The sequence below is a fragment of the Ochotona curzoniae genome, unplaced genomic scaffold (assembly GCF_017591425.1).
Source record: "Ochotona curzoniae isolate NIBS_2020 unplaced genomic scaffold, NIBS_Ocur_1.0 contig_2404, whole genome shotgun sequence".
Lineage (NCBI taxonomy): Eukaryota > Metazoa > Chordata > Mammalia > Lagomorpha > Ochotonidae > Ochotona > Ochotona curzoniae.
Genome location: NW_024465451.1, coordinates 7,391,271 through 7,455,699, shown reverse-complemented (window position 1 = coordinate 7,455,699; position 64,429 = coordinate 7,391,271). Strand labels below are relative to the sequence as shown.

General features: G+C 50.7%; 3 protein-coding genes across 4 annotated transcripts; 2 read left to right on the top strand and 1 right to left on the bottom strand.

Annotated features, from left to right (window-relative positions):
- The first annotated feature begins 19,165 nt into the window (after nt 1-19,165).
- Nucleotides 19,166-39,645, top strand: GNL2 (G protein nucleolar 2). 2 transcript variants are annotated; one of them, XM_040974231.1, is made up of 16 exons: nt 19,166-19,342; nt 20,391-20,475; nt 21,373-21,467; nt 22,981-23,120; nt 25,491-25,675; nt 27,599-27,665; nt 28,504-28,662; nt 29,084-29,197; nt 33,841-33,969; nt 34,629-34,733; nt 35,391-35,549; nt 35,737-35,850; nt 37,197-37,657; nt 37,960-38,051; nt 38,562-38,647; nt 39,456-39,645. In XM_040974231.1, the coding sequence occupies exons 1-16, from the start codon at nt 19,279-19,281 to the stop codon at nt 39,606-39,608; spliced, it is 2,208 nt and encodes a 735-aa protein (XP_040830165.1). In that variant the 5' UTR covers nt 19,166-19,278; the 3' UTR covers nt 39,609-39,645. The 2 variants fall into 2 exon arrangements, with proteins under 2 accessions (XP_040830165.1, XP_040830163.1); XM_040974229.1 differs by having other exon boundaries at nt 38,547-38,647.
- Nucleotides 39,646-40,704: 1,059 nt separating this feature from the next.
- On the bottom strand, nt 40,705-46,849 carry DNALI1 (dynein axonemal light intermediate chain 1). Its single transcript, XM_040974233.1, has 6 exons — nt 46,769-46,849; nt 46,205-46,350; nt 44,587-44,756; nt 43,534-43,712; nt 43,006-43,170; nt 40,705-41,228 (listed from the first exon to the last, which is right to left on the bottom strand). The coding sequence occupies exons 1-6, from the start codon at nt 46,847-46,849 to the stop codon at nt 41,193-41,195; spliced, it is 777 nt and encodes a 258-aa protein (XP_040830167.1). The 3' UTR covers nt 40,705-41,192.
- A 961-nt stretch (nt 46,850-47,810) lies between these two features.
- On the top strand, nt 47,811-57,814 carry SNIP1 (Smad nuclear interacting protein 1). Its single transcript, XM_040974232.1, has 4 exons — nt 47,811-48,059; nt 49,052-49,154; nt 55,834-56,429; nt 57,297-57,814. Exons 1-4 carry the CDS (start codon nt 47,851-47,853, stop codon nt 57,562-57,564), a joined length of 1,176 nt encoding a protein of 391 aa, XP_040830166.1. The 5' UTR covers nt 47,811-47,850; the 3' UTR covers nt 57,565-57,814.
- Nucleotides 57,815-64,429: the final 6,615 nt, after the last annotated feature.

The following is a 64,429-nucleotide window of genomic DNA, read 5'->3' as shown; positions in this document are numbered from 1 at the left end:
AACAGTCGTGATATGTATCAGGGGCTGACCTGATTCTGAAAACTGCTTAAAGGTTTATTTCAAATTAAAAAGAAGTCGACAACAACAATGCCAGCTGTGGCTCTTACTGCCATATTCCTTTCCAGGGTGTGAGAGTTGGTGGGACGTGGCACGGGGGGAGGGTGGCAAGAAGGGACGAGGGTCACATTTCCAGGGATCCCATTTGGCCACAGGATCCCACAGGGCCACAGGCTAGCAGAGGGCTAACCTGAGTGGGGAAGCCAGGGTCTTGCAGGGTCACATGGAGAATGTGGTTTGTGGTTAAGCAATGATGGCATCACCAGGCAGCTTGCTAGGCGTGATGATTGCAAGCACCATCCAGATCTGATAACCAGGACCTGAATTTAAAAAAAAAAAAAAAATTTTTTTTTAAAGATTTATCTATTTTCATTGGAAAGTCAGATATACAGAGAGGAGCAGAGACAGAGAGGAAGATCTGCCATCTGCTGATTCACTCCTCAAATGGCTACAATGGCTGGAGCTGAGCCCATCCGAAGCCAGGAGCCCAGAGCCTCTTCCGGGTCTTCCATGTGGGTGCAGGGTCCCGAGGCTTTGGGCTGTCCTCCATTGCTTTCCAAGGTGACAAGCAAGGAGCTGGATGGGAAGCGGGGCTGCCGAGACATGAACAAGGGCCCATATGAGATCCCAGCGTGTTCTAGGCGAGGTCTTTAGCCACTACGTTACTGCACCAGGCCCCTTGAAAACAGTTTAAGATTTATTTATTCTACTTGTAAGTCAGAATTACAGAGTCAGGGAGAGAAAAACTTTTCATATATTGGTTCACTCCCTAATGTCCACCACGGCCAGAGCTGCGCCAGTCAGAAGCTGAGAGCCAGGAGCTTCTTCTGGGTCTCCCTTGTGGGTACAGGGACTCAGTAACTTAGATCATTTTGTGCTGCTTCTGCCAGAAACATTAGGGAACTGCATGGGAAGTGGAGAAGTTGACTCTCAAATGGATGTCCCTACGGGATGCTGGCACTAGAGACAAACAACCTACTACATCACCATGCTAGTTCCAAGGACTGCTCTTTCATATTTTTAAGATTTGTTTATTTTTATTGCAAGATTTACAGAGAGAAAGAGAGACAGAGGAATCTTCCATCTGCTGGTTCACTCCCCAAGCAGCCACAATGGCTGGAGCTGAGCCAATTTAAAACTAGAAGTCAGGAGCTTCCTCTGGGTTTCACAGGCAGTTGCAGGGTAGCATGGGCCATCCTCTGCTACTTTCCTAGGCCACAAGCAGAGATGGGAAGTGGAGCAGCACGACAAAAACTAGTGTCCATATGGATTCCTGGTATTTGCCAAAGGAGGATTAGCCAATTGAGCCACATTCTGGGCCCACAGAGCCTGCATTTTAACCAGATTGCGGCTTGCTGCTGCTGGCTTATTGATGTTGGGGAGCCTGATGAGCAATACTTTGTCCTAAGGACGAAATCAAAGGTCTCAGATAGCTTGCAGCAGGACAAATGCTGGTCAGCTGGGAAGGGGGACTTCCCATTCGAGGGAGCCAGAATCCACAGCTGAGGGCTCCCCGGATCTGTTTGAAAAGGGAGTGTGTGTGCTTTCTGAGATATAGCAGGACAGTTCTGCCAAGGCAGCAAGCTATGTGCCCGGCTCTGGCCTAGGCATTCGGTTTGCAGGCTGAGGAGCCAGCCAGCCATGCAGGTTTGATAGCGGAATGAGGCAGGTGCTGATCGAGGAGGTGCAACACAAAATTGCAAATGGACAGAATCAAGGGCAGACCAGTGCTGACCCATGTTGGTAGGTATGAAAATGAAGGTACTTGGGCCCAGCAGCATGGCCTAGCAGCTAAAGTCCACGCGTTGAACGTGCCAGGACCCCATGTGGGCGCCAGTTCTAATCCCAGCAGCTCCACTTCCCATCCATCTCCCTGCTTGTGGCCTGGGAAGGCAGCTGAGGATGGCCCTAAGCTTTGGGATCCTGCACCCATGTGGGAGACCTGGAGGAAGTTCCTGGCTCCTGGCTCCAGATGGGCGCAGCACCGGCCTTTACGGTCATTTGGGGAGTGAATCGCCGGACGGAAGATCTTCCTCTCTGTCTCTCCTCCTTTCAGTATATCTGACTTTGTAATAAAAATAAATAAATCTTCAAAAGAAAAGAAAATGAAGGTACTGGAGTAAAAATAGAATCCCATTGTCTCAGAGAAGCTTCTCAGAAGAGGCAGTGTCTGAGCCCAGCTTGCAGGATGCCTTGAGCGATTGAAAGACTGCAGGAATTGCCTTTCAGACCAGCATTTTCCAGAAGAAATCTGTGAGCCCCAGATCTCATCTAAAAATCTCCTCAGCCACAGTTTAAAACCCAACCATACTTTTTAAACATACGATTGCTCTAAAAATTATTTTTTACATTTTCAAAAACTAAGTCTTCAGCCTTTTGAATGTATTCTTGCATTTAGAGTATATCTTAATTTGGATATTGATTTTTCAACTAAAATACTTGATCTGTGCTTAGATTTTGTGAAAATTAAAGTTGAACAAGAACTGCCCACCCAAGGTGCTTCAAGAATACTCGAGTTTTCCAATAACCAAATTGTACATATTTTTAAAATATAAATTTAATAAACTAAAAAGCAACTAGTATTAACAATCCAGTCCTTCGGGAGTATGAGGTACATTTCTTTTTTCATTAATTTTTAAATTTTTGGTGATGATTACAACATTGTTGACCAGGATGGGAAGGATCTAGGGTTAGGGAAAAGTGGGTGAAATAATTGTTTCCAAGTTCTCTATTTCTTCTTGTCTCTGGGGGAAGAGGAAAGTTAAAGAGAGAAGCCATACCCAGCCTCCCAAATGTCGCAGTACCCAGGGATGGGGAACCACCACCCATTATCAACCCAGGGTCCCAATGCAGTGCGTGTTCTGAGGGTTCTGCCCAAGTGGTTTGGATAGTTCCAAAATACCATCAATTTCGCCGATCCAAGAGTGAGGCTGTCTTCCCAATGTTCATTGGGTGACATATTTGACCTCAATTCTCCATTCACCCAGATCTTTGCTGTCATTGTTTGGCTGGGACAGTTGTCAAATGTGTTCAGTTCTGTTGCTATGGTACCCAATGAGCTGCCATATTCTCCATGTGCATCCACTGCTCCATCTTTTTCACTCATAGGTGGGCCCAAGGACCTGGACCAGCTGAGCTGAGCCCCGCCAGGTCCCCTGCCACAGGGGATCACGAACCCACCCTCCCCCCGCCCCCCGCCACAGGCAGGCCCAAGAACCCAGGCCAAGCCACCCAAGCCCCACCAGATCCACCGCTCTTGGGGAGAGCCACATTTCAAGTGCTTATCCAGTAGAGTAGCCACCAGCTTATAATCTGAGTGCTCAAGAGAGGTAAAGAGGGAGCATTCTCTTCCTACTGACTCCGCAAGTGCTTGTGATGAGTGAGGCTGAAGGTCACCCATACAGGTGGCAGGAACACAATCACTCGGGCCTCCCCACTGCCTCCCAGAGTCTGCCTTAGCGGGAGGGTGGAGTCGTGAATCAGAAGTGGATGTCAAACCCAGGCACTGTGATATGTGATGGAGGCATCCCAACCACCATTTCAGATACCTGCCCTAAAAGGGCATAGTTCTAGATAGAGGGCCTCGCATCTCCAAATGTCCTGAGAGTGCCTTAGTATTCAAGGAACTGAGAGCAAGTCAGTGCAGCTGCAAGGCCTGCAGGGTAAGCCAAGTGACAGGATTCTAGAAAGGTCATCTGGAGTTGGGCCCTTACTCTCAGAGCCAAGAGAGGCTACTAGAGGGTTGGACGTAATGGGACTATAACCAGACTTTTTTTTTTTTTTTTTTTTACAAAAGCCATGTTTCCCTGCAGTGTGGAAAACAGCTGAAAAGGGGCTGCCTAGGAGGCTGTTGCTGTTAGCCAGGAGGGAGATGTTGGAGGCTTGGACTGGGCTGGGCAGTAGAAACTGGCATGGAGAAGATGATCAAGGCTGTGGGTTTGGAGTAAGGCAACGCAAGGGAGCACTGGGTACAGGCACTCTTGGTACTCAGCTCTGTGGCTCTTGACCGAGAAAGCTGAACCAGGGTGGATCAGTAGGCCTGGGAGCCTGAGGGTGGAGCAGACCCCAGGGCAGCAGGAGGGAGCCAACCTCATGTTCAGTGTGGCTCTGAACATGCCTTCCACCAGCCCAGCCAAGTCATTGTCATCTGGAACCGCAGGTCACACCTCGCTTTGCAGGTGACTCCTATACCTGTGCCAGCACCTGCAACTATAAGGGCACAGCTGCAGCTCCTGGCAGAAGGGCTGCTGTTCCTGCTGCCCTGCGGGCTATGCCAAGGGTGCACACAGGATTGCATCTGCTGAAGAGCATAGGAGCAGCGTCCATGGAGCCCAGCTCCCAGCATCAACAGAGTGCAGTGCAGAAACCTGGCTTTCCTTCTCACGGGAGCCTCAGTTGCCACATTCCTTTCTCTGTGACAAGTGTAAATGACAATAAACCCATTCAGACTTGAAAGAGAGAGATAGGAATGTGGGTCTGCCTAGGAATAAGACCTCCCAAGCCATTCATCCTTGAGAAGCACCACCGAGAGGTTCCCTTTAAAACAATATCAGAACCGACGTCCAGCTTCCGAGTTCCCTAGGCAGAGCAGAAGCTGCCCCATCTCCCATAGGGCCACCAGCTTCTCTCAGCATCGCCTGCTGAAACCTCTGCAATCTGCTCAGAAGCTCCCAGCAGCCGACGGAGGGAACATCCCATGTGTTGCTGGAGTCTGCTGCTTGCACATCTGCAGAACCACTGGCGGGAGGGCATCAGACCCTGATGTGCTGCTGCGTATGAGCCAGGAGCATCTTTTTTGACAGCAAGCTCCTCCTGTGCCTGCCTTGCTTTGTCCCCTCTTGAACTGGTGGCTTTCACCATGGAGGGTGGTCATCTGCTTACAGTCCTGAAGGATCCCGCATGAAGCAGACAGAGGCCATGAAATCTGAAAGTCCCTAGGGACTGGGCCAGATATGGTAGGTACGCTGGACTTCTGTGGGACAGGCAGGGGCTGGGAAGAGGGCGCGTCAGTGGAGATGTAGGGTTGCCTAAGCCTACTCCCTGGTGGAGGCCGTGACAGCACGTGATTGTGTGTGGTCGTCATTTGCTTCTCCCCCCCCCCCTTTTTTTTTAAATGTTAGGCTTTTTCTCTCTACTTTGTCTCAACCTTGCCCAGACTAGCTCATTTCTGGCCACTTCACTCAGTTCCAGCTCTGGTATATTTCAAATCGAGTCTCCAGAGGATGGATTTGTTTTCCATTTCATTCTTTGGGGTGTTGCGGTTGTGTGCTTTGGATTTAATTTTTTTTTTCTAAGCAGGGATTTTCTTCCCCTCTTGATTTGTTTGGTTTGGTTCAACAGGGCTCAGAGAGAATTTAGGGACAGGATAAGTTTGTTGGACACTGTTACATGCCCCTGCTGCATAGCCAGCAGCCCAGGTGCTTACTTGTCGCTGCTTCTCCAGCTGTGGTCCAGACCAGATTTAAATAGGGAACAGCAGGTGGAGGAGACCTAGTGAATGCTGGAGAAGCAGTGGGAATATCTTGAAAGAACAGGTTCCATTTTGAGGGGTGAAATGGATTGATTGCAAAGGGGCTAGGGGCCTGTGCAATGCTGTTTTCCACAGTGAGCTTGACAGAAGCCTAGTTATAGGGGAGCAGAGATCTGCAGATGAGACACCTCCAGGGTTGCTGGGATGTGAGCATCCCAGGAGAGGGTACATCTGCTTTGATGTGGCATACCTCCTGGATCCCCCAAGGCAGAGAGCCAACCCAAGGTGAAGAATAAACAGATCTTGGCTGGAGACTCAAGGGAGGTATTTCACTAGACCCTTGGGTGAGTCAGCATGGAAGAGGATGGCAAGCATGTTAGGAAGTCTAAGACCCTCCCTTTGTACGGCAACCCGTGGTCTACCAGGTTGGTGGCAGCGATGATCAGAGACCCAGTTCAGTGGCTGGGGATGATGGCTTGGGTTCTGCCCTAGAGCTTTCCAGAAATGAGGCAGGAAATTGCGAAACTGAGTTACATTTTGAAAGAGAAAGTATGTGAGAAATGGTTCCTCCCTCGCCTGTTCGCTCTCCCGGAGCTTGGTGCGAGGAGGTGGGTGAGATGGATTCTTGGCTGGGCTCAGTCTGGTGTGAAAAGGAGGGCACAGCCAAGCTCCCAGCCCTTGCCCAGCACCCCATAGACACACACACCAGGCCAAGCCCCAACAGCCCGAAATTATTGATCACTGGAATTAGGATGCACTTTTGCCATCTGTGGAACATCAACTGGGCCCGTAGAAAAGGCCGGTTCTTTCCCCCGGCTGAGTCCGGGCTCCTGCAAGGGCCAGCTTCTGAGCGCTCCCTCCGCAGCTCAATATGTACCAACGGCTGCTGACTGAATACTTGGAATGTCTTCCAGCTGAACCAGGCCTGTCCATAAAATGGGAAGCATTTTGGCACTTCCAAGGCCCCTGGCACCCATTCTTAGTCCTGGATGGGATGTCTTCAAGGAGCTGGGGTGGGCCTCCTGCCAGCACGCTTCCCTGGGAAACATCGAAGTGAGTTAAAGTCAACAATGAGTTCATCTCCAAAAGGAATAAGCCGGCAGCCTTCAGGGCACAGAAACAGGGGACTTGGGGGCAGTACAGGGGGTTAGGTGCTGGTGGAACAGCCAGACCACATCCCAACCTATCACACAAACTGGCAGCTGAAGGCACAAAAGGAAGCATTTTCCCAAGCCAGCCCTGGAAGGTTCACTTAGCAAAGGCAGGGCCAAGCAGGGTGTCACAATGCACCGGCAGTGTTTTCTCAAGCCTTGGGGGGGCTGGAGTAAGACACTGAGATGGAAAGCAGCTGGGACAGGCAGGTGAGTGGGTCAGGGAACTGTGGCCATGCTGGGCCCAGGCCTGCCTTTTGGATATGAGAGGATGAGGGTGGCCATTTGGCCAGTTGTGCGCCACGGCTGTCTCATCCTAGAGGATTGGGAGGAGAGGATTTGGTGGCAGTGACAAGCAGATTTACAATAATTGCAGAATCGCACATTTTCATCTGAACATCTCCATCAGTATTAGCTTTATCTCTGAGGGCTTCGCAGGCAGTTAATGGTCCAAGAGACAGGAGTCAGCATCGCACTTCCATGCTGGTCACTGCCTGCAGTATGAGCAAGATGTTCCCACCCTCAAAGACACTGAACTGCCCTTGACCATGAGACACTTAGAACCACCAGCACCACCAGCCCCAAGCCCCAAGGATCAACAGCCCTCTGTGCACCAGAGTGGAGTGCCAGCCTACACAGCTACCTTCAGGGCTGGGCTCAGAGTGGAGAAGCCTGGTTAAAATCTACTGGTGCCAGACTGAGACAGACAAGCCCACCTTGCTCACACACTTAGGGGGTTGGAGACTGGAGGAGACTGCCTTCCATATGAACTTGGCCTTTATCCCAAGGGCAGGCTCCGTTGTCAATAGGGTGCTCCTGTTTTTCATCTGCTCTCACAGGGTATCCCATTGTACAAAGAATTTGACTACCGTGTGTATGCACAGTTCACTTTCTGCCATCAGTCAACAAAATGCTCACAGACAGGCCCAGTGCAGTAGCTTAATGGCTAAAGTCCTCGCCTTGCTACCATCAGGATTCCCATATGGGCACCAGTTCTAGTACTGGCTGCTCCATTTTCCATCCAGCTCCCTGCCTGTAGCCTGGGAAAAGCAGTAGAGAATGCCCCAAAGCCTTGGGACCCTATACCCATGTGGGAGACCTAGAAGAAGCTCCTGGCTTCAGATCAGCTCAGCTGCAGCCATTGCGGCCACTTGGGAAGTGAATCAGCAGATGGAAGATCTTGTTCTGTCTCTCCTTCTCTGTGTAAATCGGACTTTCCAATAAAAATAAATAAATCTTTTTAAAAAATGCCCACAGACCTGCAGCTCCATCACTCACAAATACATCCTTATGCCATCTCCATGGTTCACAACCCTCCTCCTTCCTCTTGTTCCTTTTCCAAACTTGCTCATTCTGACCCTGATGGCTGTTTGCCCCCTGACCTCTTCTCTGCCTCCTCCATGACTATCTTGTGGGTTTTTTTGTTTGTTTGTTTGTTTTCCTCCCATGTGGCTGCAGGCTCTTCCCAGCACTCCTGGACCAGTCTTTCTCCTGCATATTTGACTAACAGCATTTATCTTTTGCTCTCCCAGACTAGATGTTTGCGAAGTGAGTGAATGAAGAGGTGGGGCTGGAATGTGTTTTCCCTTCATATTGTTCCCAGAGATGATCATTATGAATGGGATTTACTCTTGTATCTTTCTGAGAAGAAAAGCCGGTCACGAAGACCCTGGGTCACCAGCAGGCATTTGGTCATCACTGGTTAGGGCGACCCACCTTTTCTGGGGTCTCCTCCTGTCCCTGGCCCTCAGAAAGATTCCCTGGTGTCCAACACAGGTGCACGTTCCAATTTCCTCTGTTCTCTCCCCCTGAGATGCATTCCCCCATGCTGTCACCAGGAGGCTTTCTCTCCTAGTCCATCCCCTCCCCACTACCGACACACACACCAAAACGCGTTTCCTTCGTGAAACTTCTGATTTGCCAACAGCAGTGCCTCTTCTGCATTTTGGTGATCTCTGTGTGCCTCAGGCCCATCCAGGAGTGCCCCCCCACTCCCCCAGGGGAATGCCAGCTCCAGAGCACGGGGATTGTGCTGTCCCTGTCATTTCCTGAGGTCTACAGGTGCAGAAGGAGTTACAATAATAAATCATCTACATCATGTTTCCAATACTCAAAGCCTTTCACTTGCATATGAGTGGACTCCATTATAATGCCCATTTTATAGATGAGACAAATGAGACTTATAGAGATGAAAGGCTATAGCTGAGGGCGCACCGCTCATACACTGCAACACCCAGGCTGTGGAGCTCTGCTAAGACCTCAATATATGAAAACCCAGTTTGTGTGTCCTGCTCTTTCTTCCCACCACGCATGCCTTCCTGTCCGTTCAGCAACTCATTTGTTGGGAGGAGAGATGACACGGGCACAGGTGCTTACCAGGTTCTTCCTCGGCACTCCAACCTCTCATTGGCATTAAAGTCTTTCAAGACCACCAGCATGACCATGGCTGCCAGTGTATCCCAACGCCACGCTGCCCATCCTGCTCGTGACCCCAGAAGACCTCTGGGCACCAGAATCACAATGGGCAGGAGAGCAGTCTCCTCTACTCTCATCATGCTCTGGATCCAGGTCAGGAAAGCCAGTCTTAGTCTCTGGACAAAGGGGCTCTTTGAGTTTCTGCCTGAAGTTGCTTTTCCTCCCATCCAAGTACTAACCAGGCCGGACCCTGCTTAGCTTCCAAGATCAGATCCGATTGGGCACTTACAGGGTGGTATGGCTGTAGATATGAAAGTCCTTTTCCTGTGGGCTCAGGAAAAAAAGAAAAGAAAAGAAAAGAAAAGAAAAGAAAAGAAAAGAAAAGAAAAGAAAAGAAAAGAAAAGAAGAGAAAAGAAAAGAAGAGAAGAGAAAAGAAGAGAAGAGAAAAGAAAAGAAAAGAAGAGAAAAGAAGAGAAAAGAAAAGAAAAGAAAAGAAAAGAAAAGAAAAGAAAAGAAAAGAAAAGAAAAGAAAAGAGAAAAGCCTAGGACTTGGCCAAAGGACAGCTAGATCAAGAGATGTCCCCACGAGATCTGCATTTTGTCCACCAGCCCAGGTTCTCTCTGCCACATTCCCATGAAACTTGAACCACAGCCTGGCGCCCTCAGCTGATCCACTAAAGCATAGCTACGTGTGGGAGTAAAGCGGACCCCTGAATACCCCAGGGTGGGAGATAAAGTTCTGATAAGGGTAGCATGCACTGTCAGAGAACCAAGGTTAAGTCATCTGACAGTCATGTGGCCACTCAAAGCTCAGAACACACACCAGCACCCTAGAATGGGGGTTGTAGACAGGCTTTTCAGACAAAGGATTAGAACATAAATACTTCTGGCTTTGTGGGCCATGGGTCATCTATTGCAGCCATCCATCCCTGCCTGTGTAGTGTGAAAGCAGCCATAGAGCATGTACAAACGAGTGGAGTGGCTCTGCTCCAATAAACCTTTATTTACGAACCCTCAGATTCACCCTGACTATAATATTTATGTGTCACAAAATACCACTCTCTCTCTTTTTCTTTTCTTTCTTTCATTGCAAAGTCAGATATACAGAGAGCAAGATCTTCCATCCGATGAATTCACTCCCCATGTGGCTGCAGCGGTCAGAGCTGTGCTGATCCGAAGCCAGGAGCCTGGAACCTCCTCCAGGTCTCCCATGCGGGTGCGGGGTCCCAAGGTTTTTGGCTGTCCTCAACTGCTTTCCCAGGCATCAAGCAGGGAGCTAGGTGGGAAGTGGAACTGCCAGGATTAGAACCGGCGCCCATCTAGGATCCCGGAGTGTTCAAGGCGAGGAGTTTTGCCACTAGGCCACTATGCTGGGACCAAATACCACTCTCAATCTGCCTTTCTCTAACTGTTTGAAGACATAACCATTTTTTACTCATGGGCCATATAAAAATGGGCAGCTACCGGGATTCAGCCCATGGCCTACAGTTTGTCTACTCCTGCCTTTGGGAGAAAGCTACTCCATTCAGTTCATGTCCTTTCCGTACCGTGGGGGGGAGGGGGGGAATCCTAGCAGATATCCTAGTCCCCATGTCTTGTGCACAGTGGTGAGGCATCCTGTATATCTTCCCAGCTTTAGCTAGAAGCAAAGTTGGCACACTTGAAAGTCTCTCAGCAGGTATTTAAAGCATCAAGATTCCTCCACCCTGTATTGCACAGTGAGTGGGAAGGCTCCCTTGGCCCAAAGATAATGATGATAAATTTGCCTTTTTCTTATCAGCGCTGCAACACATTACATAACAAGAGGGGTTCATCAGTTTGTGCACTGCTTGAGGAGGTATGCACCCCAACTTTCCTCCACACCTTAACTTTGATCTCTATTTGGGAAACAAGATATATTTCCAATATAGGCTTCACCAGGTAGGGAAGCAAAGGGGATCGGAGAAGATCAAGGAAAAGCTCAGTTGTCTTACTGGGCAGAAGCTGCCCTCAGGGCCAGACTGACCTTCTGGTGGACAGACCTCCCTCCATGAGCCATCCCCACCCCCGTCCTCTGGCTTGAAGGGATTGAGTTTTCAAATTCTTTAAAGTGACATTATTCTTCTGGAAACCATCCAGGAGTCCTGGCTCACGTTGTTAAGAAGTGTTTTCCTAAGGGCAGAAGATGAGGGGGTATAAAGCTCGACACAAAGGTTGGGTCTAACGGGGTAGACATCAAAAAGATCATTGGACAGATAGCTATCGGAGTAATAGGAAACACACTGATCCTGGAGAAATGACTCAATATGGGCCTTCCAGCCTCGTTGGAGCTTAAACAATTATCTGCAGTAGGGAATTATGCTTTAAGTTCTTACAACCACGGGTGTTCTGGATTCAGCTCACAGGATGCAGCCAGCAATCCTGCATTCTCCAAGTCAGGCTGAAAATCCAAGGCCATTCGTAGCATCTCCTCAAAGTGCTTCTTGGATTTTCTGAAGTGGAATATGCTGGGAATCAGTGGGGTCTCAGCAAGGGAAAGGAACACCACCTTTCTAGTTGCTTTCCGGACACCTCATCTAGGAATCATTTTGGAAGAGCTCCTTAGCCAACCATGCAATGAACACCAAGACTCATACAAATGATGCTTTTCCCATGTAGAAGTGTGCCCAGATACATCCGTAAGGAAGAGAAGTTCTCGAGCCCAGCGCAGTGGTCTAGCAGCTAAAGTCCTCACCTAGAACACGCCCTGGGATCCCATATGGACATGAGTTCTAATCCCAGCAGCCCCGCTTCCCATCCAGCTCCCTGCTTGAGGCCTGGGAAAGTAGCAATTGAGGATGCCCCAAAGCCTTGGGACCCTGCACTCCCTGCATGGGAGACCCGGAGGAAGTTCCTGGCTCCTGGTTTCAGATCAGCACAACACCAGCTGTTGTGGTCACTTGGGAAGTGAATCATCAGATGGAAGATCTTCCTCTCTGTCTCTCCTTCCCTCTGTATATCTGACTTTGAAATAAAAATAAATAAATCATTTTTTAAAAGAGAGAGAGAGAAGTTCTCAGTGCTCCTCAGGGTGATTGTCAACATCCTTCATGTTGGCTTAGCTTGCTAGATTCTTGTGCCCAAAACTTCCCAGGCACCCCATCCTAAAAACAGAAGACAGAGTGGCCTGTGAATCCACATTTATACGTCTTAGTTTTCTTATCTTTCCTGAGAAACTGTTGTCTTTGCAAAAATAAGTTTTTACCTATTTTGTTTTTATTTGAAAGGGAGAGCAAAAGCGACAGACAGTAGTCTTTTATGCACTGGTTTGCTACCCCATTGCCCACAGTAGCTAGGACTGGGATAGGAAAAAGCAAGGAACCAGAAACCCCATGCAGGGCTCCACTTGGGTGGCAGGAACTTCAGTGTTGGAGCCATCAGCTGCTGCGTTCTGGGCATGGCAGAAAGAAGCTGGATCCGATGTGGAGAGCCCAGGACTTGAAACAGTTCTCTGCTAATAGATGCAAGTTTCCCAGGTGGTGGCTTAACATGCTGCACATGGACCCAAACACCTGAGCCATGACCTGCTGTGACTCAGGGTGCACATCACCCAGAAAGCTGGATTAGAGTGGGGTAGCTAGGACTTGAATCAGGTGCCTCAAAAATTGGATGTTGGGACTAGCAGCGTGACCTAGTGGCTAAAGTCCTTGCCTTGAACGCGCCAGGATCCCATATGGTCGCCAGTTCCAATCCCGGCAGCTCCACTTCCCATCCAGCTCCCTGCTTGTGGCCTGAGAAAGCAGTTGAGGATGGCCCAAAGCATTGGGACTCTGCACCTGCAAGGGAGACCTGGAGAAGTTTCTGGCTCCTGGCTTTGGATGGGCACAGCACTGGCCATTGCGGTCACTCAGGGAGTGAATCATCGGATGGATGATCTTCCTCTCTGTCTCTCTCTCTGTATATTTGACTTTGTAATAAAAAGAAATAAATCTTTTTTTAAAAATTTGGATGTCAGTGTCCTAGGCAGCTAGTTAATCTCTGGGCCAAATGCCCACCCCGACTTCCTGGTAAATTATTGAAGTTGTATGAGGGAGCCTTTGAAGAGGTCAAAGGGGCTATTGCTGTGGCAGAGCAGGTTAAAAGAGCATCCCATAGGAGAGCTAATTGCTTCACTTCTGATAGAGCACCTAGCTAACGTACCTGAAAAAGCAACAGAAGATGACCTACATTCATGGGAGTACTCTGCTTGGAGTTCCCTTGCAGTCATTCAGGGAGTGAATCAGCAGGTTAGACTTCTCTCTCTATCTCTACCTCTCCGCCCTACTCTTCAAATAAATAAATAAATAAATCTCTTTTGAAAAAAATCAAGCAAGGGGGCCCACCACACTGGCCTAGCAGCTAAAGTCCTCGCCTTATACATGCCCCAGGATCCCATATGGGTGCTGGTTCTACTCCTAGCAGCTCCATTTCCCATCCAGCTCCCTGCTTGTGGCCTGGGAAAGCAGTTGAGGATGGTCCAAAGCCTTGGGACCCTACACCCACGTGGGAGACCCAGAAGAAGCTCCTGGCTCCTGGCTTTGGATCAACTCAGTTCCGGCCATTGTGGCTATTTGGGGAGTGAAGTCATCGGATGGAAGATATTTCTCTCTGTATCTCTTTCATTTTATATATCTGCCTTTCCAATAAAAATAAATAAATCTAAAAAAAAAAAAGATTTACACAGAAGGAAAGACAGATAGAAATAGAGAGACATCTTTCATTTGCTGGTTCACTTCCCCAAATTACCATAACAGCCAGCACTGGACCAGGCGAAAGCCAGGAACCAGGAGTTTCTTTTGGGTTTCTCACAAGGGGAGCAGGGGCCCAGGTGCTTGGGCTATATTTCACCTCCTTCCCCAGACCACTAGCAGGGAACTGAATCAAAGAAGGAGCAGGTGGAACCAGTGCTCACACGGATGCAGGTGATGCAAGCAGAGGCTTTATCTTCTCTGCCACAACACCAGCCCTTCCATAAATTACTTGAAGTACTCGCATATCACTAAGAATTGCTTGGTTTGCTATGAACAAAACACAACAATACCCTGACCATGTATTCTGAGCCCTTGCTTATCCTCCACGGTGTGCCATGGCCTCCTCCTTGGGGACCCAGAGCAGCCATTGCAGGACCCCAACTCTTGGCCCCAGCAGACCAGTGTCAATGCATCAGGGACCACGCATGGATGGCAGGAGAGATGCAGAGAGCTGCATCGAAGAGCCGCTGCCTGCAGTTGAACTGGGAAGTATAAACCAACCAAGAAGCTGGCACTAATTAAGAGCTAATGGCCCGACAGTGGAGCTCCGCCAAAGGATAACGACCCTCTAGCTGTAGCATAAATAGCACAGCATTTGGGGAAGAGCCAAGACATATATTCTTCAAGTTCCTTAGGCATTGCCGCAGCCTGCCTCAGCCTTGCTCTGCGGAGAGGAGGAACAGGATGGCAGACGGAGGGCAGAGGGCTGGATCTGCCAAGGCTGCCCGCTGCTCCACTGGGCAGAAAGCCACAGGTGATTTGTGGAAAGGACTTTGCAGACTTAGAACTTGAGTGTCCTGGGCTTGGCACAGTGATCTAGCGGCTAAAGTCCTCGCCTTGAATGTGCCAGGATCCCATATGGCTGCCAGTTCTAATACCAGAAGCTCTACTTCCCATCCAGCTCCCTGTTTGTGGCCTGAGAAAGCAGTCGAGGACGGCCCAAAGCCTTGGGACCCTGCACTCCCTGCATGGGAGACCCAGAAGAAGTTCTTGGCTTCGGATGCGTGCAGTACCAGCCGTTGTGGTCACTTGGGGAGTGAATCATCGGATGGAAGATCTTCCTCTCTGTCTCTCCTCCTCTCTGTATATCTGACTCTGCAATAAGAATAATAAATAAATCTTAAAAAAAAAAAAAAAAAGAACTTGAGTGTCCCTCAAGAATCACTGAAGGGTCTGCATAGCAGCCAAGTCCTCTGCCTGGAGCAATAGCACCCTGTGTGCATACCAGTTAGTGTCCCGGCTGCTCCACTTCCTAGCCAGCTCCCTGCCTGTGGCCTGAGAATACAGCAGCAGACAGCTCAAAGCCTTGGGACACTACACACTCATGTGGGAGAGCTATAACAGGTTCCTGGCTTCAAACTGACTCAGATTCAGTTATTGTAGCCATTTAGGGACAGAACCAGTATCTCCCTCTGATTCTTATTCTTAAGTAAAATAAATAAATCTTTGAAAGAGAGTAAGTCTTTCTTTAAAACTAATAGTCACTGAAATGTTGATTCTCTGTGCCCCTCCCCCTGCAGGGTCTGACTTCTGACTTCTGCAGACCTTAGGGTGAAGCCTAGTAGTGTGTATTTTTTAGTGATTTATTTTTATTGAAAAGGCAGATTTGCACAGAGAAGGAGAGATATAGATAAAGATCTTCTGTCCACTGGTTTACTGCTCAAATGGCTGCAATGGCCAGAGCTGAGCTGATCCAAAGCCAGGAGCCAGGAGCTTCTTTCTGGTCTCCCATGCAGGTGCAGGGTCCCAAGGCTTTGGGCCATCCTCTATTGCTTTCCCAGGCCACAGCAGGGAGCTGGATGGGAAGTGGAGCAACTAAGATATGAACCAGCACCTATATGGGATCCTGGCACATGCAAGGTAAGGATTTAGCCTCTAGGCTATTGCTTCGAGCCCCCAGGAGTGTGCCCTTTAAGCAGTTGTTTCCAAGCAATCTCCATGTCAGCGATCCTCAGACCACTCCTGTAAAATTCTGTTCTAGGAGCTGCCTGTATCAGTCCCTTGGACACCAATGAATGTGTCTTTACAGCATGAAAGTGAGGTTAGTTTTCCGTACTTGCTGTGAAACACCAGTCAGGAACACAGCACAGGCTATGTGGCGTTTCTAGCCCTTCTCTGCCATGGTCTTTGTGTTCACACCCACCTGGGGTTATGATGAGCAGGATTCCAGAGGACGAGAGCTAACCCGGGGTCCAGAGAGAGAGGCAAGCATGCAAGCAAGCATGCCATGCGTGTGCCAGGTCTGCATTCCCTGCTCACATTCTCCTGCATAGGAGCACACTGCAAACCTCCAGGGCAGTAAGCAATTATTTTGTCTGGTTTAAAGCTGAGAAACTGTAGGCCTAGAGGTATGTCTTGCCTCCTGTGTTGGACAAGACACCAGAAAGGAGAGTGGGAAAGCAGTCACAGCATTGCAGTTGCAGCAAGCAGGGCAGGAAAGCGAAACCGGTGACGAGCTTGACCGACCTGGATCGGGTTCGTTATCTCGCTGTTGGTTGTCAGATTTGGCCAATCCTGTTGTGAAAGGATTGACAGGTCAGATTGTAAAAATAGATGGGAGATCTGCCTGATACAGGCAAGCAGAGGATGAGACTCTGAGAGAAAGAAGCCACCCTATCATCTGGGAAAACGAAACTGCTTGGCAAGACTTCACAACAGCCTGATTCAAAATTTCATAATGAAATTATGTCTCTGATCAAAGCCCGAATGAGCTCATGGGCTGATTTTTGCCATTCGTGTTTATTCTGGTTTACACCAAGCTGAAGCATCCGAAACGCATTAACCTCATCTTCTCTCCGGGAGGAGGCGTTGTCCCCTCACTTGGGGATCAAAGGGACAGGACGGGGTGCAAGGGTTGGGGTGGGGGGCTGTGAAGATCCTCAGTGAGCATGGCTTGTTTTCCACGGAGCTCTCTGAGGCCCTGAGACACATATCAGAGCCAGAGCCGTCCTTGCAAAGTTTGTGTGGAATTTCAGGTCAGCTTCCCTTCCCCTCTGCTGCCCCCGGAGACAAGGAAAGTGAAGATTCTGGGAGAGAAGACACTTTGAGTTCTCCTCCAGGACATGGCCTGGGTTGGCGCTAAAAAGATTGTTTTGGGGGGGTTTGTTTGTTATAGACTCAGAGAACTGAAGACTCAATCATTCATTCTTCAATTAGAGTACCTCCCTTTCTAACAAGCTGTTTGTTTTTATGCAACGGCCAGAGGACATTACAACATTATACAGTCCCGCCTTTCCTCTGCCTTACCATCTCTTCTTTGGCTTGTAGAAAGCCCTTCCTGACCTTCAGGGGTGTCGACCAAGACGGAGGGCTTCTTGGTGGACGCACTGACCTGTAGACACCTGGCTCGGGCTGGCGGAAGGGTGACCTGTCCTGGTTGGCTGCCCTCCTCTGCTCTGGCTGCGGGCTGCAGAGTCTTCCCGGCTTTGTTTCTGATGTGGTTCTAAGTCCTGAGGACACAGCAGCACACCTGCTCAGGAGAGCCCTGCTTTCAAGAAGTTACATTCTGGCTTTGCAGAAGCAGCTCCACTAACTTGCACATAAAAGCATTCTGTGGGACCATGTGAGCAGGGGTAATTCAGGAAGGGAGAAGGGGAGGTAGCTGATTTAGAATATCCAGGAAAGAGTTCTCCCAGTAGGATGATCAGCAGATAAAATGTAGGCGGTACAGTTCAGCTTGAATTTTGGGTGAACCATAAAAAATGCTCCTTTGTAAGATTTTATTTTTATATGAAAGGCAATGTTACAGAGAGAAGGAGAGATAGAGAGGTGTTCCATCTGCTGTTTCACTCCCCAAATGGCCACAATGGCTGGAACTGGGTGACTCTGAAGTCAGGAGCCAGGAAGGGCTTTTGTTTTCCCCCTACATGTGCAGAGGCCCAAGGGCTTGAGCCATCCTCTGCTGCTTTCCCAGGCCACAGCAGGGAGCTGGATGGGAAGTGGAGCAGTCAGGACATGAACTAGCACCCCTATGGGATGTTGGGGCCGTGTGCGGAGGCTTTTACCTACTATACCATAGTGTTAGCCCTCTAAGATTATTTTAGTACAAGTATGTCCAAGATTGTATTTATGATATTATAAAAATTTTGATTCTTTAACTGAAATTCAAATTTATCATCTTTTTATCTCTTAATACTTGCAGCTTTATCAGCAGGTGACGTTTGATCTGAAAAGGAATGACCAAAAGGAAATGGCTTGTGTCAAGACTCAATGAAGGGCCCTGCTTTGTGGCATAGTAAAGTTGCCACCTGTTGCCAGTATCCCATATGGATGCCAGTTCGAATCCCAGATGCTCTACTTCCTATCTAATCTCCTGCTGATGTCCTGGAAAAAGCAATGGAAGAGGACCCAAGTGTTTGGATCCCTGCATCCACGCGGGAGACCTACAAGAAGCTCTTGGATCCTGGCTTTAACACAACCCAGCCCTGGCCCCTGGAAGCATTTGGAGAATGAACCAGTAGTTGGAAGTTCTCCCTCTCTGCTTCTCTAACTCTACTTTTCAAATAAATAAATATTTTTAAAAGAGAGATTCAAGGAAGGATTGATTCGGGAAGAGGAAAAAGGCAATGCAAATATTAAAATAACCACAGTTAGCAAGGAGTGATGTCAGATAATCAGGCAGAGGAAAGCACAGGATTCTGTAGAAACTACAGAATTTGAATCCTAAAAGAGTGTTAACCCATTAGAATTTTTAAAAAATTGATTTTTAAAAAGATTTATTCTTTTCTTTCATTGCACAGTCAGATGTACAAAAAGGAAGAGAAGCTGAGAGGAAGATCTGCCTGATGACTCACTTCTCAAGTGCTGTGCCGATCCGAAGCCAGGAGCCAGGAACTTCCTCCAGGTCCCCCATGCAGGGGCTTTGGGCTGTCCTGGACTGCTTTCCCAGGCCACAAGCAGGGAGCTGGATCGAAAGTGGAGCAGCCAGGATACTAACCATTGCCCATGTGGGATCCCGGTGCGTACAAGGTGAGGATTTCAGCCACTTGGCTACTACACCAAGGACCAGCCATTAGAATTTTAAGGAAGAGGATGACACGTAGTGACAAAAAGTTGGCGTTTGTAGGGGACAGCTACATTTGGAAGAGCTTAGAGAACAAATTTAAAACGTAATTAAACTTGAGTTTATGTCATTGGCCCGAGAAGAGGCATTTTCATTTGGAAGTGGGTCCAACCACAAGCTCTGGGCGGTTGCTATGGAGGGGCAGCTTGGCGGTTGCTAGGGCGGGGGCGGAGCCAGGGGCGTGGCAGCACGCGCCTCCCTTTCCAGGAAGTCGCTCCGGTGAAGGGCGCGGCGCGAGCGGAAGTGACGTACTCCTTGTCCACGTGGTCTGGCGTGATCCACGCGGGTTGTTTCGGCCGGGCCTGGAAAGTTAAGTACTCGTCCACCTGCCGTGAGCCAAGACCTGGATCTCGGGTCCCTGTTGAGTCGGCAAGATGGTGAAGCCCAAGTACAAAGGACGGAGCACCATTAACCCCTCCAGGGCCAGCACGAACCCGGGTACGGCGGCGGGGCTGGCGGAGGCCGGGGGAGGAGGGGTCCCAGGTGGTCAGGGCGGGAGTGACCTCGAGCCGACTGGCCGAGGGGAAGGAGGGCCGGATATGCGGCAGGTTCTCCCCTCTGGAGGCACCGAGGAAAGCTGACATCTTGCCTGGCTGACGGGCCCAGGTGTATGTCACCTGGTCTGAAAGTCTGGGGCGCGGTCAGTGGGGCTGTGGAGGCCTGAGGGGGTCCAGGCCCCCCAGCGGGCCTTCTGCGCTTGACCACCTTCGCTTGCCCATTTCAGTGGCACCAGAAGGGTGGATTTGGCTCTTGGAATCTCTTAACGTGTGTAGAAAACCCCAGAGATGAATAAACAAGGTCGTTCCGGTTCAGATATTTTGGAAGATGCACGTACATCTTGTCCAGTTTCCAGCATCCTTAGAGACGGTGGGGCAGCAAGTTGGCACAGCCAGGAAGTGGGAGGGTTCCCTGGGGCTGTCACGCCAGCCTGTCTTCTTCCGTCGCTTTGAGGGGCTCAGAAAAGGAAAAGCTGGGCTCATGTTCCCTTGCGTGTACGACGGTCTCTCCCTCGTTGAGGCAGCTAGAGTTGCTACACCTTTTGCTGTTTATCCCATGAAAGTCTGCAGTTTCTGAGTCGTGAGACTGGCACGTGTGTGTCAACCCTGTGGTCTGTGTGCTGCCTTGCCTGTTGCGGGCAGAGCTAGGGGTTTGTCCAGCAGGAGCACAGGGATGACATGACCACAGGCAAATGTTCACATCCTGACTGTGCGTGCAAGAGTGACCTTGGGCAGGGTGTCTTACACCTGTGTGCCTCGACGTGGGGCGTTTCTGTGGGTGAAATGAGCCACGATTGTGCACCAAGATTGACATGCTCGTGTCATGTCCCATGCCAATGTTTCCGTCCTGGAGCAGCGTACGGAGAGGTGGTGTGGTAAGGGGGGCAGCTTGCCTGGTGTGGCCGGAAGACCCAGGTTGTCTTCACCAACGACCGCTCTTGGATTTGTTAGTGGTCAACTAGTGTGTTGTCTGATTGTACCTTTCTCAGATCGAGTACAAGGTGCAGGAGGCCAAAACATGAGGGACCGGGCCACCATCCGGCGCCTGAATATGTACAGGCAGAAGGAGCGCAGGTAAGGCTGGGGTGCTGCCCTCCCGCACTCTTCCCCACGCCTGGACTTGGAGCCTTTCGGGTCCCCACCACTGTCCGCTCCAGGTAGCAGTACTCTCAAATGGAGTTTTTACAGGTGGATCGTTCTAGTCCATCCTGTGTTTTTGGCGTGAGGCCTGGGCAGGTGGTGAGTCACAGTACCTCCCCACAAGTGGAGGTGTTGCGTTCCTGACGGCCCTCGTCCCTAGAAATGGCCCATCGTGTCTCAGAGTTGAAGATTGATGAGCCGGAGCTGCAGCGCTTGTAGGACTATGGTCACGACAGTGGCCGGGAAACTGGACAGTGATGCTAGGCTTGAGATCCTAACACTGCGGTTCTTGGAATCTTGTTCCAGCCACGGTTTCTGCCACAGAGGGACTTGCTGAGTGTGGTGTTTTGCTAGCTGCTGTTAATTTGGCCGGTAATTAAATTCCTGCCCTGTCCTGAAAGAGACGTCTAGAACAAAGGGCGATGAACTTCATCTGCCTTAGTCACCTTCTCTGCCATTTGTTTTAGGTCGAGTTCCAGCATAAATCACCCTCTGCTTAGAATTCATTTAAACCAGGTTTCAAAGAATTACTCAGAAAACTCGAGTATGTGATGTTTTTAAAAAAAGCAAACAAACAGTAGATGGATGTTTAAACATCAGCCTTGTTATTCAGCTAGCAGAAATCATTACGTGCTCTGTTGCAAGAGATTAAATGGCTTTCAGGCAATCTGTTTCAAATGTAGAAGTGCTCTTTGTTTACCAAAATCTGTATTTCATGATCCTTTGAAAAAAAAAAAAAAGCCCTTTTGATGGAAAGCGTGTTCTGTAAACTAAGCTTTGCTGTGGCCTTCCTGGTGATGTAATCCCAAATCTGTTGTTTCCTCAATTTAGGAACAGTCGTGGTAAAGTGATTAAGCCCTTGCAGTATCAATCCACAGTGGCTTCTGGCACGGTGGCGAGAGTAGAGCCCAATATTAAGTGGTTTGGTGAGTATTACCCGCTTTACTTTGCTCTCCCCAGTGTGTGTTGTATGCAGAAGGCTAGGCCGTGTCTGTGTCTCCCAGGCAGGACCCTGGCGTGAATGGAACTGTCACGGGTTCTGTGGCAGAGGACATAGTGCTGAGAAGATTAACGGGTTTAAAAGCCAGCCGCTCTCCTTTGGAAGAGCGCTCGCCTTTGCTGGCTGTCGGAGTACCCTGTTGGGCTGGCCGGCTGTCCTTAGTGACTGGGCTGGCTTTCACAGACCTTGAACTCACCTCACGGTTCCCGTAGCAATCACTGCTGGAGACGTGACGCTAGTGCCCTTAGCTCACAAGGCACACCAGCGTAAAGTTCCTCTGCAGAACTTGGTGTTAATGAACTTGTACTTGAACTTGCGTAGCACTTAAAGAGCCTGATTGTTGATTGGTCCTTCTAGGAGTGAGTGGAGTCACAGGAGGAGTGAGAGTTTTTTTTCTTTGGGGAAAGCTCCTCCCTCCGCCCCATTTCACGCTGGACTTGCCCTTAGCCACCAGTGGGTGGGAGCCAAGGGAAGGCTCACTTGCTGGCAGGCTCACCTCTGGGTTTGGGTACAGGTGGCATCTCCCAGTGAGTGCCTTTCTGCGTCCTCTGATCAGATAGCCCCTTTAGAGCTGCCCTAGGCAAGTGTCAGAGAAGACTGTGGAGACAGACTGAACGTGGTGAATGGGTATGGGCCTGTCTAGGTCCAGACTGCCTGAGCTTGACTTCTACTTCTGCCGTTTCCATGGCTGTGGGCAAGTGATGGAGTCTGTCCACCTCTCAGTTTCCTCTTCCCTAAAGTGGGAAGAAGTGCAGTTTGCATCACACAGCAGTTAGGGAAGTGAAAGAAGAGATGCGGAATGCCTAGTGCGGTCCCAGCACACAGTGGGCCCAGTGTGTGCACTCACTGCCTCAGTGTTGCATTTGTGCTGTAAGGTGGGCTGTTTAGTGGAATACCTCCTCAAGGCAGGCTGTCAGGGTTTTCTCCAGCTTATACCGTGTGGCTATACTTTGTTCCTTTGCTGGGATGGTTGGGTTCACAGAGCTGCCCCCCCATCCCCCTCACCGTGGGCTCCAGGCCTTCTTGGGCATCGGTACTTCAGGATCCTGTCAGTGCCGACTGGTCAGCTGGGATTGCTCCAGGTTCCTCTGCCAGAGCGAGCAGGAAGTAGGACAAATCTCCAAAGTCAGTTCCATTCAGTGAAGTTTGTGTTTCAGCACCAGCCAGTCAGGAAGTTGGGCTTGGAGAGCTGAGAGCTCCATTTGTGTGTCTGTGTTGGTGGATTAGCTCCTGGTGCAGGAGTGCAGGGGAAGCAGTTTTGAGGTGGCTTGCTCTCCCTGCCTCCTGTATGGTTGGACATGGTCACAGGAGTGGCCGTGTTGGGTGCTGGGGCACAGGAGGGCGATTGAAAATCTTGCTGGTGCCAGTATCACTGGGAGGATGGAGACAGAAGCCGTTGGAGTTCTTCATTAAGTAGCAATACTTGATTTGTAAAACAGGAAATACACGTGTGATTAAGCAGTCGTCACTGCAAAAGTTTCAAGAGGAAATGGAGACGGTGATGAAGGATCCGTACAAAGTTGTCATGAAGCAGAGCAAGCTGCCGATGTCTCTTCTCCACGACCGAGTCCAGCCTCACGTAAGCCGTGGGATTTCACGGGCGCATTCCACACAGATACCTTCCCGGCCTGGTTGGCCTTGGCCTTGGGCAGCAGTGACAGGCTTCCTGAGCCTTCTCATTTCCCCTCTGTCAGGGTCTTACCTGTAGCATGTAAGCAGTCAGAGTCATAGCACAGGCTGTGGAGTGACACCTGAGTGATTTGTTCTGCCTGTTAATGTGGACTCTGCCTGTGATGGACAGGTAGCTCTCCCCGGTGGATGGCTGGAGGTGGATGGGACGTGGGCAAGCTCCAAGCAGATACCCCACCCCCTGATGAGCTGAAATAGATGGGCGCTGTCAGTAGTGATTGTTTTGATCTCAGTGTATTTATCTTTGTAGGCACATTCATTTAAGTAGTGATTCTATCAGACTATAGGAGGGATGTAGGGTTAGGACTGGGCAGGTCCAAGTCCCTTCCAGCTTTTGTGAGACCCCTGACGATTCTGTGCAGAAACGCGGGTACAGGAGAGACTAGGTCTGGCTTGAGTGGCATGAGGTTCACACAGGACAGGGAGATGGGCTCGTGCTAGCCTGCATGTCTTCACTTTGCATTGAATAATAATTCCCAGAAACGTATCCAGCACATACACTTCAGTTCCCGAGTGGGGAAGGCAGGAAAGCATTGACATGCATGCATAGATCAAACAGTTCAAAGACAAGTGTTTACTTCCAGAACAAAATAAAAACCAAGGCCTGGTTATTGCCTCAGGTTTTGTCAATTATGTTTTGTTTTATGATGGACTAGAAGAATGGCACCTATTAGTGGAATGACTGTTTTCTTTCAGGGAAGCACATGAGTGTAATTCATGAACCACAGACAAGTTGCTCATTTCCCCTGTTCTCTTTGTCTGTTCTCCCTGAAGCCATGTTTTAAGCAACTATTGAATCCTGTTTATGGGAAGAACAGAGAAGTTCTGTTACGAAGTCATTGCTTTGTTGCTTGCTCCAGTTGTTCAGGACTTTTAAGATTAGGGCTTGAATATCTGCCTTGTGGAATAGGATCTACAGCTGCTGTGTTCAGCTGGCATCTTAATACAGAAAGCTTCATGGAATCATTGCCAAGTTTTCCGCTTTAGTCTTGATGTTAGTACGTTACCTATTACTTCCTGTTAAGTGGAATTCAGAGATGGTTGGCACAGTAGTATCAGATCAAACATGCTTTTCGACTTGGCCACGTTCGTGCATGTGTGGACGAGAATGTGATTTCCGTAGCAATACAGTAAAAATGCTGTAACTTACTATACGTGTGTATGGTAGGTCTTACTGCGTTGTACCCACTGACGTGTAAGCTTACAGACAAATCTATGTGCACTGTCCTGGTAGACTGTCAAGGCTGTCTGTGGCTGTACTTGATGACGCCTCTGATCCTTGATGCAAGGCAGTGGGTACCAGTGGGCTAAGAAATGGACTGGAGGATCTGACAAGATGAGGGTGTCTCCTGGAGCTCTGAAATTGGGTAGGGGGGATCCGTTAGAGTTTGGAAGGCACAGGCTTGCTCTGTCTTCCTGAGTTTGGGGGTGTCACACTTTTAAGGAGGAATTCATGTTACAGGGGAGAGGATGGTTTTTCTTTTTCTTTTCTGAAGATTTTCTGCCAGCTGTTAACATTCTGTTACGTGATAGATCCTAACACAAACTTGGACTTTCATCCTGCTTCAAAAATTCCCTGTGCCTGTAACTGCTCCACAGGCACATCAAGTCCCAGTTAGGATCAGGTTCCTTTATCACATCTGAAATTTTATTTTGGACTTTTGCTAGATGTTTTTCATCTGAAGGCTTTCCATGTGCATTTAATAAAAGACCTTACCTAAATTAGGGAAAATGTTATCTGAAACTAAAATGCATTGTACAAAACAAGCAATTGCTTTTAGCCATGAAAGAAATTTAACTTCCAAGAAAAAGTTGGCATTTACAGTTGGTTTAAAAAAAAAACACAAGCTTGAGTATGATTGTCCTTGACAAAATCTGCGAATTTGGCGAATTTTCCGCACTTGCTTGAAAGCTAACAATAAAGGGTTAGAAATGATAACTTGATTTTCATCATCATGGACGAAAGTTTAGGATAAAGCAGAGTTGCTGGCAAACCTTACAACATGGTTCGCATTTGCTTGGATTGTTTGTGTTACTCTTGTATTTCTCCAAAGAGGTTTACAAAAATTCACAATGGGGAACAAGTGCGTGTGCTATTTAAACAAGCATTTCTAACCTGAAAGCAGACAGCTGGCACGTTCTTGTAGATTCTGGTGCGGGTGGAGTTTTGGGAAGATAAAAGCAGAAGGCCTTTCTTAGGTTTATTTTTTCAGCTTTGAGCTCTTTCTTTGACTGACCTGTCATTTTCCTCTCCCTTCAGAACTCGAAGGTGCATATCCTTGACACCGAAAGCTTTGAAACAACTTTTGGGCCCAAGTCACAGAGGAAGCGCCCAAATTTACCTGCGAGTGACATGCAGTCTCTGGTGGAAAGTGCTGAGCTGTCCACTGAGGGCTATGACCAGGGCAAGGATCGCGACCTAGTGACCGAAGACACTGGGGTGAGGTACGCTGATGGTACTCCAGGCCTGGTTGTCTTTGCGCTGATGTAACCCAACATTGCCTGCACTTGGTCTCTGCTAAGCAGCGCTGTGCCATGAGGCGGCCCAGCCTGGTCGCTACAGCTGTGTTACTCATGCAACTCAGCATTACGCGGCCGTGGATTCACTCAGTCTCCAAAGTCTTTGGACTTTCTGACTGGTCCTGTATTGTGCCTATTTGCATTTTTTTCCTCTTCCCAAAAGTGTAGTAAGTACTGGAGAGAAAGACACAACATTTTTTTCCCTCTCTTTTATAATTTATTTCTTTTGAAAGAGTCATAGAGAGAGGGAGAGATGGAGACATACACAGAAATCCGTGCTCTGCAAGGACCCTGCATCCCTCCCCAGATGGCTGCAGCAGCCAGGCAACTGGGTCAGGCAGCAGCCGGGAGCTTCTTCCTGGTCTCCCCCTCAAACACTGGGGCCATCGTCCGCTGCTTGTCCCAGGCCATTACCAAGGTGCTGATGGAAGTGGAGCAGCCGGGACACAGGCTGGCACCCATCTGGGATGCTGGTGCTGCGTGTGACAGCTGTACCCACTATCCTGCAGTGCCAGCCCCTAGACAGAGCTGTCTCTGTTGGAGACTAAACATTCTTGTCCAAGGTCACTCGCTCTGTGGGAGCTGTGGAGGAGGCTGTGGTCTGAGTCCTTCCAGTCTGACTTTGCAACTGTCTGGGTTAGTTTTTTGATTGTGGTAAAAGACCTGACGTGAGGTTGACCATTGTAGCTGTTTCTTGTGTACAGTGCAGGAACACAAAGTCCGCTGTTATGTGCCATCACCACTATCCGCTTCCAGAATTTTTGTTTTTTTAAGATTTATTTTTATTGGAAAGTCAGATATTCAGAGAGGAGGAAAGACAGAGGATTATCTTCCATTTGATAATTCAATTCCCAAATGGCTATAACGGCTGGAGCTGAGCCAATCCAAAGCCAGGAGCCCGGAGCCTCTTCTGGGTCTCCCACGCCGGTGCAGGGTCCCAAAGCTTTGGGCCGTCCTCAACTGCCTTCCCGGGCTACAAACGGAGCTGGGTGGGAAGTGGGGAGGCTGCGATTAGAACCAGTTCCTATATGGAATCCTGGCACGTGTGAGGTGAGGACTTTAGCTGCTAGGCTACTGCGCCATGTCCCCTACCCACCTGAATTTTTTATCACTCCAAACTGAAAGACTGTCCTGTTGGGCACTTACCTCTGCCCTTGACTCCTGGCATCCACGCTCTGCTCTGGGTCTCTCGGGAGTCAGTAGCCAGCAGTGCCTCAGAGAAGTGAAATCATCCGGTAATTGTCGCCGTGTGTCTGGCCGAACTCCCTTGGCGTCATTTCCAGAGTTCGTCCTTGTAGCGTGTGTCACAGTTTCCTTGTTTGGATGCACTGCATTGTGTCAGCTAATCGTCTGTCAATATTTGGCCTTGATCACTTGGTTTTTGTTTTTTGCTTTTTCTAATTATTTATTTGAAAGGCAGGGAGTTACAAAGAGAGGGAGAGAGAGAGAGAGAAAGAATCTTCTATCCTCTGGGTCACTCCCAAAATGTCCACAGCAGCAGGGCCTGGGCCAGGTCTGAACCAGAAGCCTGGACCTCCACGCAAGATCTCCCAGGGATTTGGGCCATCCTCCACTGCTTTCCCAAGAGAATGAGCAGAGAGCTGGAATGGCAGTGGAGCAGCTGGGACTCAAACCGGTGGTCATGTAGAATGCCAGCATTGCAGGCATCAGCTTGCCCTATGACCCTGGAACCTGGCCCCTGTGGTCACTCTGTGCCCTGTTGTACCCTGTTGGCCGGGCTCCGCCTCCAGCTGGTGTGGACATCCCCTCCTTAGAGTGTGGGCTTCTCCCTCCAGCATCTTCTCACCGGATAGTGCGGCACCTGCTCATTGGTATTTTCTTGTTTAGAGATGAAGCCCAAGAAGAGATATATAAAAAGGGACAGTCCAAAAGAATCTGGGGTGAGCTGTACAAGGTGAGACACTCGCATCCTTCTCTCATTGTGTGATTCCACTGTGATTCTTCTAGTCATCTCTGAGGAAACTGGTTTTGCTAACTAGAAGCTCTGCCAGATAGAGTAGATTCTGCTGCCAGTTGTGTCTTCCTCCACAAAGCAACACACACACACACACACACACACACACACACACACATTCTGCCATAGTGGACTGTGTTTCTGAAGTCACTTTAGAGAGCCCCGGTTGCCTCCCGCCCATTCGTGTGTATTACCTGTCTTCCTTTCTGCTCTGTTACTGTGCTGTTCGTGCTGGGACTGCGTGCCCAGGCTACACAGGCAGTTCCGGTTCCTCCATCCAGTCACCTTGTATCGCTGAGTGCATAGCTCGCCTGCCTTAGCGGTGGCAGCCGCTTTGTGGGTCCCCGGTCCTGACCCAGAGCTCTTGAACTGCCACGTTTCTGTGCACAGACTGATAATATCCTCAGGAACACAGACTTCTAAGCATAGTTACATGAATCTGCAGTGACATAATACAAAACCAATACCGATACGGCAGACTGAGTTATTAGAAACCAATGGCAGGTCGGGGAGGCGTGGCTCAGCTTTAACTGTCTGTAGTTGCAGGAGCTGTTTCCCGGGAGCTGGTGTCTTGTCTGAAATGGGCAGGTTTTAGATGTCCACCCAGGGAGAAGCTGATTTCTGTTTATGGAGCATTGGGTTTGGCTGCAGCCTGCTCTCACATGGCTGTCATGCAAGGGTTCCTAAGCGTTACTGTTTTTCCCGGGCTCCCTGGAAGGTCATTCTTCATAATTTTGTACTTGCACTTTAGCAAACCATTTTCCCCTCTGAATTATAGGTGATAGACTCATCAGATGTTGTTGTTCAAGTTCTTGATGCTAGAGACCCCATGGGGACCCGTTCTCCTCACATTGAGACTTACCTGAAGAAAGAAAAACCCTGGAAACACCTCATTTTTGTGCTTAACAAGTGTGACCTTGTCCCAACCTGGGCAACAGTAAGTATGACGACTAATCCAGAACAGACCGTGCAGACCACTCAGCTCCAGGAGACCTGGAATTCATGTGCTCACAAGTCAGTTTGTGGGTTTTCCCTAGAAAACCTCTGCGAACAAGGCAGTGGTGTCTCAAGTTAGAATCCTTGGAGGGCTGCCTCTGGATGTGTACGGTGCGGGTGCAGCGCCCCCACATGGTGGAGCATCCGGCCAGCTTTGGCCAGCTCTCCGTTGTGCTCCATTGTTTTGCATTTTTATCTGTTGTAGTTGAAAGAGGAGATGTTTTGAAGACTCACAGCTAATGTTGACGTGGGCAGCAGTGGACAGCAGCGTATCTGAAACACAGCCTGTCCGCTCCAGCTGTGATTCCTCCCCATCTGTAGGTAAACCAGCAGCGCTCAGCCTGTTCTCCTGTCTCCCGTAGAAGCGCTGGGTTGCCGTCCTGTCCCAGGATTATCCGACACTGGCTTTCCACGCGAGTCTCACCAACCCCTTTGGCAAGGGGGCCTTCATTCAGCTGCTGCGGCAGTTTGGAAAGGTACGGTGGCCTGACCTTTGTCTGCTGGGGTTTGTGGTGTGGCTGTGCTATGGTAAGTTGCCTCGGGAGTTGCTTCCCGCATCATGGTGTGAGGCCTGGAGGTCAGGAACTCATCGAGGCTATCCGTCCAGGAAACTGATTCTGGAACAAGTCCAACCCTATAGAATGTTCCCAGGGGGTCGAACGCAGCACCTTTGGTTGTGTACTTGATCGGTTGTCCTTGGCTTCTAAGGAAAAGATGTGTATCCTGTCCCATTCTTCCGTCACTCAGCTGGAGCAGATGCTGCCAGCACATCGCTGTTTTGCTGCTGGCCTCTGCGTGTGGAGTGCTTGCTTAGCGTTTTAGCCCCGTGTCCCCACCTGGTGTTAGCTGGCTGTCTTTCCTGCCAGAGAAAGCAGAGTCTAAGCTCCTTGCAGCCATCCTCTGTCCACACCTCCTGGCTCCGCTTGTCCTGTATTTGTTGGGTGACCCTGTCGGGTCACCTGCCTCTTCACTGTGCTGACACATGCCCTGACTGTAGTTCCCTGCTGCCTTGGCTCCATGTCTATGTCTGTCACTGCTGTGCTGCCGAGTTCGCTAGTGGAAAGGGACGCCAGCAGGCACAGGTGCCACACGGGGTGTGGGCCGCCTTGCTGCTCCCTCCCAGCAGCAGAACCCCCCCTGTGTCCTGTCCTTAGGGTTCCCGAGGCTGCCTGCCTGCCTGTTCCTGTCCTCTGGGATGCGCGTGCCTTTTGAGGCAGTGTCGTTTTCAAATGCTTCCTCAGAAAGGGTAAAGAGGAAGAAGGTTGAGAGACCACATGACTCTGATAGTGTCTTCCTTCTCTTCTGCCACGGCCTCGGAGTGTTCCAGGCCCCGCTGCATTGGCTTCAGGCTCCTGCGGTTGCTCTGGAGAAATGTGAGGTCATTTTGACTCCTGATCCCTTGTGCTTGTTCTAAAATTCCACCTTGATGTGTCTGGAGGAGGACCTGTTGTGCACTGAGCTAAGCGGGAGGTGGAGTTGGCTGGCTGTTACTTTTTCTTTAGTTTGTTGTTTGTTTTGGAAGGCAGATAGTGAGGGAACTCTTCTGCTGGTTCACTCCCCCAGTGTCTGCAGCAGTCAGGACGAGGCCCACTTGACAGCAGGAGAGCCAGGAGCTGGGAGCTCCCTCTGCCTCTCCCTTGAGCCGGCCCCTGCTGCCTCCTGGGGTGTCCACCAAGAAGCTGGGTGAGGAGCAGGGGCTGGGCTGCGTCCCAGGCACTCGGACAGGGGTGTGGACGTCTCAGGCCGCAGTTTACTCTGCTGGGTCACGTGCCTTCTCCAGAACTGTCTTAACGTTATTTATTTGAAATTTCACTTAACCCTTCCAAGGTCTGTATTTTTCTGAAGGAATTGAGTCTTACCTCCTGGTTTCACTCTTGAACTTTCTTAGCTTTTCTTTAGTTCACTGTATACGTGACATTTCGCTGTATTGTTTGGACAGCTCGCCTAGCCAACTCACCCAGCTGCTGTCTCACAAAATGTATTTTGCCTGTGCTCTTGTTTAACTCGGCCCCACCCTGCCCCCTTGTACAACTCTGACAGCTGTGATATCTCCTCTGTCTCAGACAGTGCTGATGGTGTGTTTAAGCCTCCCCTCCCTGTGTTAACTCCCTGACTTCCAGGTTTGTTTTTCTATCTCTTCTGCTGGGATCATGCTTCAGGTTACTCTTGGTTCTCCATTCATGTGGAAGAGGAAAGCTGATGGGGAGGGTAGGCTTTGTGGTGTGGTGGGTAAAGCTGCCACCTCTGCTTCTGGTCCACCTTCCTGCGAATGCGTCTGGGAGGCAGCTGATGATGGTGCAGGTTCTGAGCCCCTGCCATCCAGTGGGAGACCAGATGGAGCTCCTGTGTCTACAGTGTTTTTTCTCCCTATGGCTATGCCTTTCAAGTAAGTAAACATTTTTATGTTTTCAAAGATGATAGAGGGACAGGCATTTGCCTCAGCAGTTAAACTATTCTTTGGGACGTTTTAAACTATTCTTTGGGACGCCCACATTCCATGTTTGAGTGCCTGATTCAAGTCTTGGCTGCTCTGCTTCTGTTTTGTTTTGTTTTGTTTTGTTTTTGTTTTCAGATTTGTTATTTATTATTTGAAAGGCAAAGTTGCAAAAAGAAGAGGAGACTTTCCATTCCTTGGTTCATTCCCCAGATGGCCATAATGCCAGGGCTTCTTTGGGTCTCCCACATGTGTGCAGGGACTCAAGCCCTTTGGCCATCTTCTGCTGGTTTTCCATGTGCTTTAGCCGGGAGTTAAATAAGCAATAGAGCAACCAGGTCTTGAGCTGGCACCCATATTGGAGGCCAGCATTGCAGAGGCTTAACTTGCTATTCTATAACGCCAGTCCCATGGCTTTTCTGCTTCTAATCCAGCTTCCTTCTACTGCACACCTTGAGGGAGTGCAAGTGATGGTTCAAGTGCTTCAGTCCCTGCCACTCTGTGTGAGAGACCAGACTTGAGGTTCTAGTGTTCTCTGCTTGCTGTGACATTGGGGAGGGAAGCAGCAGATGAGAGATCTGTCTCCCTTTCTTCTCCCACTCCACTCTAATGCCTGTGCTTTTCAAATCATAGGAAAGTAAGAGACAAAACAGATGTGGCAGATTGGATTTCCCAACTTACCATTATAGGATGATTGAATGGGGACCCACATGTTTTATTGGCAAATACTCTGTGAGATTTCAGAGTCATGGTTCTTCTTTCTGGCGTCTAAGACTTTGTCCAGAGAAGTGTGGTGGTCTTCACCTGTCAGGGTGCATAGGCCTAGCTGCCGGGCTCTGGGAGCTCAGAGTGAGTGTGGGCTGGGGTCTCACTAGGCGGGGTAGGATTTAGAGTTTCAGTTCACCATTCAGGCACACTGGCCTTTGGCTGTACCTCTCTTACGTTTGGGCTCCCTTCCAGGGCTGAGAGCTGGTGGCATTGTCGGGCACGCAGGGTTTCACGGATGTGTCATTTCCCTCAGCCTGGCCTGTGGGGTGGCGGGAGCTCTATGCCTGCCAGACACACGGTTGCTGTATGTGCTGCCTGGCCCCCAGCTCTTGGTATATGGGTGGTTAGCCTCTGGTATTTTGTTACCATCATAGCTCCCCCTCTGGGGGTTGGAGCGTTGATTCTACAGCTGTGATGCTGGTGGACTTGATGGGCATGAGGTCAGTTCGCATGTACAGTCCACCACCTTCCTTCCCAAGTTCCATCCGCTTGCAGAGTGGGGTGCCAGCTGGGCTCGGCCTCGTGAGACCCCACCCAGTGGTCTAGCTTCTGAGGTGTTTTTTTTCCTCTCTTGTTGTTGAATTTTGGCAGTGGAAATGTGAAACATATTGTCCAGAGAAAAGGGGAGTGACCCATGAGGAGTCTGAAGGGCATTTTTCTGTGGATGGTGGTGGTCTCAGTGAGTAGTCTAGCTCTTTTATTTTCCCTTAAGATTTATTTCATTTTTATTTGAAAGAGTTACAGAGAAAGAGATCCTCCATTTTCTAGTTCACTCCAAATGGTTGCCAACAGCTGGAGCTGAACCAGTCTGAAGCCAGGAGCCAGGAACTTCTTCCAGGTCTCACACTTGGGTGCAGGGTCCCAAGGACTTGGGCCATCTTCTGCCCATTTGACAGATATGACACAGTGGTGTTGCAGTGAGAGGCTTAGCATACAATACCACAGCAGCATTTACCATTTACCAATTTGTGTACTTTTGAGCCTTTGTTCTATAGTCTAAGGATAGTTGAATGTGGGTGGCTGAGATGACTCATCTCTGGTTGATTCATGAGGACAGAGGGTCCACTTCCACTGTGAAGGTTTAATGTACAGGGGTCCAATCATTTTGTGTTAAAAGCTTTGCACTGTGGTGTTTTCTGTTTTTGTGGGGTTTTGTTTTGTTGTGTTTATTTAAGATTGGTATATTTGGGGCCTGGCACGATGGTGCAGTGGTTAAGGTCCTCGCCTTACATGCCCGGGATCCCATATGGGCGCCGGTTCTGATCCCGGAGGCCCCACTTCCCATCCAGCTCCCTTCCTGTGGCCCGGAAAAGCAGTCGAGGACGACCCAAGGCTTTGGGACCCTGCACCCGCGTGGGAGGCCTGGAAGGGGCTCCTGGCTTCAGACTGGCATAGCATCGGCCGTTGCGCTCACTTGGGGAGTGAATCATCGGACGGAAGATCTTCCTCTCTGTCTCTCCTCCTCTCTGTATATCCGCCTTTCCGATAAAAATAAAATAAATCTTAAAAAACAAAACAAGACAAAAAAAGATTGGTATGTTTGAAAGACGGGCACATCTTCACCCACTGGTTCACCTGTTCCCCAAATGGCTACAGTGGCTGTGGTTAGACCAGGCTGAAGCTAGGAACCTAGAACTCCCGTGTGGGTCTCCGGCTTGAGGGGTGGGGACTCAAGGATATGGGCCATCCCCTGCTGCTTTCCTGGGTGCACTAGCAGGGAGTTGGGTCAGAAGCAGAGTGGCCAGGTCTCACACCAGCACTTAGAAACAGTATATCATCAGCATTGTAAGTATCCAGTTACTGGGCTGGATAACAGTGCCAGTCCTTGTGCTCTGCTCATTACCTTACCGAAGTCACCTGTCTGTCGCGGAGGGTGTGCCTGACTGCATGTCCGTGGTGTGTTCTCTCCCTGAGCAGCTGCACACAGACAAGAAGCAGATCAGTGTCGGCTTCATTGGCTATCCAAATGTTGGCAAGAGCTCTGTGATAAACACGTTGCGTTCCAAGAAAGTCTGTAACGTGGCCCCCATCGCAGGCGAAACAAAGGTATGTCTGCTTCAAGGGGGGCTGCCTTCTACCAGTTTTTGTTTCTGTGAAGGCAGAGGGCTGGTGGGGAGAGTGGTGATTGCCTAAGACATGGAGATTCTCCCTACTTCTTGCTGATGGGAATTTAGTTTTGCATGTAGTGGCTTTGGATGTTTGAGTTCCTGTTGCTGTGATGCTGCTGAGCATCCTCTCTATGCCATGCTGTGACTTTGGCCTGATTTGGTTGATACTGTTCATCTTGAGGACTTTACATGATCACTGCTGCCTTCACTCAAGAATGGCTGCTGGGTTAGGAAGGCACCCAGCCAAGGGTGGTTGCCCTGGAGCACAGAGGACTAGGGAGTAACATGGCCCAGCTGAACAGCAAGAGGCCCAGTGGTGATCTATTTCCAGGACACTTAGGAAGCTCAGAAGAGAGTCTGCAGGGTCTCACCACACAGGGCTGGGCGGGAGTCTGTGCATTACTTTCAGGCCCTTACGTGATGGCAGCTGGAGTTGACACTTGTGCAGATGTGGTGGGCAGGGCATGGAGAGAGGAAGCTGTGATTGCTCAGCAGGCTGGCCTCCTCCCCGTCTGGCTTCACCTGAGAGCCTCAGGGCTTTGCAAGTTAGACTCAGTGTTGGGCACAGAGGTGTCCCTGGCTTTTTTCCATCCTCAGGTCTGGCAGTACATCACTCTGATGCGGCGGATATTCCTGATCGATTGTCCGGGTGTGGTTTACCCATCGGAGGACTCAGAGACAGACATCGTGCTCAAAGGAGTTGTGAGTGTCAGCCCCTGAGGGCCTCCCTGCTTCCTGTGGGCACTCAGGGCCCTTGGCTTTTTGCTTGTTCAGAAGACACTTTGGGGTCAGTTTGGTTGGCCTGTCCAACCAGAGTTTGGGAGTGTGGTGATGACCAGGGCGGCCTTTCCTTCCCCCTTCAGCCTGCTGAAGGAGTTAGTGGAATCAGGGGGCATATCTGGTCAGTATCATCCCACAAAAGAGCTCGTAGTTTACATGCTGGATCCAAAGGGAGGCAGGGCCTGTTTATGTTTAGTGATAATTCATCTTTGTGGGTTTATGGGCTGAGTCATTTTGGAGCCCAATCATTTCCTCACTTGTTTCTGAATGTGACTGAAAAGTTGAAATGATTCCACTTAACCTTGACCATGCTTCTGGCTATACGTCCTGTGCACATTCTTCCCCTGTTTGCATAAACTGATCTGTTCCTGTTGTATCCCGGGATTGCCAGGCTTTTAACCATTTCTGCGAGTGGGTAACACAAAGTAGTGAAATTCAAACAGCCTCAGAAGCCACTTGGGTAGTTTGTGGTGAGCTGGGCTCCCGAGTGGGGCTGGGATCTCCATGCCCTCTCCTGTGGCCGTCTGTTTGCAAACAGTGGCTCCGCTGCTTGCCCAAGAATTTCCTATTGACATCTAGGTTCAAGTTGAGAAAATTAAGACTCCCGAAGACCATGTTGGTGCTGTACTTGAACGAGCCAAGCCAGAATATATCAGCAAGACGTACAAGATCGACTCTTGGGAAAATGCTGAGGACTTTCTGGAGAAGTTAGCTTTCCGCACTGGGAAATTGTTGAAGGTGAACCAGGGCCATGAGAAATGTGACTGATGTGCACTGTACGTGTGTGTGAGAGAGAAACAGGCGTGTGTCTTGGCCTTCCATGAGCATTGTGACACTTGTCAAGTGTGATGATGAACACCTGGGACAGCTGAACTGGCCCGTGGTTTTGTTCTTGGGGTCTTACTGGGCGTCTCTGATGTTTCAGGGTGGGGAGCCCGACTTGCAGACAGTGGGTAAGATGGTCCTCAATGACTGGCAGAGGGGCCGGATTCCTTTCTTTGTCAAGCCTCCCAATGCAGAGCCGCCTACAGTCCCCCAGGTAAGAGCAGGGTGGACCCAGTTCTTTGAAAGCATGGCTCTCATCCAGAGCTGGCTCCCTTTTCGTGGCCTACCTTTCTGAAAGCTTGCTTTCCCTTCTGCTGCATCTTTGAGCAGTAGTGTCACCCACAGCAGAGTGAGCTTGTTGGAGACCCATAAATAACAAGTGCAGTGTAAGCCCAGGCCTCGGGTCCTGGAGGAAGAGGGCTCGTTGGGTCATCCTCTGATCCTGTTGGCTTTTCTTAAGCTTGAGGAGCCTTGAACAAACATTAGAACCAGCTGTGTGCCAGGCCCAGGGAACCCAGGCATGAATCAGCCCTGCTCTTGCAGTGCTGGTGCTTAGATGGGGAGTGCTAGGCATGAGGCTGAGGTTTGGGCCTCTGTGAAGGGGGAAATCCCGAAGCTTCACTGCTCTCACACATCCCTTTCTGTGGTGGCAGCCGGCCCCGGGCTCAGCCTGCATGCTTTGCTTTGCTGTTTCTGGGGCCTTCTGGACAGCTCAGCCAAGGTGACAAGGTGGCATCGCGTGCCACTCCTGCCATTCAGATCTGTCTGGCCCTGATGTCTTAGCTGCGCTCTGTCCCAGGCATGCCCAGGCAACTGCTGCAGCTTGATGTTTTCAGCTGAATATTCTCTCCTACTGTTTAGAATTGGCACCTCTGAGACATTTGTTAATGGGTCAACTCCCACCTTCCCCAGCCAAACCCAGCAGCCCCTCCCCATCTGCTCTGTGAGTTTGTTCATTCTGTATACAGGCTTTTTGGAGGCCTGAATACCCGCCCACCCCTGTGCACCATATCTTTCTGGATCCTGGGGCTGGAATTGGTGTCTCAAGTAGCTGAGTCCCTAACACCCACTTGGGAAACCTGGATTGGGTTCTTGCTGGCTCCCATCTCAGGTCCGGCAGCTGCAGCTGCTACAGACATTTGGGGAGTGAAATCAAGGGATGGAAGTTCTCTCTTTCTTTTTAATCGGAAAAGCAGATTTACAAAGAGACAGACATCTTCCATCCAATGGTTTATCCCCAAATGGCCACAGTAGACAAAGCTGAGCTAATCTGAGGACAGGAGCCTGGAGCATCCCACGTGGGTGCAAGGTCCCAAGGCTTTGTGCTGTCTTTTGCTGCTTCCCCAGGCCAAAAGCAGGGGCTAGGTGGGAAATGGAACAGCTGGAACACAAACCAGCATCTGTATGAAATGCTGGCACTTGCAGGTGGAGGATTAGCCAGTTTGGCCTTGATTTCAGCACCATGAAGTTCTTTCTTGCCCCTCAGATTTTTAAAAAAAAGTTATATTTCCATCTTCAGCTTATTTCTCTTTGACGTTGTGCCCTTTTTGTCCTCCACAGCATTCACCCTCCTCACCCCCAGAGGCTGATGCCGAAACCCCCCAGGACAACCCAGAAGAGGGAGCCCCAGCAGCAGTCAGCGAAGGGTCGCAGCAAATCACAGAGAAAGAAAAGGAAGAAAATGATGGCCATGCTGCCAACTCAGAGATGCAGGAGATCCTGGCACGCGTTCGGCAGAACTTTGGCAAAATCAACGTGGTGCCCCAGTTCTCTGGGGACGACCTGGTTCCCGTGGAGCTGTCAGACCTCGATGAAGAGTTTGAGAGCTGGTCTGTGGAGGAGGAAGAGGATGAGGAAGAGCAGATGCAGCTGGGAGACGAGGAGGAGGAGGCTTACCAGGAGCCCCAGGAGCAGCCTGCGGGGAACGACACCAAGGCTGTTCTGAGAGCCCTGGATGAAAAGATCGCTAAATATCACAAGTTTTTAAACAAAGCCAAGGCCAAAAAGTTCTCAGCAGTCAGGTAGCCTCTCCTCTCTTTGAACTGCAGCGAGTTCGTGTTCATTCCTTTCCCCAAAACCTGCTATCGGTATTAGAGTGGTGGTTTTGGAAAGGGCTGCCTGTGGCCGTGTTTGATGCTTGATGCGTACATGTAACATTGAGCTCCCTACTGTAGGAGAGGTCAGGGGCTCGGGGGCTGTGGCCGTTGACTCCTTTCCTGGTGCTCCCTGCGGTGTGAGGGCAGGCTCCTCAGCCTGGGGACGTGGGCCCTGCAGAGGAGTGAGGAGTGGCGGGTGGCTTCAGCACTTTGCCTCTCTGTTTCAGAATACCAAAGGGGCTGAGTGAAATGGTTTTTGCAAAGTCTGAAGAACGAAAAAAAAGAAAGGCCTCTGAAGTGGTGGATGATGGAGAGGAAGGTGAGCGAGTTTGCCGCGGCGGGAGTACTTCAGTTCTTCAGGGTCTGTCTGGCACCGTGCCCTGCAGACACATGGCGTTTTTGCCGCACAGGCTTCTTGGCATTCAAATTATGTTACTCACAACTTGGGTCCTGCACGTTTCTTAGGATGGTTTTGGCAGTTCAGGAAACTTGATAAAAAGATTATTCACCATAGAAACCAGGTGTGAGACCACAGACAGTTGGGGAGTGGGGCCTGTTGCAGCTTTACTCCGTTGGATGGCCAGCATCCTGTCAAGCCTGCAATTGTGTGACATTCGTACAACCCTGCTGGGGCCTGGCAGACTCGTCCTGGCTCCTTCCCAACCTGGCCCTGCTATGTTCACACTCCATCCACACCTGCCTTCTACCTCTTCCTCCTTCTGACGTGTCCAACTTGTACCCATCGTAGGGCTTGAAAGTTTTGAATAGAAAATACTGGGTTTTTTTTTTTTTCCTCTCCCCTGTGTGTTTGTAGATCGTTCTTATCCAGCACCTACCAAGAAGGGAAAGAAGTGGAAGGCCCAGCGGGAAGAGGACCATCCAGAGAAAGCCAACAGGATGCTGACATGTAAAGAAGTAAGTACTGGGCCCTTAAGTTAGACCCGTTATCAGGACGCTTACATCTGAAATAAAACATTCCAGGGTCTTCAGTATGGAAAGCTGAGAGCAGCTGATTTCTCAAGACCCACTGCTTACGAAACGGGTGTTCCAGAGCCGAATCCCAGCAACCCCAGTCCTCAGTGACCTGGGCATCCCTTACGTGGGATCAAGAGGGGGCACCCTGGGCGGAGGCTACTGAGTCCCTGTCATGTTGTAGGAGGCCCTGGTCCCCGTTTTGCAACAAGCAGGTGTCACGTAGAAGGTTGGGTTTACAGCCCCAGGGAGATGACATGATGAGCAAAGTGTTTCAGGGCTAGGGCCATTTGGATGTCTGTGGCATCATTCATAGGCCATACCGACTTACCAACTTAAAAATTCACCTGCTATAGATGTCTTGGATTCCTAGTCCCATCTGTGGAAGCCTTGGTGGCAGGACCTGACCAAATGATTTTATGGGCCGTGTTTCCCCTCCCCTGGGTTCTGTGAAGGGCAGCTTTGTTCCATGGCTGTCGGAGCTGGAACGGGCCCTCTGGGCAGGGGCATGGTTTGTCATCATGTGTCCGACCTTACTGACCACTGGTCAGGAAGGCAGCAGAACCTGTGCAGGTATTGCATGAGGTTGGGCTCAGTGGGAGTGTGGGCCTGGACATGTCAGAAGTCACCAGGAGAGAGTGTGCGTCCCTCCCTCCTTCCCGTGGCTGTGGGAGCTGGGGAGGACGACACGGAGGCGCCAGTCTTAGGACTCAGTGTTTGATCATTCTTTGCTTCCTGCCATTTTTCACAGCGGAGGCGAGCAGCACGGCAGCAGCAGTCCAAAAAAGTTGGTGTCCGCTACTATGAAACACACAATGTGAAAAATAGGAACAGGAATAAAAAGAAGACGAGCAACTCGGAGGGACAGCAACACAGACGCAAAGCTTTCAGGCACAAGCAGTGACAAGCTCAAGGTTTATTAAATTATACAAAACACACAACTAGAACTTGTGCTCCTTTTCTTCACGCCGTTGGCCTTTCTAAAGCCGTAATGCTTGTTGAGGTCTACCTGTGAGGCTGTCAGTCAGAGCTAGTGAAAATAGTGGAAAGCCCCTCCTGCCTCCAGCTCTCAGGTTCAAGTCCATTGGCACTCCTGCTTCAGGTGACCCTCTCAGTTCCTTACTGAAGTCCCACTCCATAAAGCATCTGGCAAAGCCAGGAGGTGGGAGTGCAAGGCGGGAAGTGGCCTTTTGTGCCGGGAGTTAGCTGTCTGGAACCGAAGAAGAGCATGGCACATGTGTTGTGGACAGCCTGGCCTTTCATGTGTAAGGGAAAAGCTCCAGCAAATTCTGTCCCTCGTTGAGCCTACCGGGTAGCCCCACTGGCTTCTTGTGGAGTGACAGCGCAGGCAGGTCATGAGCCTGGAGCCTTATGGTCTTCCAGCACCAGCCCAGGGGAAGAGCTGGGACGGCACGTTCCAGATGTGAGTCGGGCGGCTTCTGGCTGCAGGGAGCACTGCTACTCTTATGAGACTCTCGCTCTGGCAAGCAGCCGTGAAACCCCGAGCAGGAGAGTGTCAGATCAGAGCTCTGCCAAGAGGAGGAAGGCTCTTCGGGCTCAAGGGGATGCCAGGTACTGGAGGCCTCCAGCCAGGGGAATTGGGAGTGATTTCTTAGCTAACACTGCTGGTCAGCTTCGGCCCAATGAGGAGAGTCGCCCAACTTGCCGCCCTGGTCTGCCCTTAATTGCAAGTTTTTGCCACTAGTTCAGTCTTCTGAGTGTGCCATACTAGAAGTGTCTGAGGCTTCCCTGTGTTTTACCTTAGGTCTGGAGGGCCTGGTCTGATCATTAGGAACAAGAACCGGGCATGAGATTTGGCCCCCTCTGCATGGATTAGACGAGCTGGGGTCTGAGCTCTGCCGAGCAAGGGGACCAAGTTCTGTGTCTGGTGGAGGCGGCGCTTGGGGACACACGGACCACAGGGATGTTGTGGCCTGGCTTCCCTTCCAGCAAATGTGTTCTTCCTCCAAAGCTGCAGGCTGGCCTCTGTGGGTGTTCCCTCACCTGGGCAGTCTGAAACTGAGGAGGAAGGGGCCGTCGGACTGGGGAGATGGGGAGAAGATGCTCCAGGATGAAAGCAAAGCTCCAACATGAGTTACTGGCAATGTTCCGACGCAGTGAAAGAAGGCCTGAGACCAGGCGTGCCCACGGTAGGGCTGCAGGTGCTTCGTAAATCCAGACTTCGAGGGACAGAGAGATGGCTTCATTTGGCCAGAAGTTAGTCCTGACAGAGGGGAGCAGTTACTTTTCAGAGTCTTGCTGTTTGAGTTGGCAAAGACCAGGGTTGGTGAGTAAGCCACATACGGAGACTTGGCTACGCCACCTTCCGTTGCCCAACTGGGAGCCTCCTGCCAGACCTCAGGTGGCTGCTGGCACATGTAGGTGGTGATCAGGGAAGGGGACGGCTTGTTCACTCAGGAAACTAGCTTTTTATTACCAAGGGCTTAGGACCGAGTCGTCGTGCTTGCTGAGGCCCATATGGAAATGATCACTTCTTCGGTGCAATAATGCCTTCCAGTTGGGCCTGAAAAACAAAAACAAACTCCATTAATATTTGAAGCCCACAGCCGCACACAAATAGCTGAGAGGTGATAAAAGTCCACGGGAGGGAGAGTCCAGACACAGCCACTCCACGTGTGCCCTTCCCCTTCCTTCCCAGCTCCATGTTTTCTGCATTAACTGATGTTTTTTTGGCTTGGCCCATGGTCTTGCTACATGAGAAGAAACCAGAGCTGTCCTGGTCTCCATACAATAACGGCTCATTGTATCCTAGGAAGCATTGAAAAGCAAATTGAATAAAAGTTGTTGAAATAGCGGTTTTTTGTGGCTCGGAATGTCAGGCCTGACTATGTGTGCTGAGTTAAACATTTGGCGCTCTGGTTTAACATCCCGGGGGCTCTGCTGGGACTCGGGGTTTGGGAAATGGCAGATTTTCAGCCACCGAGACAACTTGACACCCAATTAGAGGAAACTGCTACCAGGGAGCAGGGAGCTGGCCGTCTTGTCCGTGAAGCTTAGGGTGCCTGGGATAGGTTTACCCGGAGCCTCTCGCAGCCAGTTGGGTAATTGACTGTGATGAGATGCGGACAAGTCTTTGCGTAGGTCTGTCTTAGCGACTGCAAACACTGCTTGATGTGCCTTGTTGCTTTGAGCCAATACAAACAACTCACTTCTAAAGCATCCACCCCAGGGAGGACAGGGCCTCTCTGAAATGTTAGGGAGATGCTAAGGGGAAACCAGGGAGAAAGGATGTTGCAGAAGAGGGAAGCCCCTTGCAGAGGCTTTATGTAAACATTCCATCTGCCTGTGGGAGTTCCTAGCTGTTTTTGTTAAATGACAAAGCCCGCCCTCTTGCACACGCAAGGACATTTTGATTTGTGGAGCCTCCGAGCCTACTAGGCTCCAGTGTGTGTGTCCAGTGAACCTGGGGAGCAGGGGGAGACTCAAGGCCAGGAGAAAGCCACTCGGGGTTCATGCACCTTCTTGAAGTGGGGGGGGGGGGGTCCTTGTAACAGACGGCACAGGACCAGAAAGCTGGGGCTGCACCACAGGCAGTCTGACTCCAACTTCCCACGTGCTTCTTGAAATACTCTCATCCATCTATCTAGAGCGTTCTAACCGGAACAAGCATCAGGGTCGCCAAGAACTTGGTAAGATGCATCACAGTACCCAGGTCCGCAGTTGGGATTCAGCAGGGCTGCGACAGGCGAGTGATTGGCATTTCTTAAAGTTCGCAGGTGCTTGAGGATGGTGCCAGTGTGGGGCCCAACCTTTGAGAGCCACTGAACCAGGCAGCATGGAGGTACAGAGGCCTGTGGCATGACCTCCCCACCACCTCTTCCACTAGTCTTTCTCCTTCCTGTCTTAAAAAACACCTGCTGACCTCCCCTTCTCTGCCCCAGGTTTCCAGTGCCACGTGCCTCTGGTTTGCTCTGGCACAGCCTTCCCAGCACCATCAAAGACTCTACCTTCCTCCTGCCTCTGCCCCCACACGGGCCTCCAAGGGACTGGCAGGGACAGCTTTCGGGTGAGTCCCTGGGGGACTTCTCTAGGACACCAGCTGTGAGGGGACATACTCCATTCTGGGCTGTTGCCACCTCTCCCAGAGCAAGGACACCATTCTTCCCTAGCAGGGAACCTTCTGCCCTGAGAGCCAAGCACAGGCATTTGGGGTCATCTGAGTAGTGACCCCTTGCCCTGCCCCAGGGAGTTCCCCTGGCCCCTTGGTGGTACAAGTGGATGTGCACTTGAAAGCCAGGAAGGGGCAGAGGAGGCATCTGCCCCTGGGCCGTGCATTTTACCTTCAGCTGCTGGTTCGTCCGCTTCAGGAATTGAATCTCCTCATTGTGTTTCTTCTCCTCCACCTGGCGCTTTTCACTCTCTCTCTTCTCAATGGCCTCACATTTGGCCTTTTGCTCATTTACTTGTCTCTCCAGATCTTTCTTTTCAACCTCCAATTCTGCAATCTGAAGATGGAATGCCCCATCATTCTGGGCCGTCGCCAGGAGGGTGGGGGGGTGGAGTGAGTGCCTGGCGGGGCAGAGGGCCTGGGATGCAGTGGTCCAACCCCAGCCATGGTCAGGGTAAGTGCTGCCACCCAGTGGGAGGCTGGTGACTGGCATAGTGTCCAGCCTGGAGCCCTCTTGGCCAAGACAGCTGACAGCTAGACAGGCATCACTCCCAATGGAGGCCAAGGTGGAACAGTTTTAGAAGACAGTCATGGGTGGGGTGGGGCAGGGGTGGGTGGCAGAATCTAATGGTGGTGTGAGCACCACATGGCTCTGATGGAAGAGTCGCAGAGGGGAAGGGGTCCCGTAAGCCCCACTCACTCTCCTCTCCATGTCTGACTTCCCCTGTTCGGCCTGCAGTGCCTTCCTCATGCCAAAGGCCACGCTGCTCTCGTATAGGGTCTGGTAGGCTGCGATGGTCATGCGTATCTCGTCCCGGACTCGCAGCAGCAAGAGCCCCCTCTCGGCACAGTTGATGGTGACCTCCCGGATGAGTTCGTCTTCCAACGCACACATACACATCAAGGTCAGGGACAGTGGGTGGGAGGGACCCTGCCCCATGGCTACTGTACATGCACCCTGTCTCTCAGGGAGGACCCCGGCTTGTGTTCTGCTTTGGAGATGAGGTCTTGGCAGATGCCTTCAATGACCCCAAGGAAATCTGCTATGCCCCTGTACTCTGAACTTGGCATGCGGCTTGGCCAGGATTAAGGAAAGTGGGGCCCAGGTTTGTCTGTGGTAGAAAGTGAATGAATCTGAGTTTGAAGATGAGTGGCCATTGGAAAGCGCCAAGCAATCCTTGGATGAACCACTCTGGGGCTGGAACCCACAAGGTCTAAAGCTTGCCTGCCTCTTTCCTCCCTCAGGGGTGACCTGCAGGACATACCACAGGCCTGTCCAAGCCCCATGGCTGTCTCGGGGTCTGGAGGCCATTTGCAGATTCCAGTCTATAGGGCCAGCGAGACTGGGCCAGGTGACAGCCCTTTTGTCTGTCAGTTAACAAGGGACCTGCCATATTCTTCTTCAGGACCACTGGCCAAATGTTGATGAATAGATATAAATATAGAACTGATTTTTTAATTGAAAAATGAACTCATGCTTACTACAAAAATGTTTGGGCGGGGGAAGAAAACCCAAAATTGTAAACATTTTTGTTTTGGCCCAAGTATCTGCTAAGGGCTGAGGAATGCAAGTTTTCGGGAGCACCAAGCCAGGTGGGGCACTAGGACTGATGGGGAAAGTGGGGCTGGAAGGAGCAAGGTGGTGCATCTGCTGGGGAAGGGGCGACTGGGGGCAAAGAGAATCATGTAAGTTGGGGTGGAACTTCTGTTTGGGGGGCACTCGGGGCCTGGAGCTGTACACCCGCCCACTCACCAAAGCACTGCGAATAGAGCTCCCTGCGGACTGGGCAGATGCCCGTTTCCCTGGCCTGCCGCTGCTGCAGCTTCAAGTCCAGCTGCTCCTGGAGGTGCACCACATCCATCCTGGTGCTGGGGGTGCTGGACACCTGCTGGATCCATAGCTGCGTGTCTTCTACCCACTCCCTGCAGCACAGACAAAGCCAGGCTCAGCTGGGTGCGTGCCTGGGTTCCCCTCTGAGGGCTCTGCCTGAGCCAGAGGCTGCTCTGCCACCCACCCACCATGACCCTCCCCCCCTTTCTCTTTCGTCTCCTTCCCTCCCTCCTTCCCTGACTCTCTCCTTCTCTCCCTTCCTCCATGGGCAGAACTCCAGAGCCACTGCACCAGTTTGGGGTCTAGCAGAAGTGAGCAACATTTTGGAGGCCCTCTGAATCATCAGCTCATCTGGCTCTTACCCTATGAACTCACTGCTGACAGCCTCATAGTCACCGACGCTTTAGATGCACCGAACGCCCCAAAGGAGAGGGAGGGGTTCTCCACTAATTTGGGGAGCAGGAGACACAGGACTCCATATGCCAGGAAGAGGCAAATGTGTTCATCCAGGTATGTGCCTACATAGGCTGCCCAAAATGACCTCTGGGTCCCAGGCACAGCCCAACTCAGTGATTACTGAGAGGAGGCTGGGGGGGACAGAACCACCATGGGAGAGGGGACTCCCACACCATGGGTGGGAGAGAAGCCACTGAAAAATATCTCCCTGTTCCTTGACCTCCATCTCACAGATCAGTCTCTTGTTTTCATCAGCACCTTAAAAACTGCCGCGTTGATATATTACATAAACACAGTGAAATGGGTGTGATTAACGTGGCTACAGAAGGAAAAAGCCAGGATGAAGGGACTGTGCTGGACAGGGGTATTGTTGTGTACAGGAGTCCCCAGAGTCCCCAGGAAGGCTTCCTGGAGCAAGGATCTGAGACATGAGGGATCTGGGGCAGGGCCAGGTGGTGTATCTCAAGGTAAGAGCATTGCTGGCCATGAGGACAGCACCTGTTGAGGCCCTGATTGTGCGAGAGGGATTAGGCTGTGTCAGCAGCAGCAGGTGGAGGACCCCGGGCCTCCACCATGATGAGTAAGACCAGGGGAGATGGGGACGATAGCGTGGGCCAGATGAGTGGGATGGGATGCCACTTGCTGGCAGAGCTCTGGCACAGTCCAACACATGACTTAGGAGCTGTGTGGAGCAAGGGCAAGTGGGTGGGGTTTTCTGCCTGGTCAACGTGGTGGTACAGGAGACAGGGACAAGGTAGGGGAGGCGAAGGTGGTAGGAATGGTTAGACGAGGTTTCAATCAGAACGGGGAGTCAAAATGTTCTGCCCCTCAGAGGAACCAAGAGTGACCCAAGGAGAAAGAAGACTGGGGAGCAACAATGGGGCGGGGGAAGTGGTAGTGATGGAGTTTGCACACACTGAGTGTGAGATGGCCAGCAGAGAGCTTCAGGGAGCACTGCCCGGATCTGGACACACCTTTCAAAGCTGGTCTACAAAGCCTCAGCTACTGGCCCAGTAAGGGGCAGCCAGTCACAGAGCCCAAGCCTAGGGCTTCCCCCTGCCCACATCTTGTTGTTTTTCTTTACCTGGGAGGCAGAATGGCATTCAGGATTTCCTCTGCCTGCTTTGTAGGATCAGGAACGCAGGATGTGGTGGGGAGCTTGGTCTTGATTGTCTGTGGGATTGGACTGGAGGGTCCCGGCTGCTGGGAACTGGCCTTGAGGGGCCGAGCCTGGGAACAGACGGTCCAAGCCTTCAGCCCCGCTGCTAGGCTGCAAGTGTCCTACACCCCGCTCCAACCCTTGCCTCCTTCCAGCCTGTTCTCTCCATCTTTCCTGCGGAAATCTCATCTCTAGTCCCCACCGAACCAGGAGCAGCAGCGGCCAGGCCTCTGCTCTGCTACCTGCAGTGATGTGGAAACCACCTTCCGATCGCCCCTTGAACTCATGTGACCATAAGAGGGGCCCGTCCATCTCCAGGGACTTTCTAACCCACTCTAAACAGAATCAGCCCAGAGTGGTCCCACCTAGCAGCTCCTGTCCAGTCCCGCCCCCTCAGCCGCGCCCAATCCCCTTCATCTTCAATCGCTGCCACCCCCTACCCCTCACTCCCGGCGCTGGCTGCGGGGACCTGTCTGCCCCCGACCTTACTTTGGGGCTCCGTTTCTCCGTGTTGCGGCTCACCAACACCGGGGTGTCGTACTTAAGCAGAGAGTCGGCTGGGGGAATCATGGCGGCGGTGAGGGTGGCAGCCCCGGTGGCGGTACCTTCTCCTGACTGGGCCTTGTTTGCCGTCACCATGGAAACCCTCCTCCCGGCCGGGCGGGGCGGCGGGAGCGCGGGGCGCGGCGCGCGGGTTCGGTGTGGCTCTCCCTTCCTCCTCTGCTCGGCCCCTCCTCGGAAGCAAGAACAGGGGTTCGAGTCCCTGCCCCGTGGCTACTTCGCGATCTGGGAGAGCTGAGCGGGTTCCCCTCGCCGAGCCCCTGTTTAGTCACCTCAGGGAAGGGCTGGGGGACCATTCCTAGAAGTTCCCGGCTGTTTTCAGGGACTTAAAAAGATTAAATGGAGAAACAGCGGGCTACTAGGGCAGAGTTTCAGTCACATCATGTCGGATTCCCACACCGTTGGTGCACAACTTTGTTTCCCGCGTTATCGTTTAGGTCTGCTGTAGATGGTTTCCAAATAACATCTCCAAGGGCCACGTTAACACCCATGAATTGGCTAAAGAATTCCCCACTGCTGTACACTCGGATGGCCCACAGGTAATGCACGGCCACGAATAGGCTTGAGAAGTTAGCTTCTTTATTTAAAGACAAATCTTTCAACTGCTGGTTCACTCCCCAAATGGGCTCAACAACCGGAGCTGAGCTGATCCAAAGCCAGAAGCCTCTTCCTGGCGGAGGCCCAGGGACTCGGGCCGTCCACCGCTTTCCCAGGTCACAAGGAGGGAAAGTGGAGCAGCCGGGATTCGAACCTGCAGGCTGAGGACTGGCTTGTCGAGCCGCGGCGTCGGCCATCGATCTTTCGCATTCTTAGCTCGAAACTCCCGCTCCCGGAGCCGAGTCCCTGTTGCCCTGCCCACAGGGGGCAGACGTCACGTGATTCGCACTCCCGCCGCGGGGCTTGCTGGGAGAGCGCGTCCCCGGGAAGCGGAAGTCCCTAGGTCAATCTCGTCATTTCCTTCAGCGAGAGCCTCTTAACGGATCGGTGTTCTTGTGCTCCCAGAGCCCAGCATGAAGGAGGTGAAGAGCGAGCGGGAGCGCAAGAGCCGCCGGCGGCGCCGGGAGGCGGACGAGGCGCCGGCCATGGCCACGGTGGTGGTGAAGCAGGAGCGGCTCAGCCCCGAGGCCGAGCCGCCGCCCGCCCCGCACCGGCCGGACCCGGCTGCTGCCCCGTCCCCGCCGGCCGGGCGCCGCGGAAGCAGAGCCCGGGGAGGCAGCCGGTAGGTGGGACGCCGTCGGAGGGGCTGGGGGCCGGGCTCGCCGCGGGAAGCTTGCTTGGGGTGGGGGGCGAGGCGCCCCGGTGCTGATCACCCGCGCCCTGGCCGGGGGTGCTTGCTGGGGAAGGGGTGCTCCCCGGTGCTGGTCACCTGCGCTCCAGCCGGGGGTGTTTGCTGGGGAGGGTGTGCGCCCCGATGCTGGTCACCTGTGCTCCTGCCCGACGTACTTGGCTCTGGTTTTGGTCACCCCTGCTCTTGCTGGGCGTGGAGCTGCTGGTGCCCAGCTGGCAGGGCCTCGTCCCCCACCCCCAGCCTCTCGCCCAGCGCATGGTGAACCTGGGAGGATTCTACCCCATCTGTCCTCGAGTGACTGCCGTGTTGTGTTTCCAGTTCTCTGACCCCACGTGAGGATCAGAGCCATTGCCATCTAGACTTTCCTCTGAAGTGCAAGACCCCTTGCATGGCAGTTTACCATAGCGTACTTCACTAAACACTGGGGGCCTGCAAAAGACCCCGCCCCCCCCCAAAAAAAAAAACTATCAGGGAACACAGGATAGAGTTCAGCATGATTGTGGGAGAAACTGGGGGAGCGGAACAGGAGCTTGTGGCTGGAGTGTAGTGATGGAGGCGGAAGAGGGGCTGTGCGCAGGGCTACCGGTCAGGGGGAGTGACAGGACCTTCTGATGGATTGATTGTGATAGGGTGAGGGATGCTGGATAGTGGAGGTGAGCCCTGCCTGGTGGTGGCCAGCGTGGAGGGGGAGGTTTCCGAAGGCTGGGAGTCCCAATCTGTGTTCCCTAAGGGAAGAGGTTCCCAGGCCGTCACCAGTGTGGGAGACCAGGACAGCAAAGTGAAGTCCTGGCTCCCCACTGAGCTCAGCAGAGACGGGCACCAGGGTGGTGTTTGTGTCGGTGGGTGAGCTGACACTGGAAGCAGATTCATAGAATTTGCAAGAGAAAACTGAGGTGCAATCCTTTGTGTGCCTGCTCTGCAAGGTCCCCGGCCAAGAAGAAAAACAAGTCTTCTGCCCGAAGAAGCAAATCTCCCCGAAGCAAGAGGAGTCGGAGTCCTCACCACTCAGCGGTCAAGGTGAAGCAGGTCAGTGGGGATGGGGTCTTGGGGTGGGGTCTTCCTCCAGAGGCTCTTCCTGCCACTGCCAGGGAGACAGCACTGAGACTGTGTATCTTTCTTTAATTGTCTGCTGGTTTTCTGAGACATTTTAACCCAAGCCCCGGTAGTTACCCTCTGCTCTTTTTAATCTTGAAGTTGCAGCCTCAGGACTCTTGGAAAAGGAAAGATTTTCCTCCTGCTGTTTGACACTCCAAGTGGCTGCAACAGCCAGAGCTGAGCCAGTCTGAAGCCAAGGAGCCAGCAGCTTCTTCTGGGTCTCCCAAACGGGTACAGGCTCCCAAGGTTTTGAACCATCTTCCACCCCTTTCCAGGCCACAAGCAGGGAACTGGAAGGAAAGTGGAGGAACTAGGACATGAGCCAACACCCATGTGGGATGCTGACGCTTGAAGGTGGAGGATTAGCTGCGATGGATCAGCTCGGCCGGGAGCAATCAGTTCGAGGGGAACAGGACCCCGGGAACGGTGGGCAAGGATTCAGCGAGTGACAGACAGATGCGACAACTCAAGGCAGTTTGTCTGAGTGCATTTTGCAAAAGCAAGGCATCAACTTATGTAGAATAGATTATTGCAAAGGGACATTTTCTTTGTTTATTCATGTGGTTACATTGCTACAAACAATTATTCCAGGGAGGTAAGCGGGGCTGTTGAGGGAAGATTGTTCTCTAAGCCTGGTGACAGACTGCAGCTGCTATTTCTTGTGGACACGGTTTGGCACCAGCTGCAGTTTTAATCATTAAGCGGTTAGCTCTCATTGTGCCTTGTGCCTTACATTGGTTTTAATATTAACCGGTCTATTCTCTTAGTTTTTTCCTGTGTAGTTTTTTAAGCCATAGATCTCTACTATAATCTTCTATGGAATCCTCAAAAAAAATAGTCCCAAGTAAATTTATTAAAGCTAATGACCTGATAGCTTTTATCCCATACTGCTTGCAATCCTTGTCCAGTCTCCTGTCAGAGAACTATAAAGGAATATTGAGCGTTTGCCGGGCTTAAATAACATTATTCCAGCCATAAAGATAAGAGCAAAGAGTACAGCGAGGGACGCCAAGACCACTAGAGATGCAGCCAGATCCAGGCGCCATTCTTTCCTGAAGCTTCCGCCTCGTCTGCTGATATTCTCACGCAGACTCCGCTCCAGGTGACACGACAGTTAACCGGGATAGCTATCCTGCTGGCCACTCTAAGCTTCTTTATTCTGGAATAAGTACTAGTTTAGATACATCTGTCAGAAATGAGACAGGTGTCCTCTACCCCGTGTCTGCCAGTGGAAGCGTGGCGTAGAAGTGTAGTAGCAGTGTCTCAATCAGAAAATATGACCATCTAGATAAAAGAAAAAGGAAAAACATTTTCACTGCGGTAAGGATTCACGTGTTGTCATTTTACACCCACATCCACTTTCCCACCTTCGTCCTAGCGACCTCTAATCTGTTTGTCAGTTGTGTCATTTCAAAATGCAGCCATATAGCTGTGGGAACTGGCTTTTTTTCCAGAGTGGAATTCTTTGGCGTTCCTGTTGTCGTATTGATCCGTTGTTTCCTTTTTGGTGCTGAGTGGTGTCTGTGGTTTGAATGTAGCCATTCATCCGTTGAGGAACATCTGTTTCCAGTTTGGGGCTCTTACACCTCAGACTGCTGGGTAAACATTGGTGGAAGGCCTATGTGTGAAGATGGGATTTACTGAGAGTATGGCTGCCAGATCGGGTAGTAGATGCATGCTTAATTTTTTAAAAGAAATTGTCAAGCTATTTTCCACAGTGGTTTTGTTAGTTTGCTAGGACTGCTACAAGAAAATATAGATGACTCAGATGTTAGGAACTTATTTTCTCATTGTTCCAAAGCCTAGAATTTAAAGGTGAAGGCATCAGTAGGTGTGGTTCACTTGGCAGAACAAACAAAAATCTTCCCTCGAGCTTGCAGGTGGTTCCCTTCTCACCACGCCCTCTCCTACTCTGCATAGACAGCCCTGGTTTGCTCTTAGGAGACCAGCACAGTCATTCTGACTCAAGCCAATGACCTCTTAATCTCATCTCGAAGTGATTTCATTTCAGGTCACTGCAGTTCGGGAGTTTGATTACATTCATTTTAGTGAGCACAGTTTAGTCCACAGCTGTGGTGGTACTTTTTTTCAAAAGCATTTATTCATTTATTTGAAAGAATTGAAAAGAGAGTAAAAGGAAAAGAGAGATCATCCATCTCTTGGTTCACTCTCCTAATGGTCAGAATGGGCCCTTGGGCCAGGACAAAGCCAGGAGTGTGCTACAGGTCTCCCGCATAGGTGCAAGGGCCCAGGCACTTGGGCCATCCCCTGCTGCTTTCCCAGGCGCAAGAGCAGGAAGGGAAGTGGAATAAGCGGGAATCCAATTCGTGCCCATATGGGCTGCCACAGTGTTGGCCCAGAAGCGCCATTGTAGCATTCCACCTCCACCGGCTGTGTGTGAGGGATTCAGTTGTCGGTATCTATTATTATTATTGGGAAGTCAGAAAGAGGAGAGACAGAAAGATCTTGGATCCACTGATTCACTCCCCAGGCATCCACCGAAGGCCAAGCTGAGCTGATCCGGAGCCAGGAGCCAGGAGCCTGGAGCCTCTTCTGGGTCTCCCACGTGGGTGCAGGAACCTGAGGCTTTGGTCTGTCTTTGACTGCTTTCCCAGGCCACAAGCAGGGAACTGGATGGGAAGTGGAGCAGCTGGAAAATGAACCTGTGCATATGGGATACAGCTCCCTGCTTGTGGTCTGAGAAAGCTCTGGAGGACGACCCAAAACCTTGGGACCCTGCACCCTGCAAGAAGTTCCTTGCTCCTTGCTTTGGATCAGCACAGCCCTGGCCATTGTGGCCACTTAGGGAATGAATTAGTGGATGTAAAATCTTCACTGTCTCTCCTTCTCTTTGTATATCTGACTTTCCAATAAAAATAAAATAATGCTTAAAAAAAAAATGCCCAATAGGGAATGCTGTTGTGGCATAGCACATTAAGCTACTGCCTCCCATGCCAGCATCTCAGATGAGTGCTGCTTCGAATCCTGGCTGCTCTGCTTTCAGTCCAGCTACCTGCTAATGTTGTGGGAAAGCAGCAGAGGATGGCCTAGGCATGTGAGCTGCTGCAGCCCAGGTAGGAGACCTGGTGCTTCAGAGTGCAGCTTCTTCTGAGTTTCCCGTGTGGGTGCAGCAGCCCAAGTATGCTCTGCTGTTTTGTCCATGCCATTGGCACACAGGTCTCAGACTAGCGCCCCTCTGGGATGGCAGAATTGAAGGTGTTGGCTCATCCCATAATGCTATAATGCCGGCCTTTTTCTTTGGTCTTTTATGCATTTTTGCAATGTCTGAAAAGACAGTTTTCTCTGCTGTTTATCCAGTTTAGGGTTTATTTGGTTTCTTGACTCTAAAAATAGATCCTTTCATTAGAAGTTTTGGTAGCCTGTCACCCAGTATGGGCACCAGTACAGATCCAGCTGTTTCACTCCCAGTGCAGCAGCCTAGATGACCTGGAAAAAGCAATGGAACATGATCCTAGTGTGTGGGGTGCTGCACCCATGGGAGAGACCTGGAGAAGCTCCTGGCTTCATCCTGGCCCGGCCCTGGCTGTTACATCCATTTGGGGAGTGAACCAGTGAGTGTAACATCCATCAGTCCATCTCTACTGGTTTACCCCGCCTCCCCCTCCCCCAGCTCTGACTTCCAATTAATGTTTAGAGGAAGAAAGAAAATTCTCTTTGGTTATTTCTGCAAATATATGACCTTTTTTTTTTTTTAAAGATTTTTATTTATTTTTATTGGGAAGGCAGATAGAAAGGAAGAGAAGCACAGAGGAAGATTTTCTGTCCGATAATTCATGCCCCAAGCGGCCACAATGGCTGGAGCTGAGCCAACCCAAAGCCAGGAGCCTGGAACCTCTTCTAGGTCTCCCGTGTGGGTGCAGGGTCCTAAGGCTTTGGGCCACCCTCGACTGCTTTCCCAGGCCACAGGCAGGGAACTGGATGGGAAGCAGGGCTGTGGGGATTAGAACTGGCACCCATAATAGGATCTTGAGCATTCAAGGTGAGGACTTTAGCCGCTAGGCTACTGCTCTGGGCCCCTATCTGTCTTGTTTAACATTTTGTTGAGGGAAATTTCACACGTCTAATATCTTTGTCACTCAAAGATATTAGAGTATTAGATATTTTGAGTGTTACTGTTTCATGTCTGTTCTTTTCCATGTCCCTCTTCTCCCTCAGATTATTTTGAAGCAAGTTCCGGATATAATGTTTCATCTATAAATATTTTAGCCTTTAGCTTCAGAAGATAAGAATTCCTTGACAGCCTAATGACTGGAGCAGGTGTTCTGGCACAGCCGGTGAAGCCACTGACGGGCACACCTGTGCCGGTGTGAGGCCAGGCTGCTCTGCTTCCTGCCGAGCTCTCTGCTCTTGTACCTGGGAGGCAGCAGGTGTGCTCAGGCACCCACATAGGAGTCCCAGAAGAGGCTCCTGGCTTGCTCTTTTTGTCATACAAAACTGAAGCCCAGTTCCATCAAACTATTCTCCCTAACCCCTGGCCACCACCAGCGTACTTTCTATCTCTCTAGATTGGCCTACTCTGGTCAGCCTCCCTCACCTTTGGTGAGATAGGTCAGTACTTGTCACTTTGTGTCTGACTTAACTACATGTCCTTGAAATTCCTCATTTTGTGACATCTGTCAACTTCCCTTTTTTAGGGCTGAATTCTTTGGGTCTTAAATTTTGCTGTGAACATGTGTGCATGAGTATCTTTTTAAGATCCTACTTTTTTTCTTTAAGAAAAAAAATATATATGGGTATAGATTTAGATATAGATACCGTTCGAAAGACACAGTTCTGGAGAGGGACAGGGACAGATCTTGCAGGCACTGACTCACTCCCCAGATGGTCAAACAGCTGCAGCTCGTTCCAGGTCTCCCACATGGGTCCAGGTTCCCAGGACTTGAGCCATCCAAACTCAGAGCTGGGTCAGAAGTGGAGCAGCTGGGGCAGGAACTGGCACCAGATGGAGTCCCGGTGTGTGCCTAGGCCTGACTTGGATTTTGTTAGGATATATACTTAGAATTTAGAAGTAAAATTGCTAGAACATACAGTGAAACTATTTCCCACAGTGGCTACCATTTCACATTCCTTCCAGTAGTAAACAAGGATTCCATTTTCTCTCCAATTAAATAATATCAGCCACCTAGTTCACATTTCTATGATTGGCTTATGATCTTTGAATAAATTTATCTCTGAAGCTCAGAATCAACCTTACCGTTCTAGATCTTGGTTCCCTGTAGGGTCCTGTTTCTGATTGCTCTTTTTCTCTCTCTTTTTTTTTTTTGTTGTTGTTGTTTTAAGATTTATTTATTTATTTTAAAATTTTATTTATTTATTGGAAAGTCAGATACACAGACAGGAGGAGAGACAGAGAAGAAGATCTTCTGTATGATGATGGTTCACTCCCCAAGCAGTTGCAGCAGCTGGAGCTGAGCCGATCCCAAGCCGGGATCCAGGAACTTCTTCCGGGCATCCCACACAGGTGCAGGGTCCTAAGGCTTTGGGCTGTCCTCGACTGCTTTCCCAGGCCACAAGCAGGGAGCTGGATAAAAGTGGAGCTGCTGGGATTAGAACCTGCACCTATATGGGATCCCGGCGCGTTCAAAGTGAGGACTTTAGCCACTAGGCCATGCCGCCGGGCCCAAGATTTATTTATTTTTATTGGAAAGTCAGATATACAGAGAGGAGGAGAGAGTGAGAAAGATCTTCTGTCCAATGATTCACTCCCCAAGTGAGCGCAACAGCCGATGCTATGCCGATCTGAAGCCAGGATCCAGGAACTTCTTCCAGGTCTCCCACACGGGTACAGAGTCCCAAGGCCTTCTCACTGCCAGGTTAGAGTGCTCATTGACGTCTGGCCCGTTTCTCTGTCTGGTTGCTGGTCGTGCTGCTGTGCCCTCACACTGCCAGGTTAGAGTGCGGTGTGTTGTGGTTTCTCCCGGGCTGATTTTCAGGGCTGGCTCTTTCAGGAAATTGTGATATGTTTTTGCATCTTTTAAGTTCCCCAATCCCCAGTAACGTGGCAGTTGGGAGTCTGGGCGTGATTTCTCCTCTTGCATCCCCCTCTCCCCAAGATTCAGGAAGAAGAAAATGTGAACAAGGGTCTCACCCACTTTCCCCTGATCCTCAACCCCTCCCTGATCAACTCTGTAAACATCATCAATGATAAAATTAAATTTTAAAAAAGGAAGAAGAAAGTCTTGAGCAGTGTCTGTCGATCCATTTTTCCAGGTTCTTTGATTTTGTGTCATCTTTCTTAAGCCTAGATATTGAGTAATTTGGATTACTGTTGAAATAGGGTCTTTTAAGATTATTGTGTTTGCATTTTGGTGTAAACGAGACAGCTAGCTGTTTTCTTTGACATGACTGTTGAGCCTTCTCTGTTCAGTCTTCTGCATTCTCTCCCTGCTGATTGACTGTTGCTACCTCTGTCGCACTGGGGCCACAGTTGAGAAGCAGCAGCATCTTTATAACGGCTGTGATTGACCTGGTTTATGTCGGGAGTTTTGCTCCGAATGCCGGAGTCCTAACCAGGAAGGCCTTCTGAGCGAGCGTAGGCTGCTCCCAGATGCGGGCCGCCTTTGATTCACTGAGTCTCTTTGGGTCTTAGGAACGTGAGGAGCACCCTCGGAGAGGACGGAACGAACGGCAGCATCGTGCGCCCTCAGAGCAGGAGCACCGGAGAGCTCGGGACAGCGACCGGGACAGGCACCGGGGCCATTCCCGTCAGCGGAGGAGCTCTCCCGAGCGGCCTGCGAGCGCACAGGCTCAAGGACGGGACCGAGACCTTCAGAGCCTGCAGGCTCAGGACGACGAGCGGGAGTTTTACAATGCCCGACGCCGTGAGCATCGCCAGCAGCACCAAGTCAGTGGCGGCGGTCATGAGTCGCAGGAGGTGGTGCCTCGACCTGCTGGCAAGAAAGAAAAAGTGGCACCTGTGAAGGAGAAGCCAAGCTTTGAACTCTCCGGAGCCCTTCTCGAGGACACCAACACCTTCCGGGGGGTGGTTATTAAGTACAGTGAGCCGCCGGAAGCACGGATCCCCAAAAAGCGGTGGCGCCTCTACCCCTTTAAAAACGACGAAGTCCTTCCGGTCATGTACATTCACCGACAGAGCGCCTACCTCCTGGGGCGGCACCGCCGCATCGCAGACATCCCCATCGACCACCCTTCGTGTTCCAAGCAGCATGCCGTCTTTCAGTACCGGTAGGTACCCGGCTGGAGATGCCAGCAGAGGCGGAGTGTCTGGGCTAACTCACATTAGTGAAGTTTTCCTTCATCTCTCTGGAGGAGTCCCATACCCTTGGATCTAACACTGGGCTTAAGGGGCATTGTGAATCTGCCTGTCCTGTGGATAATCACTTAGATTTGTGCAAGAACGTTGAACAGTTGTCAGAAGACCAGACTTATTAGAGTCTGCACCCGTGACATGGTAACTGCTTGCCCTGTGACGATCCACTCCGTAAGCCTCAGTCTCCACTGCCCCGTGTGCTGTCCAGAGGGCTGACCCTAACTGACAGTGCCAGGCGTCAGTGTTCGCTAACTCTGGTTCTGGACAGTGTGCGTGTTGGATCTGTCGCCATCTGCACCCTGCAGCAGTCTGTGTGGGAGCCGAGTGCCAGTGTCCGCTCAGCTGGCTGAAAAGGCCAGCGCTCGGCAGGGTGTGATAGATGGCGGCCATAGCGCAGCTCCACTTAAGAGCCAGCTCCCTCGCCTCCCAAGGTCCAGATCCAGGCAGGAGCCAAATACCTTCAAGTGTCATATACGCAGTTTTTTGCAGAATACATGGAAAATGTATATTATAAGAAAAAACCATGTGTGGATTCCAAAAGTTTTTTTGCCCTAAGAAACGCTCACAACACTTTTTTAAGCTGTTTTTGTACAAACTTGTCGAAGAGCCTGTGTATTTAAGCTGCTCCCTGTATCCCTGCTCAGAGCCCTGCTTTTCCTGACCTAAATTGAGTTCAGGCCAGGTGATTGGTGCCAGCGGGGCAGAGTGGGCCGAGGGCTCCATGGAGACTGGAGGAGGTAAGGCGAGCTTGTACTCACAGACTTCTCTTCTTTCTCTGCCAGGCTTGTGGAGTACACCCGCGCAGATGGCACCGTCGGCCGCAGGGTGAGGCCCTACATCATTGACCTTGGCTCAGGCAATGGAACCTTCTTGAACAACAAGCGCATTGAGCCACAGAGATATTATGAACTGAAGGAAAAGGATGTACTGAAGTTTGGGTTCAGTAGCAGAGAGTACGTTTTGCTCCACGAGTCATCGGATACCTCGGAACTAGACCGGAAGGAAGACGAGGATGACGAAGAGGAGGAAGGCGGGGTTTCAGACAGCTAGCAAACTGAGAAGCAGTCCACGCTGACGAGGCTCCTTCTCCTCGGAGGGCGTCAGGATGGACTCCAGGAGCGCCGCGGTGCTCTCCTCAATGCCTCTTGTTGCCTTAAGTCTTTCTTCCTGGCCAGCTTGTTGCAGTTAAAGGACACGGACTTGGGTTCGGCTAAACTCCTCTCTGTGGCGCCCCAGCCACATGCCTGTGGGCATTTGTTTCCAGAACAGTCTTCACCAATTAAAACCCACCGTGTTCTGGCAGACGCGTGGTGGCGTGAGTTGGCACTGCTTCGGAAACGAAGCCCTTGGCCTCCAAGGGGACTCTCGGTGTGTTCTCTCTGTACAGGTACTTTATTTATATAGTAGTTAGGCTTTGTGGGACAGGATTTTTGCTGTTCCTTTTGAGCAGTGGATCTTAGTAAGCTCTGGTTCTCAGCAGAACAACCTCCCATGTGTCCCAAAGCTTGGACCTGGTTGAGCTCTTGAGTCATTAACCTTTATTTGCACTTCGTTTTGGGGGGCTGGGAGTTTACCACATGACCTCGTTCTTGACTGTCAAACAGGTGCCTCGTGGCACCCTCTTAGTGTAGGACTGTGTGGGAAGATCGTGGGTGTGATTGAACAGCACGAGAAGCTGAAATGGGTCGTGACGCAGTTACGAGGAGAGAATTCCTGATTTCCCCCATGCAGAATGTACATAACAATGTTTTATCATCATTTGCATTCTTTACTTTCGTGTTTTTAATTCACATGTTACCTCTTTTTCTTTGAGGTGGCAGGGTCTTTGCTTTATTCCACACAGGATCAACATGTGTGTATGTGTGAAGGAGGGTCCGTGGCCTCCATACTTCCATACGTGTTAAAGCAGTTGTTCAAGGAGGTTGCATGGACCTTCCCAGGACTGGAAAGCAAGAGGAGTGCCCACTTTTCTTAATTTCCTACCAGAGAAAAGTGTGTGAGTAGAAAAGTAATTCACTGCTTGCACACAGTGTTTGTGTGTGTGTATATAGATGAATTGTGTGCTAAAGAGCTGCCTACTGATTTTCCTATGACAAGATTTTGTGATATAAATGTGCTACTATGTGATAGGCAAAGGCCTCCCTGCATTTGAAAAGCGGGTATTCATTTATATGTATTTTTGGGATAAAAAAAAATAAAATTTGTAAATATAGCCCCATTTCAAAGGATAATTCTCTCCTAGTGTAGCTGTGTGTTCATCAGTGCTTGTAGGGATAAGGAGGTGGTCGGGTCGCGTGGCAGACACCAGACAGCAGTGAGGGTGGGACCGACAGCTGTGCTGGGATCCGGGTCTCTCCTTCCGCTGCAGGGAGTGGGGTGGTGGTAAGGTGTTTCTCCTGCCTGGAGTGGGGCTCTGCCCACGTGCACAGTGGCCTTCACACCAGTGAAGGACCTGTCCACTCTGCTTGAGCAGGGGACGTGCCCGGCAGGAGAGAGGATGCAGCCCTGGTCCGTGCCGCTCCCGACTGTTCCTCCTGGGCTGAAACTTCTGAGGCTTCAAACTAGAACATGGTCTTCTCCATCGTCCTCACTTTGGTTTCCAGAGCTAAAGGTTGGCTTGTTTGGGAGTTGGGGTTGAGTGGAAGCAGATGGCTAGCCAGTGTCCAGAAGAAATTGAAAGATTCTCTTTGGAGAGCAAACATCTCTTTAGGCCAACCAGATGGAAGATGAGAGACACTACAGCCCAGCACTTGCACACACATTCCACATCAACCATCGCCACTGCTAGTTCCCTCATTTTGCTATGCACCCCACCTCCCATACTGCATGCGTGCATAACTTAAAAAGTAGATTCTGCTCTTGGTCCAGAAGGAGGCTTTTTTCTGGGGTGAGGCCCTCATGACCTCTCCAGGTCATTGCTGTTGTTTGAGCTGCTGCTGCTTCCTGGGTGCCTGCTCTAGGCTGTGCACAGCCCCCAGTCGGCACAGTGACATGTGACCACGTTGCCCACGTTTCTTCAGGATGAAATCCCAGGGTGTTGGGTACCCTGGCCTAAGGGGGGGGGTCACTGGGTCACTTCCTGGATTAGGCACTCTATACCAAACATCTGGGAGACTTCCAGTTTCCTTGATTTCAAAAAAGCCAGTTAAGATCCTCAAGATCCTCAGACTTGAAGCTGGCACAACTGTAAAATTTCTTCTCTTTTTTTTTTTTTTTTAAAGATTTATTTTTATTTTTTTATTGGAAAGGCGGATATACAGAGAGGAGAGACAGAGAGGAAGATCTTCCGTCCAATGATTCACTCCCCAAGTGAGCGCAACGGCCGATGCTATGCTGATCCGAAGCCAGGAGCCTCTTCCGGGTCTCCCACGCGGGTGCAGGGTCCCAAGGCTTTGGGCCGTCCTCGACTGCTTTCCTGGGCCACAGGCAGGGAGCTGGAAGGGAAGCGGGGCTGCCGGGATTAGAACCGGCGCCCATATGGGATCCCGGGCGTGCAAGGCGAGGACCTTTAACCACTTGCGCCACCACGCCGGGCCCTGTAAACTTTCTTAAAAGACATTCGGTTTTGATGCTGAAGCCCATCTTGGCTACGTCTGTGTCTCCAGGCCAGCTGATCGACCTGCGGATCGGCACTGTGACTGCAGCAGTGCCCAGCCCTCAGGCCCCAAGGCCCTGCAGCAGCCCCTGCACTGCAGATCTGGGGCTGAACCTGAGGGTTCCGCCCTCAAACCTATTAGACTTTGTCATAGTCCAGTCTAACATTGACAAAAGACACCTCACTAAATGAGGCTGATCATGTAACTTTGAAATACTGCTGACACATTGCAACAGAACTAATTGACATAGTAGAAGATAAAAATTTTTTGTATTGAATATGCCAGTATTTTTTTAAGATTCATTTACCCTTATTTGAAACACAGATTTAGGACCCGGTGTGGTGACTCAGTGGCTAAAGTCCTTGCTTTGCACATGCCAGGATCCTATATGGGTACCAATGCATGTCCTGGCTGCTCCACTTTCCATCCGGCTCCCTGCTTGTGGCCTGGGAAAGCTGCAGAGGATGGCCAAAGCCATTGCAGCCACGTGGGAGCAAACCAGTGGGTGGGGGATCTTTCTATCCTCTCGGTAAATGTCTTTCCAATTTAAACAAGAGGACATTTGATTGCTTTTAGAAAGTTTATTTATTTGAAGGGCAGAGCTACGGGGGGAGCGGAAAGAGAGCTTCATCTACTAGTTCACTTCCCAGATGGCCGAAATGGCTGGAGCTGGGCTGGTCAGAGGTCAGGAGCTTCTTCCAGGTCTCCGTTGTCTGCACAGCAGCCCAAGCACTTGAATCATTTTCTGCTGCTTTCCTGGTCTATTAGAAGGGAACAGAATCAGAAGTCGAGCAGCTAGGATCAGAACTGGTACCCTTATGGGATGCTGACACCACAGATGGAAGATTGGCTTACTACACCACTGCACTGGCCCCAAAACATTTAATTTTTAAAAGCTTATCATCAGGGCCCGGCGTGATGGTGCAGTGGTTAAAGGTCCTCGCCTTGCACGCCCGGGATCCCATATGGGCGCCGGTTCTATCCCGGCAGCCCGCTTCCCTTCCAGCTCCCTGCCTGTGGCCTGGGAAAGCAGTCAAGGACAGCCCAAAGCCTTGGGACCCTGCACCCGCGTGGGAGACCCGGAAGAGGCTCCTGGCTTCGGATCAGCATAGCATCGGCCGTTGCGCTCACTTGGGGAGTGAATCATTGGACGGAAGATCTTCCTCTCTGTCTCTCCTCTCTGCATATCCGCCTTTCAATAAATAAATAAATCTTAAAAAAAAAAAGCTTATTATCAGGTCCGATGCAGTAGCCTAGTGGCTTAAGTCATCGCCAGGATCCCATATGGGCACCAGTTCTAGTCCGGGCAGCCCTGCTTCCCATTCAGCTTCCTGCTTGTGGCCTGGGAACGCAGTTAAGGATGGCCCAAAGCCTTGGGACCCTATAGCCACGCAGAAGACCCGGAAGAACCTCCTGGCTCCTGGCTTCGGATGTGCTCAGCTCTGGCTGCTGTGTCTGCTTGGGGAATGAATCATCAGACAGAAAATTTTCCTGTTTCTCTGTCCCTCTTCCTCTCTGTATATCTGAATTTGCAATAAAAATAAATCTAAAAAAAAGTTCTTTCAAAAAAAAAAAAAACACTTGTCATTTGCAAGTTAAGTTAATACGTATTTTTAAAAATTTATTTTGAAACAGGGTTGTTCCATCTGCTGGTTCTGTCCCCAGTTGGCCACAATGGCTGGGCCTGGGCCAGGCTGAAGTCAGGAGCTAGAAGCTTCATCTGGGCTTCACACAGGGGGTACAGGAACTCAGACACTTGAGTCTGCTGTTGTACTTCCCAGGACCAGAAACAGGATCCCAGCAACTGGAACTGGAATGGGTACCCATGTGGAATGTTGGCATCACAGATGGCAGCTTAAGCTTCTGGGCCGCAGCACCAGCCCCACTGGTGGTTATACTTCTAACATCCTTCCCATTGTGGATTGTGTGTGGATCTGAGGAATAAAACCGTATCATGCTTGTGAATACAATTTTTCTGGGTATGTGAGTTTATGCCTAGTGAAAAGACTACTTGCTTTAAATTTAAAAGGTTTATTTATTTGAAAGGGAGAGAATGAGAAAGATCTTCCATCTTCCAATTCACTGCCCGTATGTCTGCAACAGCCAGGGCTCAGCCAGGAGCTGGGAATCTTGTCCAGGTCCCCCGCAAGAGTGAAAAGGACTCAAATCCTGGAGCCCATCATCCACTGCCCCCAGGGTGCACATCAGCAACAGAGGCGAGGCTCCATCCCTGGCACCGGGAGATGCAGGCCTCCCTAGAGGCGGCTTGATTCACCTCACAGTGCTTGCCTTGGGAAATGAAAGTGAGTAGATAAGTTTACATTTACGGTAAAGTAATGAATGAATCCAGTCAGCGGTTGCATACATTTAAATGCTAGCAGTTGTTTATGACAGCAAGAGGCAGAGCAGTGACTTGGAGAAGGGCTGTACTCGAATAGGCGACATTTGAGGTATGTCTTAGAGAACAGACTGTGAAGCAGTAGACCAGACGGCACAGCGCAAAGAACAGCAGGACCAAGCTACGTGGAAAGGGCCTGAAAGACCTGGGATGAGGAATGACACCAGTCCTAATTCGGGATCTTTGCTCTGGACTTGTCTTCCCTGCATAGTGGAGGGAACTGGTGTATCAACAGGGTGACCTGTTCACAAGGGAGTTGAAGGAGATCGCGGTGGAGCGGGACTTCATGGGTCGTGAGTGTCCCAGGTGAAGCCTCACCAGCTCCAGCCAGAGCTGACTGAACAGCGTGTCAATGAAAACATAGATGTTCTGCAATGGATTGCCAACTAAGGGCTGTGAACTGGGACCCGGTAATAAAACTGGACAGTACTGAGAAGGACTTAGGACACCGCACACCTGCACATGAACTCAGCTCCTCCTCATAGCCCAAAGGAGCAGACTTACCTGTTCTATTTTGCAAATCAAAAACCTGAAACATGGGCCCCACGTGGTGGCCTAGCAGCTTAAGTCTTCACCTTGAACATGCCAGGATCCCATATGGGCTCCAGTTCTAATCCCGGTGGTCCCACTTCCCATCCAGCTCCCTGCTTGTGACCTGGGAAAGCAGTCGAGGATGGCCCAAAGCCTTGGGACCCTGCACCCGTGCGGGAGACCTGGAAGAAGCTCCTGGCCCCTGGCTTTAAATGTTCAGCTCTGGCCATTGTGGCCAGTTGGGGAGTCTCTTTCTTTAAATCTGCCTTTCCAGTGAAAATAAGTAAATCGAAAAAGAAGAAAAAAGGAAGAAAAGTTTCTAGGAAGACAAATAACAATACGCTTCAAAATGCCTGAAGCGATAAACCAATAAAGCCCTGGAGAACTCAAAGTTGAACAGGAAATGCAGACAAGGTAGACCACTGGTTGCTGCTAAAGATGGACTGTTACTTCGATGAGTCTTTTGAAAACAACCTATAGCTTCTATGTAAAAAAAACCACATTTTTCAAACTATACACAAACTGACAATTCAGTGAAAAGTTACCAGCTAGCATGCTGAAGCCTGGAAACCACTTTTGCTTCTGGTGAGCAGACCTTACTCAGCTGGATGGGGCAGAAGTGGAAACTCAAACGCCAAAGGGAACTCAGACAGGCGGTGTTTCCCAGGGAAAGAGCAGGCATGCCAAAAAACCAGCCCTTCCTGAATGAAAGACCAGATAAACATATCAGATCTTCACAGGGAGCTATAGGCTGGAAGCCCCTAAAGAAGTGTCTCCAGACTTCCACTGGGAAAAAATTAAAAAGTTATTTTTAAAAATTTATTTTATTGGAGAGGTATATATCTACAGAGAGACAGATCTTCCATCCAGTGGTTCACTCCCCAAATGGCCATACAGACAGAGCTGAGCTGATCTAAAGCCAGGACCCAAGCTGCTTCTGGGGTCTCAAAGCTTGGTCCATCCTCTGCTGCTTTCCCAGGCCACAGGAAGGGAGCTGGATGGGAAATGGGGAGCAGCCGGGATATGAACCAGCATCCGTGTGGGGTCCCAGCACTTGCAAGGAGAGGATTAGACAACTGAGCTGTCGCACCAGGCCCAGAATATCTTTGTCTTTCCTCTCAGTAAATCAGCCTTTTCAGTAGAAATAAATTAATTTTAAAAACTTATTTATTTATATGAAAGGCAGAGTTAGAAGAAGAGACAGACCATCTGTTCACTCCCCACCTGGCCGCAACTGCTGGAGCTGAGCTGATCCAAAGCCAGGAGCCAGGAGCTCCTTCCAGGCCTCCCGCATGGGTGCAGGGTCCCAAGCACTGAGGTCATTTGCTGCTCTCTCAGGCATGTTATCAGGTTCCGAACCGGAAGCAAAGCAGGCGGGGATGCTGGTGTT

What these genes read in the sequence shown, in the direction of transcription:
- GNL2 (XM_040974229.1), top strand. Translation starts at nt 19,279, where the DNA reads ATGGTGAAGCCCAAGTACAAAGGACGGAGCACCATTAACCCCTCCAGG. An exon ending in GCCCAATATTAAGTGGTTTG is followed by an intron (nt 21,468 to 22,980) that starts GTGAGTATTACC and finishes TTTGTAAAACAG; the next exon opens with GAAATACACGTGTGATTAAG. An exon ending in TGCTGCGGCAGTTTGGAAAG is followed by an intron (nt 29,198 to 33,840) that starts GTACGGTGGCCT and finishes CTCCCTGAGCAG; the next exon opens with CTGCACACAGACAAGAAGCA.
- DNALI1 (XM_040974233.1), bottom strand. Translation starts at nt 46,849, where the DNA reads ATGATTCCCCCAGCCGACTCTCTGCTTAAGTACGACACCCCGGTGTTG. An exon ending in AATGCCATTCTGCCTCCCAG is followed by an intron (nt 44,757 to 46,204) that starts GTAAAGAAAAAC and finishes TCTGTGCTGCAG; the next exon opens with GGAGTGGGTAGAAGACACGC. An exon ending in AGTCAGACATGGAGAGGAGA is followed by an intron (nt 43,171 to 43,533) that starts GTGAGTGGGGCT and finishes TTCCATCTTCAG; the next exon opens with ATTGCAGAATTGGAGGTTGA.
- SNIP1 (XM_040974232.1), top strand. Translation starts at nt 47,851, where the DNA reads ATGAAGGAGGTGAAGAGCGAGCGGGAGCGCAAGAGCCGCCGGCGGCGC. An exon ending in CAGCGGTCAAGGTGAAGCAG is followed by an intron (nt 49,155 to 55,833) that starts GTCAGTGGGGAT and finishes TTTGGGTCTTAG; the next exon opens with GAACGTGAGGAGCACCCTCG. An exon ending in CATGCCGTCTTTCAGTACCG is followed by an intron (nt 56,430 to 57,296) that starts GTAGGTACCCGG and finishes TTTCTCTGCCAG; the next exon opens with GCTTGTGGAGTACACCCGCG.